The 72,089-nt window shown below is 35.5% G+C and overlaps 5 protein-coding genes across 5 annotated transcripts; 3 read left to right on the top strand and 2 right to left on the bottom strand.

Annotated features, from left to right (window-relative positions):
- Window positions 1-17,487: 17,487 nt before the first annotated feature.
- LOC131637018 (inactive poly [ADP-ribose] polymerase RCD1-like) lies at window positions 17,488-20,397 on the bottom strand. The gene is made up of 6 exons (XM_058907584.1): window positions 19,343-20,397; window positions 18,463-18,704; window positions 18,156-18,220; window positions 17,893-18,033; window positions 17,719-17,814; window positions 17,488-17,523 (listed from the first exon to the last, which is right to left on the bottom strand). Exons 1-6 carry the CDS (start codon window positions 20,395-20,397, stop codon window positions 17,488-17,490), a joined length of 1,635 nt encoding a protein of 544 aa, XP_058763567.1.
- A 4,878-nt stretch (window positions 20,398-25,275) lies between these two features.
- LOC131637017 (uncharacterized) lies at window positions 25,276-27,588 on the top strand. Its single transcript, XM_058907583.1, has 4 exons — window positions 25,276-25,950; window positions 26,028-26,167; window positions 26,660-26,972; window positions 27,091-27,588. The coding sequence occupies exons 1-4, from the start codon at window positions 25,276-25,278 to the stop codon at window positions 27,586-27,588; spliced, it is 1,626 nt and encodes a 541-aa protein (XP_058763566.1).
- A 6-nt stretch (window positions 27,589-27,594) lies between these two features.
- Window positions 27,595-28,411, top strand: LOC131637016 (uncharacterized). Its single transcript, XM_058907582.1, has 2 exons — window positions 27,595-27,869; window positions 27,928-28,411. Exons 1-2 carry the CDS (start codon window positions 27,595-27,597, stop codon window positions 28,409-28,411), a joined length of 759 nt encoding a protein of 252 aa, XP_058763565.1.
- Window positions 28,412-55,856: 27,445 nt separating this feature from the next.
- LOC131637015 (uncharacterized) lies at window positions 55,857-57,685 on the bottom strand. Its single transcript, XM_058907581.1, has 5 exons — window positions 57,030-57,685; window positions 56,810-56,930; window positions 56,434-56,724; window positions 56,256-56,357; window positions 55,857-56,042 (listed from the first exon to the last, which is right to left on the bottom strand). Exons 1-5 carry the CDS (start codon window positions 57,683-57,685, stop codon window positions 55,857-55,859), a joined length of 1,356 nt encoding a protein of 451 aa, XP_058763564.1.
- Window positions 57,686-64,990: 7,305 nt separating this feature from the next.
- Window positions 64,991-65,929, top strand: LOC131637014 (uncharacterized). Its single transcript, XM_058907580.1, has one exon. It carries the CDS (start codon window positions 64,991-64,993, stop codon window positions 65,927-65,929), a length of 939 nt encoding a protein of 312 aa, XP_058763563.1.
- The last annotated feature ends 6,160 nt before the right edge of the window (window positions 65,930-72,089 follow it).

The raw sequence follows: 72,089 nt of genomic DNA, 5'->3' as shown, positions 1-72,089 counted from the left end.
TCAAATGCACTTGTCTAATCCTCTTAAGAAAACTTTGATGGAAGCTCTTGAAGTGCTTACAAAAGATCAAGAGAAAGAAATTGAAGATTGCTTGAGAAATCTTGAGGCATGTGATGAGATAAATCCTTTTGAATCTCAAATTGAAGAATTGAAATATGAGCTTGAAGTTGAAGAACCAAAGGTGGAATTGAAAGTGTTACCGTCTCACTTGAAGTATGTGTTTCTTGAGAAGAATGAAAACAAGACGGTTATCATTAGCAACGCCCTTTCTAAGGGTGAAGAAGAAAAATTACTTGTGGTCTTAGAAAGAAATCAAGAAGCAATGGGATGGACACTTTCCGATCTCAAAGGAATTAGTCCCTCCTTTTGTATGCATAAGATTTTTATGGAGGATGACTTTAAACTGGTGGCTCAACCACAAAGAAGATTGAATCCGGTGATGAAAGAGGTAGTGAGAAAGGAAGTAGTGAAAATGTTAGAAGCCGGGATGATTTATTCGATCTCGGATAGTGCTTGGGTGAGTCTCGTCCATGTGGTGCCCAAGAAGGGTGGAATGACGGTGATTCGAAATGAAAAGAATGAGCTAATTCCTACTCGAACCGTGACGGGATGGAGGATGTGTATCGATTATCGTAGGCTAAATAAAGCTACGAGAAAATATCATTTTCCCTTACCGTTTATGGATCAAATGCTTGAGATATTATCTGGTCAACAATTTTATTGTTTCTTAGACGGGTATTCGGGATACAATCAAATTGTAGTCAATCCCGAGGATCATGAGAAGACCGCTTTCACATGCCCTTTCGGTATTTTTGCTTATCGGAGAATGCCTTTCGGGTTGTGTAATGCACGGCAACATTTCAACGGTGTATGCAAGCTATCTTTTCCGACTTGATTGAGAAGTGCATCGAAGTGTTTATGGATGACTTCTCGGTTTTCGGGGCTTCATTTGATCTATGTTTGAAAAATCTTGATACCGTGCTAAGTCGTTGTGTGGAGTCAAATTTGGTCCTAAACTGGGAGAAGTGCAACTTTATGGTTACCGAAGGAATTGTGCTCGTCCACAAAGTTTCTTCAAGAGGCCTTGAGGTGGATAAAGCAAAAATTGAAGTGATAGAGAAGTTGCCTCCTCCATTGAATGTGAAGGGTATCCGAAGTTTTCTAGGTCATGCCGGGTTTTATCGAAGATTTATCAAAGATTTCTCCAAAGTTGCAAAGCCGTTGAGTAATCTACTCAACAAAGGTACGGAATTTCTTTTTGATGAATCTTGTTTAAATGCATTCCTAGAGCTTAAAGAAAAGTTGGTCACCGCACCCATAATCGTCGCTCCTAATTGGTCCCTTGAATTTGAACTCATGTGTGATGCGAGTGATTATGAGGTGGGTGCCATTTTAGGATAAAGAAAGAACAAAATTTTTCATGCTATTCACCATGCGAGCAAAGTTTTAAATGAAGCGCAAATCAATTACGCAACTACCGAAAAATAATTGCTCGCTATTGTGTTTTCTTTGGGGAAATTTTGTTCTTATTTAATTGGTTCAGAAATTGTGTGTTATGCTGACCATGCAGCTATCAAGTACTTGCTCACAAAGCCGGACTCAAAACAAAGGCTAATTAGGTGGATTCTCTTGCTTCAAGAGTTTGATCTAGAAATAAGAGACAAAAAAGGGTCCGAAAACGTGGTAGCTGATCATTTATCTTGGTTGGTGAATACCGAGGTAACGCAATTTGAAAGTGAGGTGAGAGAGGAATTTCTGGATGAGAAACTATTTATGGTCCAAGTTAGACCTTGGTTCGCGGATATGGCTAACCATAAAACGACCGGGTGGATTCCCGAAGATCTAACTTGGAACCAAAACGAAATTTCTTATCCGATGCAAACTTTTATGTGTGGGATGAGCCTTATCTTTTCAAGTTGAGTAGTGACAATCTTTTGAGGAGATGTGTTACAAGTAAGGAATCCCAAAGTATTTTGTGGCATTGTCACAATTCTCCATATGGTGGCCACTATAATGGATTGCGTACGGCAACCAAAGTCCTTCAGGCGGGCTTTTGGTGGCCTACGTTGTTTAAAGACGCTTACCATCATGTGCCGGGTTGTGATAGTTGTCAACGGAGTGGTGGGATTGCTAAACGAGAGGAAATGCCCCTACAAAGCTTCCTAGAGGTGGAAGTGTTTGATTGTTAGGGTATTGACTTTGTCGGGCCATTTCCATCCTCTTTATCTAATGAGTACATTTTGGTCGCGGTTGACTATGTTTCAAAGTGGGTGGAAGCGATTGCTTCACCTAAAGCAGACGGTAAAACCGTGATAAAATTTTTGAAAAAGAATATTTTTGCGCGTTTTGGTACGCCTCGTGTGTTGATAAGTTATGGCGGATCGCATTTTTGCAATGCTCCACTTGAAAAAGTGTTGGAGCAATATGGAGTTAAGCACAAGGTTGCCACTCCATACCATCCGCAAACTAATGGTCAAGTCGAGGTATCGAATCGTGAGATTAAGCGAATTCTTGAGAAAATAGTTTCGAGCTCTAGAAAAGATTGGTCGCTTAAGCTTGATGAAGCATTGGGGGCTTATCGGACCGCTTTTAAAGCCCCGATTGGTCTCACACTATTTCAAATGGTTTACGGCAAAAGTTGTCACCTTCCGGTGGAATTAGAGCATAAAGCCTTTTGGGCTTTGAAATTGTTGAATTTCGATCCTAAGTCGTGTGGCGAAAAGAGAAAAGTTCAACTCCATGAGTTGGACGAGTTTAGGTTACATGCCTATCATTCTAACACAATTTACAAGGAGAAGGTTAAATTCTATCACGATAGTAAAATCCGTTTGAAAGACTTTAAGGTCGGTCAACTCGTGCTTCTCTTCAATTCCCGCTTGAAGCTTTTTCCAGGAAAGTTAAAATCTAAGTGGTCCGTACCGTTTTTAGTCAAAGAGGTAAGGAATTACGGTGCTATAGTGGTAGAGGATACAAAAACAAAGAAAGAATGGACGGTAAATGGTAAAAGGTTGAAGGTGTATCGTGGAAGTGAGTTTACTCGGGAAACAAGTGTTCTTGTTCTAGGTGATCCTTGATATCACCTTTGACCGTCGAGCTGACCGACGTTAAACAAAGCGCTTATTGGGAGGCACCCCAATTTGTAAGTATTCTACTTGTTTTATGTGTTTTTTATCGTTTTTGTGTTTTATGCTGATATCGAACCAAAAAATGGCCTACCAGTAAAGTTACGCATGCTGATAAAAAGAAATTTTTTGTTGTTCTGGTGTAACTCGCGGCGTGGCCTCTAAGATCGCGACGCGGGCTGTACCTCGCGGCAGTGGTGAACGCGCGGCGCGGCATCCTAGCTCGCGACGCGCGCTGAACAAAAAAATTAAAAAATATATATATATTTTCTGGGTTGGGCCCAGAATGGGACCAGACCCAGCCCCCTTCCTTTTACGAGTTCATTAGGGTTTAGAGGTGTTTTTGCCTCTTTTCTCCTAATTTGCTCAAGTTTCTTCCATCCCCATCTTCCAATTTCATTGTTCCTCAATCTTTCTCTTTTCTCTTCCACTTTTCATCATCATTGAAAGGTATGTACATTCTTCTTCTTCTTTTTCTTAATTGTGTTTTATCTATTAGTAGGTTTTATGGAATTAGATTTAGGATTAGGTGGTTTTGTTGATAAATGTGTGTTTAGAGACATAAATAGGTTAGGATTAGTATGTGGTTCTGTTCGATTAGGGATTTGTTGTTGGTGGTAGCTGCAACCATTGTTGCAGCTCTGTTTTTTCCGAGTTTCGCAGATCTCGCGTCGCGAGGTAGGGCGCGCGACACACGCTTAGCATAATTTTGTTTTATTTTGAATTATGTTTCTGTTCAGTTCCATGTGGTTCTGTTTTGCGATTTTGTTCGGTTTTTTATCGTGTTATGAATGTTAGTGATTATGAGCTAATCTTGTAGATTGAATTGTGTTTGTGTTTTGTTTATGTGTGTAGATGGCTCCTCCAATGAAAAAGAAAAGAGGTGTTGCCGGTGAATCTTCCGGCTCCCGTGCGCGCTATGACCACACTCGGTTCCGTGGTCCTGAGCAAGAGGCTCGGTATGAAGAATTGAAAGGACGCACGGTTTGGCCAGAGAGAACCATTGTACCTAGTGAGAAAGGAAATTTTTCTGTTGCTTGGAGCTACTTGAACGACACTTGCTGGGACAAGTTGTATAAGTCGGGCAAGTTCTATCAGGTAGAAATCCTTCGGGAGTTTTATTCTAATGCTTTGCCTTTAAGTAACTGGGTTCCGACCGAGGCATTCCCATTTAAGACGTGGGTGCGAGGAAAAGAGATTGATTTTTTGGATGATCCTCGAGCTTTGACTAAGGAGTGTAGGTATCATCCTCGGTTAAATCAAGGTAGTTGGGATGCTGAGGCTATGAGGGAAAAGTTATGCCAAAGTGGGTGTACTTATGATTTGAGCACCACTGGCCACCCGAAGACCTTCACCCGTCGTAATCTAACCTTTAATGCTCAGTTGGGGACTTCCGTGGTCCTGTATAATTTAAGGCCACGAAGTCACACCACTACTATTACACTGGACACTGCTGGTTTAGTGTACTCTATTCTTACAGGTGAAGAGGTTGATATTGCTAGGATAGTAGCAAATGAATTGAATAGGGTTGCTCTGAATGACACTAGTTATGGTGATAGAGCCAAATGCCGGTTGATTTTTCCCGGTTTGATTATGGGGATGTGCAGGAAGGCAAGTGTTAGATTTCCATCTAGGGTACTTATTCCCATGGATGGAGTGATTGATGATGCTTTTGCTAACAGGTTTTGTTCTGCTAACCCTGTTCCTGCAGCTGGTGCTCCTGCTGCTGAGGCTGTTCCTGTTGCTGCTGCTCCGCCTGTTGTGCCACAGTTGGGCCAGCATGGTGACTGGAATTGGCAGATGCATATGGCTCACCAGAGAGCTTTCATGTTTATCCAGGATTCTCTTCAGATTCTTTCTGTGCAGCGGCCTGTGGGTTCTAGAGATGATTTGGCGGCATATGCGCGTTGGTCTGAGGACATGCCAGTTTCTCAAGGGGGAGCTGGTGATGATGTTGATGATGATTCTGAGGAGGAGCGAGATGTATTTTTTCTATATATTGTAGTTTTTTTATTTTTTGCATTTTATTTTCAGTTGAAACTTTTGTGCCATCCTTTTAAGGATAAGGTATTTTGGATTATAGGCTAAGTTTAAAGCCTTTTTGGATTATTTTTATGAAGTTTAAGTTTTTTTTAATTTTTGCATTTTATTTAAATTTTTGTTTGTCCTTGTGAAATTGCTTCCTTGATGAAAGCAAGTTTTTACAACCAATTAGGGCGGTGATGATATAATGTGAAATTAGTACGTGCAAGGTACATTTTTACCGTTTCTTTAGTATACCATGAATTTGATGCTTTTAATTGTACAAATTAGATGTCACGTTTTCTTTAACAAAAATAGTTCAATAATGAATCACTTTAGTACTAAATTTAGTGTGAGGAGCCTTTCCATTGTATATATATTATTTTGTGGTTACCAACAATGTGCGTTTAACTCGTGTTTATTATGTTTAATCTTGCATTTTTTATTTAATTGTGTAAAGCACGAAAGTGATCAAAGCATTTTATTTCGCATTACGAGTATAACTTCTCTACCAAATATAACCTACATGGTGAGTGTGTGAGTATTTGCTAACCACTTTGAGCCGCTTTGCCAAGATTCAATCGGTATCATTCCCTTGTTTTTAATTGGCGATTTTTGATCTGAATCTTGATGACTTTCTTTTAACCTTGAAGAGTACCATAAAACGTGGTTAGGATTGATTCCTTTTTCGCCTTAGAATAAGGAACATTCGTGATTATGTGGTGGTAATATTCAAGGTGGGGAGAATAAAAAAAATGGTTGTATTGGTGTGGAGAAGAAAATAAGTGATTGCTCAAGAGAGAAAAGAAAAAGAAAAGAAAAAGAAAAAGAAAAAGAAAAGAAAAGAGCTTTGTGTATAGCTAGTTTCCTTGAAATTAAAAGGATGAACTCTTGAGCAATAAAAGTGTGTAATCGGTTGATAGGGATGTGTGGATGTAAATGTCCTATTGAATGCTCTCTTAGGTATTGACCCTTTCGTTTCAATGGCCTTGAGAGATGACACTTCCTTGTTAACCAAGCCAAGCTACAACCCTGAAGTCTTTGTGATTCTTGCTTTTACGCTTTTTATATAAATGTTGTGTAGATGAATGCATAATTGATTCTGGATGTTGGCGTCATTGTTGTGTGAGCGTTAGGATCCTCAATTTTGTCTCTTACTAGAGAAGTGTGTAGGTTGTGATTCAATCTTGAACTTATTTTGCTTTAGGAATTGTTGACATCAAATGTGTATTTAGTATTAGTATCTTAATCATGGTGTATTCTAGTAAGGGTAAGATGTTACTTGTGTGCTTGTGGAATTTGAACCACCAATTTGTTCTTGTCTTAGCTTGTGATCTTATGGTTGTTTTTCTTTTTGTTTGAGGACAAACAAGGTTTTAAGTTGGGGAGAGTTGTTAGGTGCCAAAGTGTGTTAATATTTTCTTTTATAGTTGGTACCTTTCGACTAATTTTTATCGCAAATTAATGAAACCCCGTTTATTTTGAAGTATATAATAGTAGTTTAGTTTTTAAGCTTTCGTCTTTTTATAATTGTTGTTTTTAGTGATTTTTATGCAGGTTTTCTTTTATTAGGTGTAATTTTGAGGCTTGGATTGTTGAGCCATTTGCAAAGACAATATTTCAATTTCTGCTCATGGGGGCGTCGCGAGCAGGAGCGCGCGCCGCGCACTGTGAAAGAAATTTTGTAGTACAAAGTTAGTGGCATCCGCGCGTCGCGAGGTGAAGAGCTTGCGATGCGCGCTAGGGCGGTTTGATCATTTAATGAAGAGCTCGCGCCGCGAGCTGGAGCGCGCGACGCGCGTTGCTCAGATTCTGGTTTTTCTATATATAGATCAGTTCTGTAATTTTGAGTAGTTAGACCATTTTGAGAGCCAAGAAACCCTAAATTCAGTATTTTGACTTGGAGAAGAAGAATCGAAGCATTGATCGTCGAGAAATTACCGTTGATGCTTGCTATCCTTCCTTCCTTCCTTCTTGTACAAGCTACCATGTCAATGGATAGCTAAACACTTTTGTGTCAAGGCTTTGATGTAATCTTCCTTACTTTTTGTATGTTTTTCTTATAACTATTGTGTATGAACAAGTTGTTAATCTATATAGATGATCTAGTTTGCTTTATCTTATCTTTCTATGGTTTAAATGTTTGTGAAATACAATATTTGAATCTTGACCTAACTCTATCATCTATCAAACATTAAGTCTAGACATGGAATTAATGGTTGATAATCACTTGGTATCGGTTTATAAATGTTATTTGTGTTGTTCAATCAATTGAGAAATCATTGGTTGAACAATCAAGTAAGTCTTGCTATAACGTTGCGGAAACGAACGGTATAGACGAACGATACGTGAGATATTGATTGATAACGAATTCATACGCATGTTGTTAAGAGTACATACAAATTATAGGTTGATGAAATCAAGTCTTGATACTTCTTTTTAAAACTTAGAACTTTCTTTAATTTAATCCTTGCTACTAAAATTATGGAATAATCTTTTGCAAACCCAAAACCAAAGTAACATTAACTCAAGACAACATAAACTATAGAACGGCGGTGATATCACACCAATCCCTGTGGAAAACGATAATCTAAAAGTACTCCAATATACTTTCAACAATGACATCATAACATTGCATGTTAACTAACCATTTCAAAGATCTTAGGGATTTAGGGCGCACAATTTCAGGTACTCTTATCAAGGACTGAAATCCTAATCAAGGGGCAAGAGGATTTATTTTCCTCTAGCCACGTACCTTCCAATTCAAAGGCTCAACACCTATCAAGGGGCGAGAGGATTTATTTTCCTCTAGCCATGTACCTTCAAATTCACAAGTGTCCCGAATCAGAGGCGACGACCCACTCGATATGGTGAGCTCGATTCCCATATAAGAACGTCCAAGAATCAGAATTCTTCAGACAAAGACGCGACCAAATCATTTTCTAATGTTGCTAACTAAATTCCTAAAGATCCTTGAAAAGATTGCGTTTGCATTCATAATATCACATAGAACTAACTTTGCCTTTCAAGTCGACCAACTGGTTAGACAAATATCGTCAACAAATCAATCTCTATCAGATGAACATTCTGGAAGTTTGACCCCCAGACTTCTGAAACATTCTAATCAGATATACATTCTGGAAGCTCGAACCCCGGACATTCTGAAAGTTCCAATCAGATGAACATTCTGGAAGCTTGACCCCCATACTTTTGAAACATTCCAATCAGATATACATTCCGGAAGCTCGAACCCCGGACCTTCTGAAAGTTCCAATCAGATGAACATTCTGGAAGCTTGACCCCAGACTTCTGAAACATTCCAATCAGATATACATTCCGGAAGCTCGAACCCCAGACTTCTGAAACATTCTTATTAGATACACATTTCGGAAGCTCGAACCCCGGATACTCTGAATCTCTACACCAGTTCCACAACAACGACGCAAGCCAGACACGGCTAAGCGTCAATTCACCCAGATTAATATGTCACTGGGTCAGGCATTACAATACTTGTTGAAATCAGAGTTGATTACTTTAAAGGATCCCCCCAAGAATCCTAGTGCTTCCGCTCGCGGCTATAATCCCAATGTGAGATGTGCATACCACTCCGGTAGCTCTGGTCCCAAGATATGATTGATGCTCGGGAAATTGAATTCAACTCTCCCAAGACTCCTATAGTGATCACCAATCTCATGCCTAATCACGACAAAACTGATTAATGTCTAGAAGGATGAACTTTTAAATCATTAGACTTATTTTCATGCGCAATTTCTATTCAGTTTATTTAAACATCTGACTTATGATAGACATTATTTGTTTTAATAATCATCATCAGTGCATTGCATATGTTTGTCTTGAATAAATTATTTCGCTATCACTCATTTTAAACTGTGTCTTTACTTTGTTTACGTTTTGTGATATTCGACTCTTGCTAAAGCTGTATGCCTTTGAGGGAGGATGACGAAAATGATACCGCAACCTCATACAGTGATCCTTTTGAACAGACTATGCTGACGATGTACAGACATTGTTTCAATTCCTAAACAGTGGAGATATAAGGATGTTAATCCCTCGTCAGCCCCTTTGAGCCTAAGGTGTAGGAGTTTTCTTTCACGTGCAAATTGAAACCCTTTAATCATAACCAGGGGCAGGGTAGTTACTCAGTTAACTCAATTATACTAGCTGTCGTTTACACAAGTGATGATGGATTTCCTTAACTCTCAAGTCAGGCAGTCAATATCCATAAAAAAAAAGAAAAAAACGGTTAAGTCAAAACCTATGAAGGAGACTTATCGAAAATCGAAATATCCCGCTGACTGTAATCTCAAAAATAAACAGTTCAGGCAAAAGTTAGGGATAAAAAAGTAATAAAGAGGTCACTACAAGTACTCGACAAAAGAAAATATTTCAAAAGAGGTCACTATAAATCCTCGACAAAAAGAAAGTATTACAACAAAGGAAGACTGTCTGTCCAAATTAAACCTCTGATACTTTAACCATCATCAAACATCAATGTTACAACTTCAAGCTTTGCTAAAGGCTTAAACACAGAATTAACTGAGCATAGGATCGAAGAACATCACGAAGATTGGGATGAGTACAAATAAATTTTGAGTCGTTATCCTTTGTTTCTTAAACCGTGAACCAAGCCACGTTACAACCCTTGAAAGTCCTAACTGAAGCATGGTTAATTCAAAAGCATACTGTCACCAAAAGGGTATCCTGACTCCTTAAGATTTTCCATAAATGCTGAGTTGATATCCTGTTTTTTACAAACATCACGTTTTTATAAACATCATTCTTTTACATCTCCTATTTTAATGTTTTTCAAAAACTCAAGACAGACATATGCATTGCATCTCATGAATTCATTATTAATCATATTCTGCTACATAATTTCAAATTTTAGCAACAGGAAGAATCTGCACAGGGTACGACTAATGACTAACAGTTATCCCGACAGACAAGATTACTCCAAAAAAGCAATGTCTCCTACGTATACAAGGGGCATGGCACATTTTGCCCAATCAATCTGGGGCAATCAAGTCAAGATTCCAAGAATCTCTCAAATGCCAAACAGTCAACAGTGTACATCCTAAGTGGGTTCCAAACTATTTCCCGATCAATCTGGGGCAATAAAGTCAAGATTCCGAGAATCTTTCAAAGATGCCAAAACAATCAGGGGCATGCATCAAAGTAGATCTGAAGCTACTTCCCAATTAACATGGGACATTGCTATGGGCCTATGATTACTAGGGGCATGTCGCCCATAGTGCACATCTCATAAAGTCCTCGCGAGGCGAATCTTTCTAAAGTCCTTACTAGCAGGGGCAAATCTATGCAAGTCAAGTGTGACATCTTGACCAATACTCAGTGGTATGTCCTAATCAATATAAGTCCAGGAATAGCAAGAGCTATAAATCACTAGGGGCAACGTTCAAGACATCCATGTCTTCCCACGAAGCCAGTTTCACAGGATCATATCCCCATAGAGTAATCATTAAGAAGATACCTTCAAATATTCTCGTCCCAACAAAGACTTAGTTCCTCAATGGAGTTTATATATTCGACACTTCCGGTTCCCCGATACTATTCTCTTTTCCAGACAGGGTTATTTATCTCTCTTATCCCTAGTCAGGATACATCAAGATCAATCATCCAAATGACTTTTATCCCCAAGCAGAAATCATAAATCCCCAGCTGAGCATCCGCAGGACAAAATCCAACATCAAAATCACAATCAAGACAACATAAATCATATTCATATATCATATATCATAAACATACTCATACATTGCATACATCGCCACATAAATTCATACATAACATATAAAGCTCCCCATTTATTTTGAGAACGTTATCTCATTCAAAGGAAAAGCCTAACGCACAGCTCTTTCTGACAACAAATTAGCTTCGGTCTAACGCACGACCCATCCTTCAGCCTAACGCACGGCTTTCTAGACATCTACCGATGCAATTGGATCCGGTCTAACGCACGACCCATCCTTCAGCCTAACGCACGGCTTTCCAAACATCTACCGATGCAATTGGATCCGGTCTAACGCATGACCCATCTTTCAGCCTAACGCACGGCTTTCCAGACATTTATCAAATGCAAATTGGATCCGGTCTAACGCACGACCCATCTTTCAGCCTAACGCACGACTTTCCAGATATTTATCAAATGCAAATTGGATCCGGTTAAACGTACGATCCATCCTTCAGCCTAACGCACGGCTTTCCAGACATGTAACGATGCAATTGGATCCGGTCTAATGCACGACCCATCCTCCAGTCTAACGCACGACTTTCCAGACATTTATCAAATGCAAATTGGATCCGGTCTAACGCACGACCCATCCTTCAGCCTAACGCACGGCTTTCCAGACATATACCGATGCAAATTGGATTCGGTCTAACGCACGACCCATCCTTCAACCTAACGCACAACTTTCCAGACATCTACCGATGCAAATTGGATTCGGTCTAACGCACGATCCATTCTTCAATGTACGACTCATCCTAAGTACATCCTCCATCTAACGAACGACTCATCCTAAGTACATCCTCCAGTCTAACGTACGACTCATCCTAAGTACATCCTCCAGTCTAACGTACGACTCATCCTAAGTATATCCTTCAGATACGATCTAACGTACGACGTAGTCTGACTCTCAAGTCTATCAAACTGGATGGCATCTTTAAGCCCATCTCAATCAAGTCTCTCAACATTCGAATGGCATCTTCAAGCCTATCTCCGAAAATACTCTGCTTGGATGGCATCTTTAAGCCCATCCCCTACAAAAAGTCCCTATCTTGGCAAGGGCAAATTTCCTGGGTATTCTAGTGTTTAATCCTCCTCCACTTTCAGATACCGACTGGCATACAAACCACTCTACATCTTCAGGTTTAAGAAGGTTGAACAAGGGCAGCTGTTATACCCCAAAATTTGCCCATCATATTTCAGTCCATCTGACTTTCAAATGCTCAAAGATCGCCAATTGCTCAAAGCTACCTATCTCTTAAACAAGTGCCTCTGACCTAGGGTTTTGCTTTTCTCAAAGGAGTCTCAGGTTCTGATACCTCAAATGGACCCCATGGTCTCACATATGTCCCAAAGAATCCCTATTCCAAGTTTCAAACCCCAATTCCAAAGATTGACCAATCAATTGCTCAGAAAGTCAACAATCGACTATATTGACATAAAATTCAATTGTGGTCAAAGTACAGTCAAAATTTCTGATGTTAGGTCAACATCATTATTTTGAAGTATCATTAATCACTTGATTAAGGATTGATCATGATTCATCAAGGAAAGTTCAGAAATCAACAAAACCTAAAGTTTCTAAATTAGGGTGTTTTGACCTAAAGTCAGCTGAACTTTGACCAGCCATAACTTTCACATGGAACATTAGAAATTTTCCATCCAAAGCTCAATTTGAAGGAAATTGAATTCTGTACAACTTTGTATCTCACAGGCCAAGTCTAAATATGCTTCATTTGAGGGATATGGATCAAAAGGTTACAAGTCATTTTTGAAAGTCAACAAAGACACCTTTTGGGTCAAAGCTCATAACTTGAACATGGTAAACTCAACTGAGATGATACTAAAAGGAGATTTTAGAAGACATCTTGAGCTTTCTAAAATGGTCAAGAACACCTTTATAGGGTTAAAATTGAGAGAGATACACATGGTTAAAGTTGGACAAAATTGAGAAAATGCATGAAGTGCAAAGTGAATAATTTTGATCTTTTGAGGCCATGGGCTTAAGTTTTGGTTTTTAAACTTAATCCTAAACCTATCCACGACCCATAGGCCCCTTCTATTTATTTTTATTATTCTTATTTATTTTTATTTTGAATTTAATCCCTTAAATTCAATTTAAATTGAATAAAATATTAGAAATAATCAAAGATTGGGATGAGATTATTTTTGTGTCAAATATTGAACTTCCAAATCATAGTAAATGATTGGAAATTCGTGGAGATTTGATTGGCAAGAGATTGACACAAAAATAGCAAATTTTCAATCAAATTTCTCACCATAAAAACACATGATTCTCTCCAAATATTTTGACCTAATTTGGTCCCTTATATATTCACAACATACACTCAGCAAGGGGGACGAAAAAAGAGGTGAAGAGCAAGCGTTCCAAAGGTTCCCAAAAATTCAAAGAAAGGTGCAATTCGAGACTTCGTGTTCAAGCCACTATCAAAGCCAAATATTGGTTCCATTCTACTCCTGAAGCATTATAGGGTAAGCCGAAGTAATATATAACATGTAATGGTACGTAAAACTCATGAACCATGATCACCATACTTGTTCATTACTTTCAAAATTTGTATTTCATGTTCTCTTGTGTTTTAACGTGATTTATTGATGTTAGAAAGTTCCTGGAGTGTTTTAGAAGGGACCTGAATCATTGGATGGGAGTTATAGTGCCCAGGTCGTGAATCACCATTACTAGGGCATAAGAGAAGCTCCCTTTCGTTTTCATGGCTACCACGCGTTTCTAATCAAACCGATGCCACCATTGAGTTTGTAACACCTTAATTACTAGATATGGGCACGATCCATAACTTTATGACGTGTGTTTGTGTGAGTTTTGATTTTGCAGAAAATTCGAAGGATTTTCCGCGAGTAAATCCGCAGGAAAATCCCTAACGAATTCCGCAGGAAAGCTGAACGAAGAAAATGAAATACATGGATCATGTGTGGCGTAATGGTGTTGGACGGTCAACACATCCTTTTTCTCTCTCCACGCGTGTTGCATCCCTAATGGCCAGTCAACCATTCAGATCTTCCTCTCTTCGTCTCATTGGGCTACGTGCGAACCAGGGGGGCCCGCTGCGAGGATTCGTTTGACTTGGTCCATTATAATGTTTTTATTATTTAATTCCTTGTTTCCGTTTTTTATTAAACTAACAGCATAGCATAGGTGGAGAAGTGAGCTTGTTGGTGACCAACACCCCCTGGGTTCGATCCACACGCCTGGCAATTTTATTTTCCCATCTGTTTGATCATAAATCCAGTGTAGTCGGTTAATGGGCACCTACGGTGGACCTCCGCGTCTTCTCTGTTGGATACTTCATACGACCAGATCCTAAGGCCTCCATGACACAGCCTACGGTACACCCTCAATGAAGCATTTGTTGGATTCTTTTTCTCTTTTATTATAATTCTTTTATTATTTATTTATTTTGTTTATCAAATAAATTTTTTATAAAAATAATAGTTTTATAATTATTTATTTTTGATCGAAAACTAGATTTTTTCATAATTTTATCAATAATTGTTTTTGAACAATAAAAATTATTTTATTTGCCTTATACGGTTTGCCTGGCCTTTATTTTTTCTATTAATCCGGTTAACTTTTGTCCCATTCGGGGTTTTCCATTTGCCTCTCCCTTTTTATGTGTTTGCCTAAATTATTACTATTTTAATTTTTGATCAGCCACGTTATAATTGTTGAGGTCTTTAATGCACTAATTTTTCTCTTCTTCGTGCCTAATTTTCAGGGTTAACCAAGATCCTTCAGCCACACACCATACCAGATCAAAAAAATCTAAGTTTCTATTTTTTGTTTAACATCATTTTATGTTTATTTTGCTTTTGAATTAAAATAGGGTTTGCCTCAATAGCCAACGAATCTGTAATACACTAACCCTTATTTATTTTCCTTTTAATTTTCAGAATTGATCAAGGGTTCAAGGAAGATCAAGGCATTCAAGGATTTTGGTTAATTATTGTTCCCTCTTATTTTCTGCCTTTATTTCCCCCTCCCCGCAGGTGTTTATTGTAATAGCGTAGGACTTTTAATTTCTGCCTTTAATTTTTGCTTATTTTAAACTGCGTGGTTAGTAATCTTAGGGAGTGCAAGCCTTGAACTGAATTAGCATCACTAATTACAAGATAAATATCTGAATTAACCACCTGATTATGCCACACACACACCTTTAGGGTAATCCCTCTAGTTGCCTTGTTGCCTTATTACTGTTGCCTTATTACTGTTGCCTCGTTGCCTTAATTTTGTTGCCTAAAAATAGTCAAGTCCCCCAATTCTGAGGATACCTAAAGAAAATGTTGCCTTTAAAGTTATTGAAACTCTCTTGAGATTTCCTTATAAAGGATGATTGTCCCCATTGCTAAGGTATCCTCGCATGATGCCTAAAAAGATTAATGACTATTTTATCCTTCCCTAAGACTACCTGCCCTCTTTATGGCAGGGACAGTTTTATGGCGAACGATAACCTTCAATGACCCTTCAACATCCAATAAAAGGACTTCCTACCCTCCTATGGTATGGATAGCCCTGAAAAGCTAAAAGAACGAATTTTAAAACTTAGGGTAATTGCTTTTTAATTGCTTGCTCTTTTTCAAATTCAAATTCAAATTCAAAACCTTTTCCCACTTCTTTTCCAAAGAATCTTTTCAAAAAGACTACGCTTATTTACAAGCTAAAGTTCTTATTAAAATTTCTATTCACACCCCACTTTTCAAACAAATTCAAACATTTTGAAAACAAAGTGAGCTAAGCAATTAAGAGCCCATGGAAAACCATGGATGCAAAGGGTGCCTTACACCTTCCCTTTGTATAACCTACCCCCCGAACTCAAAATCTTTTCAAAAGGTCTTTTTCTGTTCTTTTAGCCTTTCTTTAAATTGGATAAAATAAAAGTCGGTGGCGACTCTTGCTTACCGCGACATTTTTTTAAAATCAGTTCACCGTATTACAGTTCCCAACGGTCATTTCCTCTCAGCGCCTATATATAGAAGTTTTGATTCAGAAGCAGACACAACACACTTGCACAAATACACCGAAACGCTATCAAACTCAAAATCAAAGAAGAACTTCATCTTCAACCTCACAACTTTGTAATATCTTAGTGAGTGTTAAGAACTAGAACTTAAGAGAAATATCACTTTGTGATTACAGCTTTATTAGAAGCAATCTAAACTCTTGTAACATTTATTTTTACATTGATTGTAAAAGGATTTCCTAGAGTGATCAAGTTGTGATCTATAGACTCTAGAAGACTTAGAGGGTATCTAAGTGGAGAACCATTGTAATCAGTTTGATTAGTGGATTAAATCCTCAGTTGAGGTAAATCACCTTGTCAGGGGTGGACTGGAGTAGTTTAGTTAATAACGAACCAAGATAAAAATAATTGTGTTATTTATTTTTATCTATCATTTTTGAGAAGTTACACTTATTCAATCCCCCTCTTTCTAAGTGTTTTTCACTCCTTCAAGATCAAGTTTTGTGTAATTCTCCTCACGGGTATTCAACTAACAAGATTCATAAACTACAACTTGGCTATTCTGTGTTAGAACACTTCTTAATCCTTTCATTAGGGAATCACATAAAACTTCATATCACATGTCCTCTGATAAGCTTTTAGCACTCACCATAGCAGCAACTATATACTTTCTCTCCTTGTGATTTCATAATCAGCTCAATTGTCCTTGCAATTTGTGTTTGTCTGAGTCTGAGCTCCATCTTACAATCCACCTTCAATCACGTTCCTTAGCCACATTCAAATGGAAGTTCCATACACAACTGAATCGCGAGTCGAACAATCAATTATTTATTTTTGAGCACTTCATACTACACAACACCAAAAGAATTTCCACAGTATCCATGTCTAATGATCTTGATCTCGAAGCAGGAACATTGATTGATTTCACACATCACTGCAACATGTTGTCACTGATTGCACCCTCCTGTAATCATCAATAGCCGCATCATACTCACTTGCATAAATTATTACATACTAAATAGAATTTTCACAATGAAATTAACAAAATCTCCTCTGAACAATATCCTTCATAGTGAGTTTTTCTTCCACTTTTACTCACAAAAGGCACCAGCTTCATTTGAATTTTACCGAAGTCAAATTATGCTTACAAATATGATATGAAAAGAGAGTCAACAAGCCATAAAAGCTAGATAATTTATGAAAAAACATTGTTGAAACCAAAAACAATGACAGTTATAACAAGATATGTTGAAACCAAAAACATCTTCTCTAATTACATATTGGATCAAACAAGAGCGTATTGAAACCAATATAAAGTGAAAATAATATAATGCATCTTTGATTAATGGAATTCATTATAAAACCATAAAATATGAACGTCGACAGTACACCTGATTCAAAATAAACTCATATTAAATTCCAATAGAAATTATGGACTACAGTTCCAAATTAAAACTCGAAATTAGGATGATAAAAAAGTTAAAATGACATGGCATTTCTCCTAGTAGCAAAAAATGTCACAACTTCATCTTGACAATAGTTAACTCCAACTAAAAGATCTCCACCTCCTTGTTAGAAATTCCTAGTTATGCCGTCCAGGATCATTGTTTGATGGTCCCTACAAGAAACAAATTAAGCATTAGGCGCCATAATCAACTTTTAAAATATAGCTCTTATTATTTCATGATAAAAACATTGAGTATAATATTTGCAACTGCAACTTCAAGTTAATTCACTTTGAGATATAAACACAATACAAGAAAATGCTTACTTCAAAGCCAAATTAAACTTTTAGAATATAGAAATTTGGTACCTTGTTTTGAAGATTAATTACTACAGATCTTAGTATATTATCTCCAACAATTGAACGCAACTTTTTCACAAATTCATCGTAGGAAATCTCCTTTGCCTGCACAAGTACGAAATGACACATTACAAACATCTCATCATATAAGACATAAGAATCAATTGCAACTACTTTACATACCACCAATTCTGTATAGTGTGCTTTTATCAGAAGCATGTGTTTCGAAGGAACCTTGGGTCTAATAGCGGTGAATAACATCGGAAAGGGAATCCATGGCAACCTTAGAGCTTTTGATGTATTAGGCACACTAGCGGCATTTACCTGAGGCATCTCACAAATCAATTTTTTTCATTAAAACTATAAGGAAGAACATTATAGGTATAGTAAAAAAATCTCAAAAGTTAAAAAACATAAAGATGTAAATCTCATATGAGATAACTTACGGTATCCAACGTAGAATAGTTATTTCCAGGAATTTTTTTCTCCTTCTCATTTAAACATGTATTTCCTGTGAGAAAAAAAGAAGGTGTTGTGATCAATTTGTTTAGAAAGAAATAGAAATCGTACTGCAGCCTAGCAGAATAAACAACTTGTTGTTTCGTAAAACTTGAGTGAAGCTATTAGTAGGTTGAAAATTATCACAAATTAATTAGTTTGTCAATGATTAATCTCTACAGGCTTCAGTACTAATTATGTAATGCTAAAATGTACAACATGGGGTAAATTTTTTCTTAACAAAGAGTACATTACCTGCTGCTTTCCAAGGAGCCTTGAAGCTAACAACATATTCTGGAAAGATATGAGTTTTCATATTCATATTCCAAACTACATAGTAATTTGGTTGTTGAATGTCATCAACTCCGTTATCATATTCGCAACCACTGGGACGAATCTGTTTAGTGCCACGACAAAGAGGCTCCATGTTCCCCATTATTACGCGACAAAGGAGCAAGTGCCTAACCCCATTTTCGTCAACATCACAATAAAGGGCACTGTAAATATAGCATAATTGAATTATTTAAGCATTCCAATAAAATAATCTATAGAAATAAGTTAGATAATAATGTGTAAAGTTTGAAATAAAGAACAATATCCTTATAACCCTCCGCTCACAGATAAAGGATTGAAGCATAACACAACTTATAACTAGTGTTGGACTAGAAACTATACAAGTACCAAATACAGAACATTTTCAATAATCATCGGGAACATGATCGACTTTATATAAATGAGATGTAATTTATGCATTTACAATGCCTCTATATATAATTTTTCAATACAAAATTAAATATTAGTACTACTCAAAGTCATGAAGACTTCAAACAGAGAGTAGTGTAGAACATGACATAGATAAAGTATGAAGTATGGAGTAAATGAGAGAATGATGGTAAGAGAAATTTATAACATAAGATTGAATAAGAGAAAACTAAAGCTATGTTATAATTTAGTATGAAGGGAATTTAATGAGTTGTTTTATTTCACCGTAAAGGATCAACTTACTCACTATCCTAACCACTATAAAAATCTCATATGCATATAGTAATTTGTTTTTATCCAGACAAACTTATATCATTACTATTAGGAGTGTTTAAAAGACTATAAATTCAAAGTTTATCGTATGAAAACTTACCAGGCATAAGGGTGGATTACAGCAGCAAGATGAATACCTAAGCCGTATATGAACTTGGATGACAAAAGTGCATTGTGGCCAAGCCCGTATTCCATCATTGTAGACAATTCATTTTTAGAACATGCAAGCCAACCATATCGAACATTAGCATCACTGTGAAGTAATTTCGTGATATCAGCTTGCTTTTGGAATAACTCCAGCCGCGCTTGCATTAAGCTTCCTAAGTTGCGGTAAACATCAACGATGTCGCCCTCACTAATGCCGAAAGTAGCCATTCTTGTGAGAAACAAATGTTGTACAGAATCTACATCCAGTCTTCCATATATAGGTTCAGTATAAGCATCTATATCTATTTCTCTATATTGGTTAGAAGTTGCCTCAACATTTACATTTCTCATTTTGTTTGTGGTATGTTGACCATTAATTTTTATATCCTTAACTAAAGCATTAGAGTCCCCACTATACTTCACCAATTTGGATTCATCAGCCCCATTAAGTTCATTTGATAAATTATATTTAAGCTCTTGTTTCTCTTTCCCACCATGACTTTCCCTACCCTCCTTCTCGCCCAGGATATTGGATTCTTCATCGGATCCAACAAAAAGTTCAGGGAAAAAGCAGTTCCCGGCCTCATCAATCCAAGCAATAGGCTGTTGCAAACCCGTTTGTAAATTTACATTACACATATGCAAAAAATCTAGCACAACTTTCTTGCCATCTACCTCTACCTCCACAAATGCCTTCTTGATTTCGAAATCTTTCTTAATCAAGTCAACAAAATCCTCTGGATAGTCTGACCAGTCACCATTATTAAAGAACATCAAACGTTTGGGCAGCCCACTTTTCTTATAGTTCAAAAAATACTTAACCAAATACTTTGAAATAGCAGGACTAGAGTTAGTTGGTTGTCTCTCATCTCCAACCAATCTCATTTGTTTGACGGTTAAGTTTGTTGGTTCCAAAACTTCAGTCAAATGTGCAACACGTCGGATATACCGCTTTCTTTTCCCATTGAGTGTAGCTCCATCCAATACCTTTGGAGATTTGTCTGCCATTTTTGTCTACTAGATGAACACCTAGAGACACACTCAAATCCAAAAGCTCAAGCTCTCGTAATAATAATAAATAATAAAAATATAATATTGACATAATAAAGAATAAAGAGTAAGTCATAAGAACAAGTAATCTGAAACAATTGCACATGTGAAATATTGCAACAGTAAAATCTCTATAAAAAATTCAAAAAATAATAAATATTAAACTAAAAAAACATGCCACAAGAATAATCTATAGAACTTAAGCTAAATATTAAATCCAACTTAAAAAACTTTACAGAAACAATCTAATCTAATGAACGTGATAAAGTCTAATCATTCAAGAAAAATTTATTCAATTCTACGTCAAATACTTTCAACAATTAAATATCATTTCAATATCATGGCACTAAGAACATTCCCACCCAAGACAAAACAAGTTCAAAGGATAATTCAACAATAATATTAAAATAATTTAAAGGATAATTCTGACCAAAGAAATTGTAATTAAAATTTTGAAATATTACTTCCACAGCAAAATCACCCCAAAATTTGATGAAAAACAAACAAATAAGCTAAAATTAAAACGAAATAAAATTACAATTAATTTAAACTGAAAACAAAAGAACAACCCAAACTAAAAACAAAAACTAAAACTAAGTAATTAAAAAAGACAGTGCTTTGTGGTTACCTGAATATATTTTGTAAATTTTAATTGTGCTTTTAATGGGTACTGCTAAGGGTACTATTTATATTGTTCTGGATTTAAAACATTTCAGAGAATTGAATGTATGCCACCATGTCTGAAAAGGAAAAATATTAAAATTAGAGATTTCCATCCTTAGAATTTTAGGTTCCATAATTTTACCTAATATAGCATCCATTTTCTTTTTTCACTATTAACTCTTATTAGTTTTTTTCTTTCTTCTTATGTTTTATTCTTCTAGAATATGCTATTTCTATTTTTTTATTTGATTTTTCAAAGTTTGTTATATCATAAATATTTTTCTTTAAATGTGAAATTCACGCATGGTTGTTTGTAACAAATTTCCAAATTATTATTACATTAAAATAATAAACTTTAATAGAATTAATAAATTTTATAGAAATATATGACTATTTTATTTTAATTCGATCTTAGCTTTTATAAATTTTTATTTAAAAAATAGTTTTAATAATGTTATATTGATTTAACAAAAACTAAATTATTTTCTAATTTATTTATTGGGATGGTGTGATGGAATATTTTTTCTACTGAATTATTATAAAAATGGTACGGTATAAATGTTATTTAGCAAGAGTTCTATTTTTTTAGTAGGCTTTGGTTTTCCCTAACTACATTTTGATTCATAATTTTTAAATAAACTAAATCTACTCTTTTGTAACTTATTTCCTATAAATTTACAATTGTTATAAAAGTAACACGATATTAAATTATTTATAAGAAATATTTTATTAGGTATATAGTTATTGGTTTTTTGGAATGTTTTAGAAACATTTTGAAAAATTATATATATTTATAGGAATAGTCTTTAATAACTATAGAATAGTTTAATAAAATTTATTTTTTTCTATGGTCATTCATTTGTTTCGTATTTTGTTTTTTCAATCTTTTGATCTTGCAAAATTATTCTACCAATTATTTTAATAGTATAATATCCTAATAGAATTATCTATATTTTCCTTTTTAAAGTTTTTTCTATCATACTTTAATTTCATTACCAAATTATATTCCATAATCATTTTTTTTTTACCCAATGCTATATTTTTACCATTTTTTTTATTTAATTTTCTTTAGCTTTTAAATGTGAGATCACCAGTTTTACAATAAAGTGTTATAAATAGGCTTAATCATCATCATCTTTAGATATCTCAAATTCATTGTTTTTCATTCAACCCATGTGTAAGGTTGACACTTTAAGCCTCTTATCATCGTCAATGGATACAAGAAAGGTTAGAAGTTATATTTTTTGTTGAGTGTAGATTTTAATTTCAATCATCTAGCTAACGTATTCAATAACTTCAAGTTAAATTTATATTAAAAATTTTCTTATCTCTTCGTTCTGACATTCAGCATGTCAATTTATAATCGCTTGGAATTTTAATAATAATTTGACATACATAAATGGTGTTGTGTTTAAATTATTTAGACCAATTAAATTGTTGAATAGGGTTTTATGTTAACATTTGTTGGGACTCTTCTTCTGACAATGATAACAAAGGTTGTAAATTTATTTAAACAAAACTTAAAGTTCTAAATAGTTTAAGATACTGAATTTTAATTTTAGCATTTATACGCGAGTGTCTCTTTTTCAGATAGATTTCAATTCCATATCCTACGAAATTGTGAATAACGTCCATTAATACATATTTGACAAGTGTGTCAAACTCTGTTCTCATCAAGAATTGTACATGTATCAAATTGAAAATCTATTTTAATATTTTTATGTTATATCATATATTTGTTAGCTAGATATATATTTTAACTGACATGAGTTTTTACCCAAAAAGTAGATTTATGCATTAAAATTTACGGGTTAATGAAAATAAACCGTATTGCATAGTATCTATTTTTTTTAAAATAAATTTCATACTTTTAATAAGGCAAATTCTTTGGTACCCATGAGTTTAAGTTGGGTATCAGTACCCTTAGTGCAAATTGTATTTAAAATTTAATTTATTTTAAAATAAAATAAAATATAAGAGTGATGTGGCATTGAATTCATCTATTTGATTGGTTCAAGGTACCGGTACCCAACTAAATTCAAGAGTACGGGAGTGTTCACCTTTTAATAATCGTCTAAAGGTTCTCTAGGTTTGTGCGTCCATTCAACTTTTGTTTACAATATTGTAAATAAATTTTTATTTGCTTTATGAAAAACAAACTTCTCTTATTATAACCTCCGACAAATAATTATATAATACCCACCAGTTCAATTGTGCTTCACTTCATCCTACAAATTTAGGGTTTCTTCAAAACATTTAACTTTGGCATAGCCAACCATCATGATGCTTTTAGTCACCACATGAGACCAATACTTTCATATAAGTCTTCTCCTCCATGACCCAAAGGCTAAATCAATGTTATACATTGATAAAAAAAATGATTTTGGACTTGAGAGTTATGGAAGAGATTACTTCTATGCAAGCTCGGCCTACTATGGTAACGTAGCTAGTTGATGGATCACTGTGTCAAGATTAATTGTTTTGAGCAATCCCTAAATTTATACGATTAAGTGATGCACAAGTCTATTTGTATGTGTCTTATAATAATTTGTTATAACTTATAGAAATAAAGTTTTATTTGATGAAATTTCTGTTATATCCCAAAAAATAATTTATAGTCAATTAAAATAAAATCTATATAATTGTAACTGTTCTGGACTGGGCCAAGATTAGACTCAATCTATTTTCGGCACACTTAGCCTTAGAGGCCCAAACCCTTTTGTGCCCCATAAGTGGGCCTGGAATGCTCGTCTCCACTATGCTCGACATAATACTCCTCGTGAACTGTCTGACTCCCGGCAAGGATGCTCCCCGCGAGCATCCCCTCTGCCGAGGACCCTGCTCTCCGCGAGCACTCTCTCCGCCGAGGACCCTGCTCTTCGTAGGGCTCTTTCACATCCAACCCCCCGAATAATGCGGAGTCCACGTGGTCCCTAAAAGACCGCGTCTCCCTTAAACTTCGGAGCGGTTAACCAGGACAGAGGGCACTCACGCACCTCCGATATTTCCGTCCAGGAAACCTGGTAGTCTCCTAATTGGGCATGGGTATCCAACCCAAATAGCGTGATCATGGCCCAGCGCTGGGGGCTATAAATACCCTCTTTCACTAAAGGGTCAGGTATTCACTTCTTTCTAAATCTTAGCTTGTACTTGCATTCCTTCGCTCGTTTCCTTACTTTGGCAGCGGAGTACCTTGCAGGTACACCCCCTTTTTTTCACTCCTCGAAGACCCAGTTCCGAGCAGCCCGTGATGATTCTTCTGATCCGGTACGATCAGTAACATCCCTATTTATTTAAGCATGTCTATTTATACGTTAAGAATTATTAAAAGGAAATGCTTAGATTGGAACTATATGGCAAACTTGTTATTTTCACATAGTTGATGGACAATATGGTCATTGATCATGGAAGGAACCACTTAAGGGCTTATTTGGATGCAAACCTCATTCTTATGTGATGCCAAAAAAGATTTGGAAGAGAGAAAGAGAGGATACGTGAAAGAAGGAGAAGAAGAGATAGAAGGAAGTTGTCATCACAAGATCACTCTCCATAGATGCATGCTTGAGACCTTGATGGTTTTGGATGGAGAAGCAATGATCAAGGGCAGGAGCAAATATCATCATCTCTGTCTCACCACAATCAAATCAGAATCTCCATGAAATTGAGGTGAGTTCCGTAGTTAGAACTTGGGTAGGTTTGGGGGTTTTTGTGAAATTGCATGATATCGGGGTTAGAGTGAGAATGACCAATTGCATGTTAATTTAATCGGTCATATATGTGTTCTTTTGATGCAATTGTATGCTATGGAATATTGAAATATGATGGGGTTCGAATTTGGATTGTTGAGAACCTAAGGATGAGTTAGAACACTTTTGGGACTGGTTTAATGCAAGAAATATGTGATTTTTTCTTCTGGTTCAGTGAGCAATCGGTTGCAGGGGTTAAACAATCGATTGCAATGTGTAAATTTGCAATTCCGCGCTTCTGGTTAAGTGAGCAATTGATTGCACACCAGTGTAAATCGATTACACCTGACAGAAAATCATCCCTTTATTGTTTCAACCATAACTGGAGTTCCGTAACTCAGAATTGGGCGCCGTTGGAGGCATTGGAAAGCTAACTAAAACTAAGTCTGACCACTTCCCTATTTTGCTCACTATTAATTTTGGAAAAATGGACATTAGAAGCCAATTCAAATTTCTTAAAATGTGGACTCTTAATGATGATTGTGCCAGGTTGATAAAGGATACTTGGAATGCTCTTATTGTTGGCTGCCCTATGTACATTCTAGACAAAAAACTTAGGATTCTTAAATCTAGACTTAAGAAGTGGAACAAATTTACCTTTGGCAATGTTCATGACAATGTTAAAGTGGCTGAATGTAATCTTAATGACATTCAACAGCAAATACAAAGCCTAGGGTACTCTGACAATTTGCAGGTGCTGGAAGCTAAAGCTCAACATGAGTTTGAAAAAGCTTTAAATATGGAGGAAGAACTTTGGAGGGAGAAAGCTAGAATCAAATGGCACTTACAAGGTGATAGAAACACAAACTACTTTCATACCTATGCTAAAATTAAAAGAAAAACTAAAATGATATATTCCTTATTGATTGATGGTAAGATAGAAACCAATCATATTCTTCTTGAAAAGCATATTGAATCTCATTTCAAAGAACTCTTTAATTATGATTTTAGGGGTCAAGCTTTTGATCTTATTGATAGAGTCATCCCTAAGCTTGTCAATGATCAGACCAATGACATGCTATTGAGACTGCCTAGCCCAGAGGAGATCCAAGCTGCTATTCTTAACCTTAATATTGACTTTGCACCTAGGCCAGATGGTTTGGTGCCATTTTCTATCTTAAGAATTGGGATATCATTAGTCTAGATGTCATAAATGATGTTAAACAATTTTTTTTGCAGGGATGGATTTTGCCCAATTTTAATGCCAATACTCTTATTATGCTTCCTAAAATCAAAGAGAATAATAGCATTGGCAACTATAGACCAATAGCTATGGCAAATTTTAAGTATAAACTCATTTTAAAAATCTTAGCTGATAGGTGATCTTCAATTCTTCCCTCTATCATTTCTCCTGAGCAAAAGGGCTTCATTGCAGGTAGGAGTATTAAAGATGGTATATGCCTTACTTCAGAGGTTATAAGTCTTTTAGGCAATAAAAGTTTCAGTGGAAATGTTGCCCTCAAAATTGATATTTTAAAAGCCTTTGACTCTCTTAATTGGGACTTTATTATCAAAACTCTAAAAGCTTTTCGGTTTAGTCAAAATTATTGTTCTTGGATTCACATTATTATTTATTCTGCTAACATTTCTACTGGATTCAATGGCAAGCAAGTAGGATATTTCAAGTACTCCAATGGGGTGAGGCAGGGAGACCCCCTATCACCTCTCCTTTTCTGTCTGGCTGGGGATGTTTTGAGTGGATCCATTACTGACCTGGTGAATTCAAACCAAATGAACCTCATACAAGCCAATAAATCTTGCAAGGTTCCTTCTCATACTTTATTTGTTGATCACATCATGATCTTTTGCAGGGGAGATACAAAATCTCTTACTCCAATCTCCAACCTTTTGAAGGGCTATGCTCAGTGCTCTGGGCAGATTTGCAACTCAACAAAGTCAATCATTTATGTTGGGGGCATGTCTATGGAAAGACACTGCAGGCTGGCAGAAATCATAGGCTTTTCCAAAGCTTCTCCTCCTTTCCTCTACCTTGGTGTCCCCTTTTTCATTGGTAAACCTAAAGCTAATAACTTCAATTTCCTTGCAGATAACATCAAGATCAAATTGGCTACTTGGAAAGCTAACTTGTTGTCCATGGCTGGAAGGGTCATTCTAGTCAAGACTGTAATCCATAGTATGATGGTCCACTTCATCAGCATCTACAACTGGCCTTCAAGCATCATCAAAAGCATTGACAAATGGATGAGGAATTTCATTTGGAGTGGAAATGTGGGAAAAAAAGAAGCTAGTTACTATTGCTTGGAAGAAGTGCTGTTTGAAGAAATCCGAAGGAAGTCTTGGCATCATATCTTTGAAACACTACAACTTAGCTACTAACATCCATTTGTGCTGGCTTTTCCTTAATCAAAATCAATCTTGGGCTAAACTTCTAGCAGCTAGGGTTAAAAGAGGCTCCAAGTTGATAAAGTACTCCATCAAATCTTCATTGTGGAAAGGATTCAAAGAGGTTTATGATAAGGTTGTTGAGAACAGCATCTGGGTGATTGGGAATGGTTTGAAAACTAACTTCTGGCTGGACAATTGGACTGGTGAAATTCTGGCCTTCAAATACAAAATCCCTGAACAATTTCACTCAAATCTCAAAAACTATGCTGCTAACTATTGGACTAACAACTCCTGGGCTCTCCATGACAACATCCAGCTTGCCTTCCCTGGCCTTCTATCCCTCATATCATATTTCTCTGTTGCTGATTTGGCTTTTGAGGATTCCTTGATCTAGAGAAATATGGAAGGAGGAAGGCTGTCAATCAAACATGCTTATGACATGGTCACTAAAACCTCAGGCTCGACAAAATATTCAGATTTCCCATGGGATCAAGACTCAGCCCCTGCTCACTCCATGATGGTTTGGAAACTGATGCACAATAGAGTTTCCACTGATGAGAATCTTTTCATCCGTTGTTTCTCTTTCCCTTCTATACGCTCTCTATGCCAAAATGCTGCTGAAACAACTCCTAATCTCTTCTTCACATATGATTTTACGAGGAAAATCTGGCTTTGGTTTAGTGAAAAGTTGAACATATCCTACACTATTAATTGCATTGCTGATTGCCTCAAGGTTTTACAAGTCTTGGAGCCTGCAGGCACTTATAGTCATCAGAGCTAGCACTGTTTTTACTTTTTACCAAATCTGGCAAGAAAGAAACAATAGAAGATTTCATGAGAGTGTTACTCATTGGAAGCACCGCATCTCAAATATAGCAGCCAGGGATAAAATGGTGGGTACCTTAACTTCCAAGAAATCCCATAGCTATGTGAGTAGTTTTTCTATTCTTAAAGCTTTTGACATTGACATCCATCAGCGTAATCCTCTAACCACCGTGGAATTCATTTGGTGCCCACCTAATCGTGGTTGGATCAAGTGCAACATTGATGGTGTTGCTTCGGGCAATCCGTATTTAGCCACTTGTGGAGGTCTGTTCAGGGACGACAAAGTAACTCATTTGACCAGTTTTGGTGTGTTTCTTGGCAATGGCAGCTCTGTCTTCGCAGAGTTTATGGCGGCAATCCTAGCTATAGAGAAAGCTAAGGAAATGAACTAGAACAAGTTATGGCTGGAAATAGACTGCATGTTAGTAGTAAAGGCTTTTGCAAATTTTCATTTGGTGCCATGGATTCTCAAGTCTCGTTGGCTTACGTGTTGGGCGTGCACTCTCAGAGTTAATTTTATTATATTGCATATCTTTTGAGAGGTCAATTTTTGTGCGAATATCCTGGATAATATAGGGTTGAAAAGCAAATGCTTTACTTGGTTTAATTTTATTCATGGAGACATTAGACCGGATACTTGTTAGACAAGGCGGGTACCTCTAGGTTTAGGCTTTGTAAGTAAGAGATTTTGGCTTGGTCCCCCTCTTGTGTCTCTTGTATCCTCTTTCTTTTGTTTTTAATATAATCTTTTTTTTGTTTAAAAAAAAAACTTTGTCAAATCTATTACAATTTATTTATATAACATTTATTATGATTTTAATTTAATAATAATTTGGAAATCTGTTGCAAACAAACATTCATGAATTTAAGATTAAAACGCGATGTGGTGTGGAGTTGTAAAGCTCCTATTTGGAGGTGGTATTTTATTGGAAACATTCCTCATACCAATTGTAACTTTTATGAATTTGACAAAAACCCTTTGTTTTACTTAAGTTAGGTTTCAATTGGTGGGTAATTTCTCCCTCGAAGTTTTCGCCTCATCTTTTGTAATCTTGTTTAGTGAACTTTTGTTCCCATCAATATAACTTGTTTAACAAAAATTAACATTAAAAGAAAATAATTATGATATAACAAATTTTGATAAATCAAATTAAAAAATAAAAAATAGCACATTCTAGAAGAATAAAACATAAGAAGAAAGTAGAAAACAAATACAGTGAACACATGATAAGTGTTAAATCAGCAAAAGAACCGTTGAGCAATATAAGAGTTGACACTGGAGAAAGAAAATGGATGAGATGCTGAGTAACATTATGGAACCTTAAAAATGAATCCTGCATATTTTTGTGGCAAAAGGGAACTGAAGAGTTCCTCCGACCAAGTTAAATTAGACACTAATACTATTGTATGAAATTTTGAAAAGTCTAAAATATTGTAGTGGATTGACATATTTGACTTATAACCACCACACAATTCAGTTTGAACACCACATCTCTATCTAAAAAATTTAAGATATTAAATATATATATATATATGAGTCTTGTTAACTATTTATAGTTGAACATCTACTTTTTATTTATCATGGAACCCCTAACTCATATTTGATAAAGTGAGATTCTTACTATAAAGTAAGTAACACTATTTTAAAACAAATGAGTGTTCCAAACAAATTTATGAGTGGAAGTTCTTTTCCATATCATGATAATTTGGATGCATAACAATATACATGCAAGAAAAAAATGAAAGAAATTATTCTTTTAAAATTTAGGCAACATATTTGATGTTGTGTTCTTTGAGATTAATCATTAATTAATATATAAATCTAAAGAACTACAATTCTTAAGAGAGGGAAAATAAACGCCACTACAACGGCCAAGGGCTACTACAGCGCTTTTTTTGGGCTACTAAAGCGCTTAAAAGCGCTGCCAAAGCCAGCGCTGCCGTAGGTAACGACAGCGCTTTTGAAAGCGCTCTCGTAGCCCCTCCTATAGCAGCGCTTTTATCCAGAAAAGCGCTCTCGTATCCCCCCCTATAGCAGCGCTTTTTTCAGAAAGCGCTCTTGTACCCCCCACCTATAGCAGCGCTTTTTCAAGAAGCGCTTTCGTAGGTTGCGCATTTTTTTTTTATGCTTTTTTTTTTATCTTAGGCAGCGCATTTTTTTTTATTTTTTATGCTTTTTTTTTATTTTTTATGCTTTTTTTTATTTTTTATGTTTTTTTTTTATCTTAGGCATTTTTTTTATTTTTTATGCTTTTTTTTACCATTATATACCAAAATAAAATATATTATATATATATATATATATATATATATATATATATATATATATATATATATATATATATATATATACCATGGATAAAATACCATTATATACCAAAATAAAAGATATACACCATTAATATAAGCCCGAAATTCGTGTCCTCTGCATAATCACATGTTTACTAACAGATACATATATAATTAAATCATCAACAGAATATAAGCCCGAAATTCTCAAAATCCACCGAGCGCACGGTCCTGGACCTGCAAAGTATGAACAGAACAATACGGTCAATTAAAACAATCCCCACAAAGTTTCAAAACAGTCTTAAAATATATACCCCTAATAATGCACCAAACACAAACTATGTAATCACGACCATGCTCAGCAAAAACAATCTAAACTTGAGTACATGGTTGAAGACCATTTAGAATGAAATTATAAAACAAACAATTTTGACTAGTGAAGTTTAGTACTCAAGAAGCTGAACACCATTCATACCACATAAAAAACTTTTAGTCTCTTTGTCCACTTTAAGTACTAACATGCAGTGAATAGAATTTAACTCCCTTATCCAAGTAAAAAGTATCCCACACCATCGTTATATCAAATCAAATCAAATATTAGAAACACATATATGTCTTCACTCTTCATCATCTAAAGAAAAGACTATTGAACTGTGTAGAACATGTCTTCACTTTTCATCATCTAAAAAAAAAGACTATTTCAGTTTAATATATTATATTAGACTCTCCGTTTCTTATTTAATAGAAACACAAAAGTCAAATTTTAATTCTTAGTCTTCATAGAAAACAATACACCACTAAAATTAAATGAATTATCCACAAAATACTGGAACTAAGAAAATATAATTTAACATTTTATAATTCCTTTAAAATATACAAAAACTAACAGGATCATTTGAACATCACTTTATAAAATTGAAGGATTGAACATGTCGCAACTTTTCGAAGCCATAGTAACCAGACTTTTTCTATAAGCACTTAAGGTAAAAATAAAAGTCTAGAAACATAAACTATCGTTTTGATTGAATGAGTCAATTGAGAGAGTGATTGTTACCTACAGGAAGTTAACTCGGAATTTTGTGATTCTCCCTTAAGGCTTCCATACTACATAGCCATCACAGGTGCAACATATCTCATATTTTCATTCTCCCAACATTATCTTCAATGAGAAATTGATTAGGAGCTTCTGCAATTGTAAAAACAAAATAGATGAAGTATCATCCATGCATAAAAACAGAGTGTTCTGATACACTTAATAAACATAAGCATAATCTTTTTCACTAAATGTGTATAATTTTTCAAATAGGAAAATAATAGATGAAGAACTTACATGTTTATAACTATGTAGAGAGTGATAAAACAATTGAGAAATTGCTAATCAACTTAACACATTAAATTAAAAAAGAAATAGATTTAATTTGCTTCCAATCTAAATGAATGCTAAGAATAGGTATGTTTGGGAGGAAAATTGTACAGGAATTTCTATGATTTATACAGCAAAAACATGACTTATGCTCAACGGTTCTCCTACTTCAGCTTAACTGAGCTTCTAGAAATCAATCTATTAGACAACTCCAAAGCAATATATGCAGACCTACCTACCACCGACCAGCAAGAACAAATAAAACTCAGCAAATCCTTGATCTGTTCAATCATCATCTGAATCTGCAAAACAAGAAAAGAAAAAGACTCCCTTAAGCTAAAATAAGGTACAAATTTACCCAAGACACAGTAGATGCTGGAAACTGAATGCAATAACTAGACAAAGTTTTGATTGCAATAATTAAAACAAAGTAGGTATACAGGACTAAGAACCAAGATTTAACTAATACAAAATGATTGAGAGTAGAATAACCGTAAGCATATCACAAACTTGGGGTAATAGAAGGCTCAAAGTAGGCATCTTTAACAAAGTCCAATGAAATCAACAAAAACAAATAGACAAACCTTGTTGTTCTAATAATCCAAAGAGGAAAGAAAATTAGCCCCAATTCTATCAGGTTCACTCAGATCTCTTTCAATGACATGCACTCTTCGTCCATCCTATATGGCACAGTAATTTACACAGTAACAAAAACAATATCAACAATTAAAATCACAATACCTTCCCGAGAGTATGAGCCAAAGCCGCGCCGGTGATACCGGCTCCAACAATAATAACATTGGCGCCACGGTTAAGCTTCTTCGATTTAATTTCTCTGGCATCAGTCGTCACGTTTTCCCCAGTCGGCTTCACCGGCTTAGCGAAATTTCTCTCCCCGGAGAAAACCAAACTGTACAACGCAAATAAACTCAAAACGGAACTTAAAATCCAACCGAGCAAATACAGATTCATTATAGAAGATGAAGCAAAACAAGTTACGACGGTAACGACGGCGGAGATGAAAACATGTTTCTTCGTCGGTGAGAGTGTGATGGGGTTTCAGCGGCGGAGAAGAAGAAGAACTGAGGAAATATAGAAGATGAAGAACAATGACTTTTAGGGTTTCAGCGGCGGAGAAGAAGAAGAACTGAGGAAATATGGAAGATGAAGAACATTGACTTTTAGGGTTTCAGCATCGGAGAAGAAGAGGAACTAAGGAAATATGGGAGAAGAAGAGGAACTGAGGAAATATTGAGGAAATATGGCAAAATGCGTGTTTGTTTTAATTTGTTTTAAAAATTTTAATTTTAAATGAGCTACGAGAGCGCTTTTCAAAAGCGCCTTTGTAACTAGACCTATACCAGCGCTTTTTAGAATAAAAGCGCTTTCGTATCCTACCCCTATACCAGCGCTTTTAAAAGCGCTTTCATAACCCCACCTATAAGAGCGCTTTATAAAAGCGCTTTCATAACACCCCCTATAAGAGCGCTTTTAAAAAGCGCTTTCATAACCCCCCCTATAAGAGCGTTTTTTTCCCGTGTTTTTTAATTTTGTTTTTAGCGAAACCTACGAAAGCGCTTTTGCCTAAAAACGCTTTCGTAGATGTGCTGCTAAAAGACTAATTTGGCGTAGTGCGCCTTAACTTACATTTTTTCAATAATTGTGTGATGTAACAAACGAATGATTTTTCTCCTCTTAAGAATCTCTATTACTATCGAGCACTCGGCAAAAAGCTTAAATTCAGAAATCAAGAGAAAAAAATTCAATTAGGCTTTTAAAAAAATTATTTGAAATAAAGTTGAATGACTAACTCCTACATCTAATTTTTTTCTAACGACGCGCTTTTAGAGTTTTGGGATAAAAAATAGAAAATTGTGTATTTTTTTTAAACAAATGGTATAATTTAATTGAGAAAAATTGATGGAATTCAATAGTTGATTTTTTATTTTAAAGAAGACATTGACCTGAATCATACGCATATATAAATTTTAATAATATACTATATTTTTACTACAATTTTGAAGAAAATAAATGAAGATCTTCACTTATATTTTTTTTAATAATTGTGTGATGTAAGGAGATTTCGAAACCCAAAGGTTGATTATTTTTCCTTTTAGAATCTCAATTTACTTTCAAGCTCTAGTTCTCGGAAAAAGGCTCAGTTCATAAACCAGTAGAAAAACATGGAATTAGTCGTTTAAAAGAATAATTTATAATATAGAAAAAAAATACTTGCATACCAAATTTCTTACCGATGTTATGCAGTTTGGGAAATTGAAAGCCTATAATTCTCAAGAGAGATAAAATGAAGGCCTTACATTTTTTTTCACTTATTGTGTGATGCAACAAGATCTCAAACCTCGGCGATTGATTTTCCTCTTCTTCAAAAAGTTCAATTTTAGAAACCAATTGGAGAAAATGTAATCAGACTTTTAAAATAATGATGTAAAATAAAAAGATATAATAAAGATAAATGAATGAATCTCATACCTAAATTTTTATTGACGACACACGGTTATAGTGGTGTTTGAAAAATGCAAATCATATACTCTTTTTAACAAATGGTGTAATTTAGATAACAATAGATTGAGAAAAATTAATAGACTTCAATAGTTTTTGTTAGTTTCAAAACCAATAAAGACTAATATCATAAGGATATAAGAATTTTAATAATATACTGTATTATCTTTTCACTACAATTTTGAGGAAAATAAATAAAGATCTCTACTTACATATTTTTTTAATAACTATGTGACACAACATATCTCGAACCACGAAGTTTGATTTTTCTCTTTTCGAAATTTCTATGTACTTTCACGGAATAACACTCAACAAAAGGCTCTAATCATAAAAAAAATATATATATGGAATCAATCTTTTGAAAAATTAATTTGAAATATAGATGAAGAAAGAATCGTAAACCTAATTTCTTATTGATGTTGTGCGGCTAGGATTTGGATGTTAGAAAATTATAAATGGTGTAATTTAAATTGTTATAAGGAAGAGTCAGTGGACTATAATTCCTTTTCAGATTTCAAGGATAAGGAGAATTATGATCACAAAGATATTGCTAAGAAATAAAGAATAAAATGAATTAAAGAATTTAAGAAGTATTCAACCCTTTCTCGAAGGTCCACTATTGGCTTAGATTATTATTTATTATTTAGTTTTCTAAAAAAAAGTTGGCCTCCAAAAATGTCCATAATCTATATGTATTCATTTTTAGAATTGATTTTTATTAATTTTTATAATTTTTAATATATTTTTATATTTACTAGAATGAATCTCCTGCATTTATAATATTGTCAAAACTTGTTGTGAATTCAATGCCAAGAACAAAGTATAAAACAAGGAAGAATAAAGGACAAGGAAGAAGAGGAACACAAGAATTGGTTATAACTGTTATTCTTTCACTTTCTCTTAAAACAAGATTACAAGTTTACAAGAATAACAAATAACCTCTCTCACCCTAAATTAGGATTTGCAGCTTTACAATGATGAGAGACTAGTATGCTATTTATAATAAAACCTAACATACTAACTAATGGGATTTTTCAGCAAGGCCCATTACACAAGTCAACTTAATAAACAAGCTAACTTAACAAATTAGGGTTTAAACACTAAAACCTAATTTAACATGCTAACAACCCTAGCATCTTAGACATCTGCATGCTAGACCCATCTTCGACTACAGCATGCACACTTCGACACCAGCATGTGAACAATCCTTCGACTTCATGCTTAACTCTGTCGAACCAAGAAGCTACCCTTCGACAATACTAGAGTTCGATCCAATATCTCACAAATCTCCACCTTGGACCTAACTCTACAACTTCAAGGAACAAACTAGCTTTCTTCATGCAGCTTTATCAACTGCATACAGTGGAAAAACTTGCAACTCGGCAATGTCTTGGTGATCATATCAGCAGCATTGTCTTCAGTCGAAACCTTCAGCACTTGGACTTCTCCACGCTCGATTACTCCTCTGACGAAATGCAGCCTCACATCAATGTGCTTAGTTCGCTCATGATAGGCTGAATTCTTTGACAGGTGTATTGCACTTTGACTATCACATTTAACAGTGATACCTCGACCTTGAAGTTTCAGCTCCTTCGCAAAACCTTCAAGCCACAATGCTTCTTTCACAGCTTCAGTTAGGGCAATATACTCCGCTTCAGTGGTTGATAGAGCAACAACCTTCTGAAGTGTTGCTTTCCAACTAATTGCAGTGCCAAACATAGTGAAAACATATCCAGAAATAGATTTTCTGGAATCCATACAATCTGCATAATCAGAGTCGACATATCCTTCTATTACTGCTTTACTATCTTCACCCAAGGCTCCACCATAAATTAGGACTCTATTCAGAGACCCATTTATGTACCTTAAAATCCACTTCAATGCTTGCCAGTGAGCCTTTCCAGGATTCGCCATGTACCTGCTTACAAGACTGACTGCGTAAGCTATGTCGGGTCTAGTACAAACCATAGCATACATCAAAGAACCAACTATATTAGCATACGGAATGCTATTCATATAGGCTCTTTCGACATCAGTACTGGGACACAGATCAATACTCAGCTTGAATTGAGGGTTTGTTGGAGTCACAACTGGCTTCGAATTCGACATACCAAACTTTTCAAGAATCTTCCGTAGATATGCCTTTTGAGATAAGCATAACTTCGACTTCTTTCTATCTCTTCGAATGTCAATTCCAAGAATCCTGGAAGCAGCTCCCAGATCCTTCATATCGAACTCCTTATTGAGTTCAGCCTTCACCCTCGTCACATCTTCAACATTGTTGCTTGCTATGAGAATATCATCCACATAAAGCAACAAAATAACAAATGAATTACCAGATCGAAATATGAAGTAAACGCAGTGGTCGAACTGACTTCTAATGAAACTTATGCGTGCCATGAACTTGTCGAATCTCCTATTCCACTGTCGAGGAGATTGTTTTAGCCCATACAAAGATCTCTTTAACTTGCACACATAATCTTCCTTCCCCTTTTCGACATACCCTTCAGGCTGCCTCATCAGGATCGTTTCATCTAAATCACCATACAAGAACGCAGTCTTCACATCCATCTGTTCCAGTTCAAGATCGAACTGTGCCACCATGGCAAGCAACATTCGAATGGACCTATGCTTCACAACAGGAGAAAACACATCATTGAAGTCGACACCTTCTTTCTGAGTGAAACCCCTTGCAGCTAACCTTGCCTTGTATCTTTTCGACGTCACTCCTTCAATTCCTTCCTTAACTTTGAAAATCCATTTACAGCTGACTAACCTTGCCCCAGCAGGTTTCTTGATCAGTTCCCAGGTATGATTATCATGAAGAGATTTCATCTCATCATCCATGGCCTTCAGCCATTCAGTCTTATATCGACTCCTCATAACTTCCTTATAGTATCTAGGTTCTTCGTCTAGAACCTCACTTGCAGAGATTAAGGCATAAGCTATAAGATCTGCATATCCAAGTCTCTGAGGTGGCTTGATGACTCTTCTCGACCTATCTCTCAACAATAGGTAGTTGTCATACCCCAATTTTTGCCCCATACATTTTATTCCACTAGATCATTTGCATATCATTCATTCACTCACTAAGACATGAGTTCAAACAATTGACATTCGTACAAAATCGGTTTTTTTTTGCATGGTTTAAGCTGGGTATATCAATTAAGCGTGATTCGAGTGTTGGTTCTAGTGGAAAGAAATCAGGGTTTTTCTATTTCATCAATATGTTGATTCAGTTTATGAATTCAAGAATCATTTTGGTCATGATCATTGGTTTAGGGTGAGGTTGTGCTTCTTTGCGTTTGAGAATTCAAGATTAAGTGTCAATTTCGCAAAAGAAAGGCAAATGTTTGATTCAAGAATTCGAGAGACAAAGTTTGTATGTTTTTGACAATATTATAGGTTAACTTATAAGATAATTTCTTTAAGTTATAAGAGATACTTGTCATCTAAATACAAGGTCCATGGATCTAAACATGAAGCCATTTCAAGTCACAAGGTTCCACTCTCCATTCAATTCCCAATAGCTTTACATCTTACAAGAAAAAGAAAGATCACATTTTGATTCCATCTTGGACATTTCAAGAACAAATTGTATTCAATCGCAATTATATCTTACAAAGAGATGGAAGCTTCATTCCAAATTCATTTGAAAATTATAAGGATTACAAGTCATATTCTACAAATCCTTAATCATTTGATTTAAGAAATTACAATCAAGTTGCACAAAATATAAAAATCGGTCCTAAAGCCTAAACCAAAAGCTATAAGTATTGAGTCCAATCGTTCTTTTTTCCATATTTTTTGCGAAAGTCTTCAAGCATTCTCCGATCTTTGAACTTTCAACCAATGCTTTCAACGTTCTTGCATAAGTATTCCACGAAATGTACCTTGAATCAAAAAAAGCAAAGTCCTTATTTGAATCACAAAGTGACATAACATCAAGATAGGGGGCAGCCATACAAGTATGACCATACAAGCCCATTTACATGATTCAAACACAACAAAAATCAGCAAAGGATATGTTTATGCAGGCCCACTAATAGTTGGTTCAAAGCAACAAAATAAACCCAATTTCAAAAAGAAAAAGAAGAGGGAAAATGCAAAACATTGGTACAGCAGAAAAAGTGAAGAATAGCAAGAAAATGGCAAGACCAAAACTGTTATGCAAAAGCTCACTGCAGAATTTCCCAAACTGATTCCAAACCAGATTTTGAATCCATCCTAACCTAGAATGATGTCCAAACCTAAGCACTATATATGTTCACTGTTTCATTGAAGAGAGAGGGAGGAAACCAAAAGGAGAAATCGGCAGCCCCCCACTTTCACTTCAAGAAAACCCTAACCTATCACTTAAAGCTCAAGAATATACCAAGAAATACTCAGTTTTCACATTGAAACTCTGAGATATTTGAGCATAGCCTCCCTGCATACAACTAAGCCACTTAATCACAGTTCAGACTTATAGAAGAAGAGTTCTTGACAGACATAAAGAAAGCTTATATATAAACTCTATCACCCCTATTCTCAGATTAAGGTACTTGTTCAAACCTATATAGAAACTCTGCGAAATGTTGAAAATACTTTGTACCTGATTGCCTCTTTTATGTGCTTCTGCCTATACATTTTGTGTCCATCTGATGCCATATTTGAACTTAACCGATTCACCAATGAAAAGCACAAAAAGGGAAAAGCTTCTTTCAGCTGAAATCCCATGATGCTGAGGTGATGTTGTGCTGCTGATTTGTTAAAGTTATTGACCTTTATTCGTTTTCTATTCTCCCTGTAATAACCAGATGCATCACTTAAAGAGGAGAGCTTGAAATCAAAACTGAATAACATGTTTTTTTGAGAGAAATTAATCAACCCTAACATAGTTATTGATTTAATAGCAAAGGGTAATAAGGGTCCAATTGTTGTTCTTACCTACGAGATTAATAGTGAGAGTCGATTGATATCCCTGTGAAGGACTGATTTGGTTCTGCACCATTTGAGTGTTGCTCTATTGTTCTCGAATCATGACAAGATCCTGAGAGATTTCAGAGAGCGGTCGAGAGAGAACCGAGACCGTTGTTGTTTCCGCAGCGAGAGTGAGAAATCGAGAGAGGCATAGAGGGATATTTTGTTTCCACTTCTCTGCGACATTGTTGTTACACCGAGAGAGCGGTGCGAGAGTGAGAGAGCAAGAGAAGCCGAGAGAGATGTGAGAGCTTCGAAAGCTCCATCGATCGAGAGAGAAACGCGAGCAGAGTATTGAGATCGAGAGATATTTGAGGATGTCGTGTTGTTTGTTGTTGTTCATCGAAACACAGAACGAGAGAGGAGGGAGAAAGACGAAAAAGCTGAGTCTGAAGGGTGAGGACCGTTTTTTTTAGAGAGAGGGGCAGATCTTTGTTTCTTAGATTTTAGGGTTTTCTTTTAATATTGTGGGCTTAAGTGCTTGAGGCCCATTGATTTTCCTTTGACTACTCCCTTATTTCGGTCAACACACCCCATGGCTGATTACATATTTGCTTTGGACTTTGGACAATTAGGCCCAGCGCCCCACTTTTTAATCACACCCCATTTGTGCTTTTTTAACCCATGTTGTATTTATTCTTTAATAATTTTATTTTTTTCTTTAACTCTTGTTTAAATTGCTTTTGTTTTCATAATATATTCAGAAATACAAAAATATTTTATTATGTAGTTTTATTAGATTTTCTCTTTATTTATAAAAAATACCAAAAATATTAGAATAATCTCTCAATCCAAAAATAAATAAACCTTGGTCCAACGCCAAGTCGATACAAATAATTTCTCGATTCAACGTCGAGTTTCTTTTCAAAAAATCTCTTCTTCTAATTAAATCAAAGCGGTCAAGTGACAAGAAGTGAACACCTCTTGAATACCTTGATCTTTTGAACTAAAACACTTTAATCAAACAAAGTGATCAAGTGACAAGAAGTGCACACCTCTTGAATACCTTGATCCTTTGAATCGAAACACATTAATCAAACTGAAAGATCCAGTGACAAGAAGTGCACACCTCTTGAATACCTTGATCTTTTGAACCAAAATAAAAATATTCTTTTTAATTAAATCGAAGTGATCAAGTGACAAGAAGTGCACACCTCTTGAATACCTTTGATCCTTTGAATAAAAATCTTTCTTAATTAAATCAAAGTGATTAAGTGACAAGGGGTGCACACCTCTTGAATATCTTTGATCCTTTGAATAATCTCCTTTCTTAATTAAATCGAAGTGATCGAGTGACAAGGGGTGCACACCTCTTGAATACCTTTGATCCTTTGAATCAAATATCAAAAATCTTTCTTAATTAAATCAAAGTGATTAAGTGACAAGGGGTGCACACCTCTTGAATACCTTTGATCCTTTGAATCAAACAAATCTTTCTTAATTAAATCAAAGTGATCGAGTGACAAGGGGTGCACACCTCTTGAATACCTTCGATCCTTTGAATCAAACGATTAAAAATCTTTCTTAATTAAATCAAAGCGATTGAGTGACAAGGGGTGCACACCTCTTGAATACCTTTGATCCTTTGAATCAAACCTTAAAAGTTATCTTTCTTAATTAAATCAAAGTGATCGAGTGACAAGGGGTGCACACCTCTTGAATACCTTTGATCCTTCGAACCAAACACTAAACATCCTTTATAAAATTAACCAACAAACTCGTAGTTTTTTATCCGAACTACGATCGCTCTGACTTTCCCATTGCACGAGGGAATACGTAGGCACAAGATACAAATGTCTTGGCGAGCACAATAATAAAAAATAAAAATCCTTTTTCTTTTATCGATTAATAAATTAAAGAACGCAAACATTACGCAAACACTCATTCATAAAACTAGCTAAATGGGTCCCATCGAGTACGATGGAGGTGAGGGATGCTAATACCTTCCCCTTGCTTAACCGACTCCCGAACCCTAATTTGGTTACAATGACCGTCTTATCCATTTGTTTTATTCATGGGTTTTATTCGATATTTTCCCTTTCCTTTTTGGAACAAATAAAGATCGGTGGCGACTCTGTTCTTTTTCGAGTGTGTAGACACCTCGAGTAATTTTTAGCGCTACAGAATTGGCGACTCTGCTGGGGACTATCCTAAGAGAGTCAACCCTAGTTTAGTTTATTTTATGTTTTAAGTGTTTGCTTTTGTTTGTTTATACTTGTGTTTTTATGCTTATGTTCTTTATATTTATTCTCGTATTATTTATGTTTCTTTACTCCTGTTTTACCGCTTTTATTTATTTCTGTATATACTCATTTGTGGATATGGGAATGATACCTGAGTGAAGCTCTCTACCCGAGCTTTTGAAAAACAAGAGAAAAACATAAGTTAGGAGGTGGTTGTGTAGTGCTAGTCCCCAAGGTGAACACCTTGAATGGCTAATACGAAAACCCCACTTGGAGGAGACTTGGTCATGAGATTTGTCATAAGATGGTTCGCCCATCGCATGGCCGAAATCTGATTTTGTCGCTAACTCCAAGGACCTTTTAGAACCCGTTCCATCTAAAGAAGTTATGTATCGATCCCCAAGGTGCACTCCTTGTCTGATTGATACAATAACCTCGCCTAGAGGTTGCATATTCATGAAGTTCGTTATAAGACGGTTCACCTGTCGCATGATGAAATTCTGATCATGCTTGGGTGCCTCTAGGAACCGTTATATCCAAAAACTTTAGAGCTAACCTTGTGAGGGGATTTTTTGGGTAAAGAACTTAGAACTATCCTAACTCAAGGAGCCTTCCTATAGGTTGTTTTGTTATCACGCTTTACATCCAATATTGCATGCCGTTGCATATCATTTGCATCATGCATACATCCATGTTGTCCTTATACCTCATTCCAACTGTCTCTTTCATTCAGTCACCCTCAATCGTCAAGTTGATTCCTCGAAACATTGACTAGAAACTGATTCCTCAAGACTATGGAAGAACTTCAACAAGACCAAAAGTTGTTGAGAGTGGAAGTTAGCCAGTTGAGGGAGCAGATGAAGCATATCATGGGAATTCTGGAAATCTTACTGAAAGGTGGAGAAATCTCTCCACCGATCATTGCACCAGAAGTGCATGCTCCTATAGCCCAAAGGTTGTATCATTCAGTGGTTGCTCAAGTGGAAGCCTATGGCCCGTCTCCTATGGATCTTCCTCAACCCTCCTTTTCAAAAATTCCTGATCAACAATCTTTGCCTATCCCTCGACAAAGGCAAGGTTATCAGTGGCAAGGAAAGAAGCTGAATAAAACATTGAGGAAACAACAAAAGAGGCCTCGCCGCTTTGATACTATTCCTATGACTTATACAGAGTTGTATCCTGTGTTGATTCAGAACTCATTGGTGGCTCCCAGACCAACCCGACCTGCAAAGTTTCCATTTCCCAAGGAATACGATCCAAACGTCAAGTGTGATTTTCATAGTGGGATATCAGGTCACTCCATTGAAGATTGCAATGTCCTGAAGGAAATAGTTCAAGATCTGATTGACAATGAGATACTCTCTTTCAAGGATATCAGTCCTAATATGGTCACCAATCCTATGCCATGATCAGTGTGATGACTTCCTGAATCGTCTCCTCAAAGCCAATCAAAGAAGATCATTGAGCCACTTTTATCATTTGCATTTGTAGTTTTTTCCTTGATTGCTAAGTGTTTATTTGCTTTTAAAAACATTGTTAAACTTAATGGTAGTATTAATGAAATGAATGCAAGTTTTGAATCAATCCATTCGTTTCACTCTGTTTTTTTACTTTCTTTACAAAAACAAAACCAAAATATGTCTTTGTTTCTCCCATTTCCTTTTCTTTATCGTACTTTTGTTTAAGCAAGTATTGGAGGGAGAATGATGAAAACAAAATACCCGAATTGAAGTAGTATGCTTTTAAATAAAACTTTGCTGACGATGTACAGGCATTGTTTCAAATCCCCAAACACTGGAGTTATAAGGAAGATAATCCCTCGTTAACCCCTTTGAGCCTAGGAGTTGGAGTTTATTTCTACAAGAAATTAAAAACCTTAATCTTGAACCTGGGGCAGGGTAGTTATTCAGTTACAATGATTAATTCATTTCCAAGAGAATCATGCATTTTTGAAGTAACCATCCCAAAAAGAGGTTCAACTGCGTCCTCTCTTCGTACACAATGTCGAAGAAGTAGTGAAAATCCAAAGCTTACGATGGTTGTTCTCCTTTGAACCATCAATGTGGCAGTCACAATCTATAAATTCTCAAATCAAATGAACAAACGTCACACAAGTTGTTCCAAAAAATAGAACTAAAAAAGAAGAAAAAATAGAAAGGCCTGCTAAGTCAAAACCTAAAAAGGAGACTTAGGCAAAAATTAGGGCATCCCGCTGGATTGAAAGATCATAAAAGATCATTGTCAAAAGAAAAGAAATAAAACGATTGTGTGACTTCTAAATAAGAATAGGTGACTGTCGCCTCAAAGGAAATTGGTTCTCAAACCAGCATTTGCAAATCCTCTTGGAAGTTGAATATATGTGTCAAATAACTGAACATAGGATTGGAGAACATCACGAAGAATGTGGTGGGTTAAAATTAAAATTTGAGCCTATATCCTTTGTTTCATAAATCGTGAACCTGGCCACGTTACAACCCTAAAAAGACCTAATTGAGGCAAGGTTTCTTTTGAAAGCATACTACTGCAAGGTTGTGTTAACCTGACTCCTAATTTATTTGATAATCATTTGTGTTGACATCATGCTGTCACGTTATCTTTCAAAAATTGAATTTCAAAAAAATTTCCTCATAAGGATTCACCTTTTGTTATACCTTTATCATCCAATAAATGATTTGTTTTCGAAATTTCCATATACGTTGCATTAAAATTACCATTTTGAATAAACTGTTTTATTTGCAAGTCAGCACTTAGCATTAAAGGAATTGCAGATGTGTGAAATTAGGAATCTGCAAGTGATTCAATCAGGGCACATTCTTCCCAAGCATAGTCAACTTGGGGCAAGTTATTTCAAGATCCGGTTGATCTGGGGCAGTTACCTCGAGACAAAGTCTCTCAAAGGCTCACACTGGGGCATGTTACATTACTGAAATGTTAAAGTCAGTCACTTGAAGGGCTCATCATTCAGGGGCAATCTTCTTCCAAGTGCCAAGCATAGGGGCATAAGATCTCAAATCCTCATTTACAACAGTGCATAAGATTCCTCAATGATTTGTGAATCATGATTTGTTTGGTTGATGGTGTTTCTCCTTCGGCTGGTTTATTTGCTGCATTATTGATAGTGTTTGAAACTTTAAGAATTTTGGGGGTTTTTTCCAGTCGATTTTTTAATTTCCCCAATGGAGTAAGCTGATTCCATTTTTTCCTAAGTGGTGGTCCTGATTCCCCAAGCAGTTTTGAAGCTTTTCCAACAATTGATGTTTCCAGTTTCGCTTTGGGTTATCCCAGTAAGCGTGGTTCCGCTGCTAGTAAGTTTCTCCGATAAGTGTGGTTTCCCTCTAGGGTTTATTTCCCTAATGGATGTTATTCCCATCAAATTTTTCTCATCTCCAGCATAAATTTATTTCTTCTAAAAGATGTTATAAAAGACAAAATCTATGTAGAAGTCTCCATCCAATTGAGATTAGTCGAGTATCTCGTTGTACTATGATGTTTTGAAGATCTCCAGTTTATCTGTTTTGTTCATTTTGTCAGCATATGCATGACATTCATACATCCATACTTACATCATTCATGCATATTTGCATTTCCTAATGATCCTAAATCCATTTTGGTTATTTTTATCACCAAGTAGTGTATTCCTTCCCTCCAATGGAGTGTCAGCCCTAAGCAGAAAAGTGTATATCCTTTATAAATTCCCCATTGAGTTTATCCTTCGTGGGAGTGTTTTGCTTTAGCTTTCCTTTCCATTTCGGATAGGATAAATCCTTAGATGAGCTTATTCCTCATGAGGAAGAGTCTTGGTTTACCGTTTCTCTCCAACTCATTCTTGGATTTCTTTTTCTCTAATCATTTAGACCTCTAAAATCAATGAAATTTGGATCAAGAGTGTATTTAATTTACACCTTTGATGAAGATCCATTCACCTTCAGTAAACGTTGGTGTATCTTTCATTTCTCTACCTTCAGTAAAAGTTGGTAGTTCACCTTCAGTAAACGTCGGTGATTCTTTGGTTTCTCTACCTTCAGTAAAAGTTGGTAGTTCACCTTCAGTATACGTCGGTGATTCTTTTGTTTCTCTACCTTCAGTAAAAGTCGGTAGTTCACCTTCAGTAAACGTCGGTGTATCTTTTGTTTCTCTACCTTCAGTAAACGTTGGTAGTTCACCTTCAGTAAACGTCGGTGTATCTTTCATTTCTCTACCTTCAGTAAACGTTGGTAGTTCACCTTCAGTAAACGTCGGTGATTCTTTTATTTCTCTACCTTCAGTAAAAGTCGGTAGTTCACCTTCAGTAAACGTCGGTGATTCTTTTATTTCTCTACCTTCAGTAAACGTTGGTAGTTCACCTTCAGTAAACGTCGGTGATTCTTTTGTTTCTCTACCTTCAGTAAAAGTTGGTAGTTCACCTTCAGTATACGTCGGTGATTCTTTTGTTTCTCTACCTTCAGTAAAAGTTGGTAGTTCACCTTCAGTAAACGTCGGTGATTCTTTTGTTTCTCTACCTTCAGTAAAAGTCGGTAGTTCACCTTCAGTAAACGTTGGTAGTTCACCTTCAGTAAACGTCGGTGATTCTTTTGTTTCTCTACCTTCAGTAAAAGTTGGTAGTTCACCTTCAGTATACGTCGGTGATTCTTTTGTTTCTCTACCTTCAGTAAAAGTTGGTAGTTCACCTTCAGTAAACGTCGGTGATTCTTTTGTTTCTCTACCTTCAGTAAAAGTCGGTAGTTCACCTTCAGTAAACGTCGGTGTATCTTTTGTTTCTCTACCTTCAGTAAACGTTGGTAGTTCACCTTCAGTAAACGTCGGTGTATCTTTCATTTCTCTACCTTCAGTAAACGTTGGTAGTTCACCTTCAGTAAACGTCGGTGATTCTTTTATTTCTCTACCTTCAGTAAAAGTCGGTAGTTCACCTTCAGTAAACGTCGGTGATTCTTTTATTTCTCTACCTTCAGTAAACGTTGGTAGTTCACCTTCAGTAAACGTCGGTGATTCTTTTGTTTCTCTACCTTCAGTAAAAGTTGGTAGTTCACCTTCAGTATACGTCGGTGATTCTTTTGTTTCTCTACCTTCAGTAAAAGTTGGTAGTTCACCTTCAGTAAACGTCGGTGATTCTTTTGTTTCTCTACCTTCAGTAAAAGTCGGTAGTTCACCTTCAGTAAACGTCGGTGTATCTTTTGTTTCTCTACCTTCAGTAAACGTTGGTAGTTCACCTTCAGTAAACGTCGGTGTATCTTTCATTTCTCTACCTTCAGTAAACGTTGGTAGTTCACCTTCAGTAAACGTAGGTAATTCTTTTATTTCTCTACCTTCAGTAAAAGTCGGTAGTTCACCTTCAGTAAACGTCGGTGATTCTTTTATTTCTCTACCTTCAGTAAAAGTCGGTAGTTCACCTTCATAAAACATCGGTGTGTCTTTTGTTTCTCCACCTTCAGTAAAAGTCGGTGCATCCTTTGTTTCTTTACCTATGAGGTATTTTCCCCTATAGGTTTGTAATCTCTTCTCCAGTTGGAGTTCGATTCCATTTCCAAGTGGACTTGGATATCCCTTTGTTGCAATCCCTTCCCCAGTTGGGTCGCTTTGTCGATTTTCCCTTGTGGAGTTCATTTGTCTTTTACTTTGTTTCTCTAGTGGTAGTTTGTCTCTTGTGACACCTTGTACCATTAATTTCCCTCATATGCATTCATACATATCATATGCATATTTGCGGTTCTTAGGGCCAAAAATTGTGTATTTTTGTATTTAAGTCCCTTCAATCACATCGAGACGAAGATTTCAATCTTCGTACCTCTAGATTGAAGACACTTAAATAGGGGCATTTGTGATACCCCAATTTTTGCCCCATACATTTTATTCCACTAGATCATTTGCATATCATTCATTCACTCACTAAGACATGAGTTCAAACAATTGACATTCGTACAAAATCGGTTTTTTTTTGCATGGTTTAAGCTGGGTATATCAATTAAGCGTGATTCGAGTGTTGGTTCTAGTGGAAAGAAATCAGGGTTTTTCTATTTCATCAATATGTTGATTCAGTTTATGAATTCAAGAATCATTTTGGTCATGATCATTGGTTTAGGGTGAGGTTGTGCTTCTTTGCGTTTGAGAATTCAAGATTAAGTGTCAATTTCGCAAAAGAAAGGCAAATGTTTGATTCAAGAATTCGAGAGACAAAGTTTGTATGTTTTTGACAATATTATAGGTTAACTTATAAGATAATTTCTTTAAGTTATAAGAGATACTTGTCATCTAAATACAAGGTCCATGGATCTAAACATGAAGCCATTTCAAGTCACAAGGTTCCACTCTCCATTCAATTCCCAATAGCTTTACATCTTACAAGAAAAAGAAAGATCACATTTTGATTCCATCTTGGACATTTCAAGAACAAATTGTATTCAATCGCAATTATATCTTACAAAGAGATGGAAGCTTCATTCCAAATTCATTTGAAAATTATAAGGATTACAAGTCATATTCTACAAATCCTTAATCATTTGATTTAAGAAATTACAATCAAGTTGCACAAAATATAAAAATCGGTCCTAAAGCCTAAACCAAAAGCTATAAGTATTGAGTCCAATCGTTCTTTTTTCCATATTTTTTGCGAAAGTCTTTAAGCATTCTCCGATCTTTGAACTTTCAACCAATGCTTTCAACGTTCTTGCATAAGTATTCCACGAAATGTACCTTGAATCAAAAAAAGCAAAGTCCTTATTTGAATCACAAAGTGACATAACATCAAGATAGGGGGGCAGCCATACAAGTATGACCATACAAGCCCATTTACATGATTCAAACACAACAAAAATCAGCAAAGGATATGTTTATGCAGGCCCACTAATAGTTGGTTCAAAGCAACAAAATAAACCCAATTTCAAAAAGAAAAAGAAGAGGGAAAATGCAAAACATTGGTACAGCAGAAAAAGTGAAGAATAGCAAGAAAATGGCAAGACCAAAACTGTTATGCAAAAGCTCACTGCAGAATTTCCCAAACTGATTCCAAACCAGATTTTGAATCCATCCTAACCTAGAATGATGTCCAAACCTAAGCACTATATATGTTCACTGTTTCATTGAAGAGAGAGGGAGGAAACCAAAAGGAGAAATCGGCAGCCCCCCACTTTCACTTCAAGAAAACCCTAACCTATCACTTAAAGCTCAAGAATATACCAAGAAATACTCAGTTTTCACATTGAAACTCTGAGATATTTGAGCATAGCCTCCCTGCATACAACTAAGCCACTTAATCACAGTTCAGACTTATAGAAGAAGAGTTCTTGACAGACATAAAGAAAGCTTATATATAAACTCTATCACCCCTATTCTCAGATTAAGGTACTTGTTCAAACCTATATAGAAACTCTGCGAAATGTTGAAAATACTTTGTACCTGATTGCCTCTTTTATGTGCTTCTGCCTATACATTTTGTGTCCATCTGATGCCATATTTGAACTTAACCGATTCACCAATGAAAAGCACAAAAAGGGAAAAGCTTCTTTCAGCTGAAATCCCATGATGCCGAGGTGATGTTGTGCTGCTGATTTGTTAAAGTTATTGACCTTTATTCGTTTTCTATTCTCCCTGTAATAACCAGATGCATCACTTAAAGAGGAGAGCTTGAAATCAAAACTGAATAACATGTTTTTTTGAGAGAAATTAATCAACCCTAACATAGTTATTGATTTAATAGCAAAGGGTAATAAGGGTCCAATTGTTGTTCTTACCTACGAGATTAATAGTGAGAGTCGATTGATATCCCTGTGAAGGACTGATTTGGTTCTGCACCATTTGAGTGTTGCTCTATTGTTCTTGAATCATGACAAGATCCTGAGAGATTTCAGAGAGTGGTCGAGAGAGAACCGAGACCGTTGTTGTTTCCGCAGCGAGAGTGAGAAATCGAGAGAGGCATAGAGGGATATTTTGTTTCCACTTCTCTGCGACATTGTTGTTACACCGAGAGAGCGGTGCGAGAGTGAGAGAGCAAGAGAAGCCGAGAGAGATGTGAGAGCTTCGAAAGCTCCATCGATCGAGAGAGAAACGCGAGCAGAGTATTGAGATCGAGAGAGATTTGAGGATGTCGTGTTGTTTGTTGTTGTTCATCGAAACACAGAACGAGAGAGGAGGGAGAAAGACGAAAAAGCTGAGTCTGAAGGGTGAGGACCGTTTTTTTTAGAGAGAGGGGCAGATCTTTGTTTCTTAGATTTTAGGGTTTTCTTTTAATATTGTGGGCTTAAGTGCTTGAGGCCCATTGATTTTCCTTTGACTACTCCCTTATTTCGGTCAACACACCCCATGGCTGATTACATATTTGCTTTGGACTTTGGACAATTAGGCCCAGCGCCCCACTTTTTAATCACACCCCATTTGTGCTTTTTTAACCCATGTTGTATTTATTCTTTAATAATTTTATTTTTTTCTTTAACTCTTGTTTAAATTGCTTTTGTTTTCATAATATATTCAGAAATACAAAAATATTTTATTATGTAGTTTTATTAGATTTTCTCTTTATTTATAAAAAATACCAAAAATATTAGAATAATCTCTCAATCCAAAAATAAATAAACCTTGGTCCAACGCCAAGTCGATACAAATAATTTCTCGATTCAACGTCGAGTTTCTTTTCAAAAAATCTCTTCTTCTAATTAAATCAAAGCGGTCAAGTGACAAGAAGTGAACACCTCTTGAATACCTTGATCTTTTGAACTAAAACACTTTAATCAAACAAAGTGATCAAGTGACAAGAAGTGCACACCTCTTGAATACCTTGATCCTTTGAATCAAAACACATTAATCAAACTGAAAGATCCAGTGACAAGAAGTGCACACCTCTTGAATACCTTGATCTTTTGAACCAAAATAAAAATATTCTTTTTAATTAAATCGAAGTGATCAAGTGACAAGAAGTGCACACCTCTTGAATACCTTTGATCCTTTGAATAAAAATCTTTCTTAATTAAATCAAAGTGATTAAGTGACAAGGGGTGCACACCTCTTGAATATCTTTGATCCTTTGAATAATCTCCTTTCTTAATTAAATCGAAGTGATCGAGTGACAAGGGGTGCACACCTCTTGAATACCTTTGATCCTTTGAATCAAATATCAAAAATCTTTCTTAATTAAATCAAAGTGATTAAGTGACAAGGGGTGCACACCTCTTGAATACCTTTGATCCTTTGAATCAAACAAATCTTTCTTAATTAAATCAAAGTGATCGAGTGACAAGGGGTGCACACCTCTTGAATACCTTCGATCCTTTGAATCAAACGATTAAAAATCTTTCTTAATTAAATCAAAGCGATTGAGTGACAAGGGGTGCACACCTCTTGAATACCTTTGATCCTTTGAATCAAACCTTAAAAGTTATCTTTCTTAATTAAATCAAAGTGATCGAGTGACAAGGGGTGCACACCTCTTGAATACCTTTGATCCTTCGAACCAAACACTAAACATCCTTTATAAAATTAACCAACAAACTCGTAGTTTTTTATCCGAACTACGATCGCTCTGACTTTCCCATTGCACGAGGGAATACGTAGGCACAAGATACAAATGTCTTGGCGAGCACAATAATAAAAAATAAAAATCCTTTTTCTTTTATCGATTAATAAATTAAAGAACGCAAACATTACGCAAACACTCATTCATAAAACTAGCTAAATGGGTCCCATCGAGTACGATGGAGGTGAGGGATGCTAATACCTTCCCCTTGCTTAACCGACTCCCGAACCCTAATTTGGTTACAATGACCGTCTTATCCATTTGTTTTATTCATGGGTTTTATTCGATATTTTCCCTTTCCTTTTTGGAACAAATAAAGATCGGTGGCGACTCTGTTCTTTTTCGAGTGTGTAGACACCTCGAGTAATTTTTAGCGCTACAGTAGTCATCGTCAGTTTCCTCAACTTCAGCATCTTCTGCTTCTTCTTCGACTTCATCTAGGATATGAAATTCAACATCAACATGCTCCACCTCAACAGGAATCTCTACCTGTTCCAGCTCTTCGTCAGATATTTCTGTACTTCGACCAACATCATCAGTTTTCTTAAAAGCCATTTCAGCTTCATTGAAAACTACATCTCGACTGGTGATACACCTCCTGTGACCTGGCTCTAGGCACCATAGCCTATAAGCTTTGACTCCTTCAGGGTATCCCATGAACATGCATTTCAGAGCTCTAGGTTCGACCTTGTCTTGCCTAATGTGAGCATAGGCTACGCATCCAAATACTCTCAGTTTGTCGAGATCTGGTGGATGTCCCGACCAAACTTCTTCAGGCGTCTTCATATCTAACGCTGTCGAAGGACATCTGTTTATCAGATATGTTGCTGTCGAAACAGCCTCAGCCCAGAACACCTTCGTTAACCCCGCACTAGTCAACATGCATCTGACTCTCTCCAAAATAGTTCGATTAAACCTTTCAGCCAAACCATTTTGCTGTGGAGTACCTGCAGTAGTTCTATGCCTTGCAATACCAGAGGCAGCACAAAAACTGTCGAATGCCTCATTGCAAAATTCAAGGCCATTGTCGGTTCTCAACCTCTTGACCTTTCTGCCAGTCTGATTTTCAACCAGAGTCTTCCAACTTTTGAAATTCTCAAAAGTTTCATCCTTAGTCTTCTGGATGAATACCCATAATTTTCTGGAATAATCATCTACTATGGATAGAAAATACCTTGCTCCTGAATGTGATGGACACCTTGCAGGCCCCCAAAGATCAGCATGGATGTAATCAAGGGATCCATGTGTTCTTTGTTTGCCTTTGTTGAACTTCACTCTGCAAGATTTTCCAAGTACACAGGGTTCACAAAACTTCAGCTTTTCGACTTTGTCTCCACCAAGCAGATTTTGTTTCCCTAATTCGACCAGGCCCCTTTCACTGACATGGCCCAATCTCATGTGCCAGATTTCTGTTTTCGACAAAGGTTTCGTGGATGCAACATTTGTCGAACCACTTACAACTTCAGCCTCAAGGGTATACAAGCCTTGTTTCTTCACGCCTCTCAAGACTTCCTTCGAACCCTTCATGACTCTTAGGATACTTTTCTCTCCTTGGAAAACATATCCTTTCTTGTCGAATTCACCAAGAGAAAGCAGATTTCTCTTCAAATCAGGAACATACCTGACTTTAGTCAACAACCTTATTGACTCATCATGGAGCTTGAATCTCACAGATCCAACACCTGCAATCTTGCAAGCCTTGTTGTTTCCCAGCAATACTGATCCACCATCTTGATCACATAATTCCCCGAACAAGTCTTTGTTTGGAGTCATGTGCCAAGTGCAACCTGAATCCATAATCCACTCCTTCTTAGAGTCACTGCTTGAAACCACAAGAACATCAGATGATTCGAAATCATCTTGAACAATGGCAGCGTTGCCATTATCCTTACCTCCATGATATTTCAAGCGTTCAGGGCACACCTTTCTTGTGTGACCCTCCTTCTTACAATGGTAGCATCTAATGCCAGATGCTTCGCCATTGTAAGTCTTCGACTGGCTTTTGCCTTTCTTCTTGTCTAACTTACCATCCTTTCGTAAGAGTTTTCCTTTAACGGCCAAACCTTCGCCAACAGTCGAAGGTTTATGCTCCTTTCGTTCATTCAAGTCCTTAGAGTACAAGGCTGATTGAACTTCTTCAAACGTCAGGGACTCCCTTCCATACAAGAGAGTTTCTTTGAAGTGAGCATGTGATCGAGGCAAAGAACACAGTAGTAACAGCGCTTGATCTTCATCATCGATCTTCACATCAATATTTTCAAGATCAAGAATCAGCTTGTTGAACATATCCAACTGCTCAGCCAATACTTTGTCTTCAATCATCTTGAATGAATACAAAGCTTGCTTCAGGTAGAGTCGATTTACCAGCAATTTGGTCATATACAAACTTTCAAGTTTCACCCATAACCCTGATGCCGTCGTCTCCTTTGATACCTGCCGGAGAACCTTATCACCAAGGCTCAACAAAATTGCGCTGTGTGCTTTCTCGATCATATTCGTCTTCTCCGCTGCCGTCAATTCTGCATTCATGGCTGCCTCTCCCTTCAACGCTTCCAAACAACCCTGCTGAACCAGTAGGGCTTTCATCTTCAAGCGCCACAGACCGAAATCATTCACTCCGGTGAACTTTTCAATCTCATACTTTGTTGAAGGCATCTTCTCCACGCTCACCGCACCAATTTGTTGTGAATTCAATGCCAAGAACAAAGTATAAAACAAGGAAGAATAAAGGACAAGGAAGAAGAGGAACACAAGAATTGGTTATAACTGCTATTCTTTCACTTTCTCTTAAAACAAGATTACAAGTTTACAAGAATAACAAATAACCTCTCTCACCCTAAATTAGGATTTGCAGCTTTGCAATGATGAGAGACTAGTATGCTATTTATAATAAAACCTAACATACTAACTAATGGGATTTTTCAGCAAGGCCCATTACACAAGTCAACTTAATAAACAAGCTAACTTAACAAATTATGGTTTAAACACTAAAACCTAATTTAACATGCTAACAACCCTAGCATCTTCGACATCTGCATGCTAGACCCATCTTCGACTACAGCATGCACACTTCGACACCAGCATGTGAACAATCTTTCGACTTCATGCTTAACTCTGTCGAACCAAGAAGCTACCCTTCGACAATAGTAGAGTTCGATCCAATATCTCACAAAACTCTAACTATAATACTAAATTTGTTGATAGGTACCTAACATAACATCCATTTTATTTTTCCATTTATTCACTCTTATTAGCCAACCGTTATTTTGCTGATTAAGCACTTATCTTGCATTCAATGTATTATTATCTTCGTCCCAAAATAAAGTTGCATTTGTGAAAATTATTTGTTCTAAAATAAGTGCCGCTTTTTATTTTCAATGTAATTTTAATTGTCTTTCAATGATATACCCTCTAATTAATACTCATAATTTACTATTTCTCTTGCCTTGCATTAATACTAATTAAAATAAACCAATAAAGGATATTTGTGTGGAAGTGTCAAGTATGACACTTATTTTGGGATGGATGGAATAATTTTCTTCTTCCTTCTTATGTTTTATTCTGGAATGTGCTATTTTCTATTTTCTAATTTGATTTTTCAAAGTTTGTTATATCATAAAATTTTTTTTTAATGTGAAATCATTAATTTTTTTATCAATTGTGAAAATCATGAAAGGATGTTTGTTAGAATTTCCATATTCTTATTCATTTAACATAATAAGAAATTTTTATAGAAGCAAACTTAATGATTTGACTATTATAATGTCATACTTTTGAAAAAAAAACTATTGGGAAGGAGAAAATATCAAATCATATATTTTAAAAAATAATAATTTTTTCGTGTTGAGTCAAAAAGATTTAATACTTGTTAACTTTAAAACTTTTTTTTTTAATAGGCAATTGATTAAAGAAATCGCACTAGGGGTGCAACCCTTACAACCAAAAAATTCTAATAAGAGTTGTAACTATTAACACTACAAAAAATCACGTCTGTAGCGACGTGGAATCCATGACACAACATGGAAAATAACGTCAGAACCTAAAATTAGCGACATGATCACACACGTCGCCTGGAAGTGCGTGGGAACTTTATTGTGTTGTGTTAATCACGTCACAACTTTGTGACATGGTAGGGACGTCGCTAATTCTGCACAATTACCAAACCTTTATCTGCAACTGGGACAGACAAAGTCTGCAAAAAGCAGGATGGCACAATATACGAAGAAAAGTTGTGGCGTGTTTTCCATGTCACTGACTTGTGACATGTAAAACACGTCGCTAATTTTGAAATTAATTTTGAAAGTTGCGACGTGTTTTACATGTCACAAGTCAGTGACATGGAAAACACGCCACAAATATTAAAATCTTTTTAAAAAAAATCTGATTTTTATTATTAATATTATTTGTTGGAAATTAATAAATATTAATAAAAATATTTATTTAGTTAAATTAATAATAATAATAATAGACTAAATACAAAAATATATTAAATTACTAAAATAAATTATATTTATAATATAATATCCAAAATACTACCATATAATAAATAAAATTTTGTTATCTCACACAATTTTAATTTAAAATAAAAATAAAATTCATCCTAAAAAATCATCACCGGGATCGGGATAATTATCAAGGTTGAAATCATCATCATTCTCTTGCACAGTGTCAGCTGCTCCCACGTTTCCTCTAGACTGTTGACCACCACTTTGTTGAGACTGCATAAATAACCGCATTTGTTGTTGCATCTCTGCTTGCATCTTCGCCATTGCCTCCATTTGTTGTTGTTGCATCTCTGCTTGCATCTTAGCCATTGCCTCTATTTGCCGTTGTTGCCCCTCCACTTGTGCTTTTAGCGCCGCCTCACGTTCATCCATTTGGGCCTTTAGCTCCGCCTCACGTTGCGCTAACTCGCGTCTCGCCTCAGTTAGAGCCAACTGTCTTATTGTTTCCATTACTTGCGGTGCCAATTGTGTTGGACGTGACGATCCTTCCCCATCTCTAACTTTTTGAAATAAATTTCAATCTCCACTTCTCAAGCTTCCCGCCAAATTTCCCGCACCAAAAAAACATCCATTAGGCCCTTTTCCGTCAATGACTTCACTCCAAATATAAAAATCAACATCTTGATGAAGCGGCTCTCCTTCTCTAGAAGTATATTTGGGATTAGCGACCAAAAAATCCACAAGCTTTGTTTGATAATCCTCCTACACATAAAATAGAATAAAAATTATGTATATATAACTTCAATTAAATTATATTAAATAATAAATTGAAAATTAGTTGCCACGTGATTTACATGCCACAACATCATAGTTGCCACATGAAAATCACGCCGGAACTTTTTAGTTGCCACGTGAAAATAACATCACAAAATTGCCATTAAATATAAAAAAAAAAAAAAAAATTGAATAACTTACCAAAGCTTTTCGAGTACGCTCGTCAACTAAATCACCCGATTTTTTTGTCCTAGTTTCTTTAACCAACTCGATCATGAGTGGTTGTCTCCCCAACCTTTTAGCCTAAAAAATAAAATTAACTTTAATTAAAAAACAAATAATTAATCAAAACATAACTTTAAAAAGTGACAATAATTACCATGCGTCGAGAATGTTCGTAAGTGCTTATACTTCCAACTGCATTAAGGTGACCTCCTTTTTCAGATGCCCTCATTTTTTTAGCATTTTCAGACTTAGCTTTAAATTCCTTTGAATTCCAATATGCAATAAGTTTTTCAAGAACTTCTTGGCCCAACCACCCAGGACGACTACCATCACGTTCCCAACGCTTTCTAACATTTCGCAACGTGTCAGAAAGTCTTTTTGATGTTCTGCTGAAATAATTTTTTTTAACAAGTTTCTCGCTCATTGGATCCCACGTACACTTTTCCTGAATACATTAAAATAAACTGTTAGAAAACTATAGTAAAAAAAATTTAAAAAAACAATGACTCAAAAAAATATATTAATTGTACCTTAAAGCAATTAAACCAAGCATCTTTATTTGTAACATCTCCAAAAGTCGTCCAAGCTTCTTTATACATTTGCTGAATCACATAGTACACACACCTGGCAGCAGTTCGACTCGGCCCAAACCTAAACAACAATTATGTTAATTAGCATGCATTAAATATAAATTTATATTAAAAAAAGGAAATGTAAACTTAATAAAAATTTAATATATAAGATACTTACGAATTTCCAGCGGGCCAAATATAATATCTACCGTCAATGATATGAATCTCACTCGGATCATCCTCCCCCTGAACATCGTCACCATCAGACTGAACATCATCTGCATCCTGCACAGTATCATCCCCACCCGGCTCCACATGATCATCCTCACGTGCAGGTATATGAGTGGGATGCGGGGTGTGGGATCCCCCAGTCTGCTGGAAGCGTGGGGGCATCGGTGTCTGCTGGAAGGATAAGGGCACCTGTGTGGGATATGGAGTGTGGGATCCTCTAGTCTGCTGGAATCCTGGGGGCACCTGTGTGTTAGGTGGAAAGCTAGCAGATCCTCCAGTCTGCTGGAATCCTGGGGGCACCTGTGTGTTAGGTGGAAAACTATATCCTCCAGTCTGCTGGTATGATGAAAAACTAGGTCCTGCAGTCTGCTGAAACGGATAACTAAAGTCCATAGGTGGGCGAATAAAAGATGGTGACCCAGACATAGGCCTCCCCTGAGAGGAGAGTAATGACGTAAGAGGTTGGGTACTGGCCATGGACATGTAACCTGCTAACTGACTCTGTGGGGGGGGGGGGCACACTGCTGTCTGAGGAGACTGGCATACTACTGCTCTTGGGCGTCGGGTCTTCTTACCCTTACCCTTCTCAGATCGGGATGACATTTTACCTATTTATTGAGAATAAACAATTAATAAAATATATACATTCACACAAATATATTCAAACATGTTTTCATTAACACATTCAATAGATGGTTCATTAAGTAAAATTACAAAAAACACATTCTCTTATAAATACATTTATTATTCTAAATCTACAGGCTCTTCATACATATCATTATCATCATTTGATGTGATACTATCCTCAGACCCAACGCCTTCGTGCTCTTCATTCACATTATCTTCAACCAACAATACAGAAGCATCAACTTCATACCCATCATTTGTTATATCAGACAAATTGGTAATTTGCTCAACTGCAATGACATCATTAATTGGTCCAACTTCATCAACTTGGTAAGCAAGATCTTCCACTAGATCGTCAGTTTCAATATGGCCTATTGGTTTTGTTTTTATAACAACACACAACCCTCGCTTACGTGGCACAAATGAAGGATAAGGAACATAATAAACTTGCCTAACAAGATGTGACATTATGAAAGGGTCGTACTCTTTGTACCTTCGCTCCATTTGAATCTCAACAGTACCATATGTCTTGTCTATTTTTGTGCCTCTATTATGGCGTAACAAATTATGGCGTAACAAATTATCTTTCCAATACGGGAGGTCCCAAAATATACTTCTTTTTGTCCAATTGTGCTCGACCCCGTATCCTGGAATTCTACATGCTTTACCCGTATCTGTGAATTTTGGGTGGTGACAAACTTGTTCCCATACTGCACCCGGTGACAGACGAGGCGGAGGAAGATCGTTTACCACTTCGTCTTTTTTGAAATCTGTCTTATTTCTTCTATAGGTATGATTTATTGGTAAGAATCGGCGATGACAATCAAACCACGAGCTCTTCCCCCCTTTCTCTAACGTAAACGCCGTAGAGCTTCCCATGCAATGCGGACAACCCATTTTTCCATGTGTACCCCAACCAGACAACATGCCATAGGCTGGAAAGTCGTTAATCGTCCATATCAAGGTTGCTCGCAAAGTAAATTTTTGTTTACGAGATATATCATAGGTGCATACTCCAGTCCACAACCTTTTCAAATCATCAATTAGAGGTTGTAAGTACACATCAATTCCAACTTTTGGACTCGACGGTCCTGGAATGATACATGTCAGAAACATGTACGGTTTTGTCATGCACATCTCAGGAGGGAGGTTGTAAGGGGTTACAATAACTGGCCAACAAGAATATGCGGTTCCCGACCCTTGGACATATGGAGTAAATCCATCAGAGCATAAACCAAGCCTGACATTTCTAGGTTCAGCGGCAAAATCAGGATGTATTCGATCAAAGTGCTTCCAAGCCTCGCCATCAGATGGATGTCGCATAGTTCCCAGACTTGTTTTGTTTGTATGATGCCATGTCATCTGACTTGCACTATGCATTGAAGCAAACATTCTTTGTAACCTTGGTATGATCGGAAGATAAAACATGGACTTCACTGCGACACGTGTTTGCTTACGGTCAACAGCTTTACTTTGAATTTGATATCTTGGACTATCACAAAACTTACATTCCTCCAACAATCCATCATTAGTACCAAACTCATTGTCATAAAACAACATGCAACCATTACTGCAACAATCAATTTTTCTTACGTTTAAACCCAACTTCGACACCAACTTCTTTGCATCTTTAAATGTTGTAGGTAAGTTGTCTTTCATAGGAGTTGAGTCCAACATCATTTTTGCGAAGAATTCCAAACACTGATCTGGAACATTCCAATTTGCCTTAGCAGCCAATAATCTCACACACATTGATAATTTTGAATCTGAAGACCCCTCAAACAACGGTATATTCATCTCATTCAACAACTGATAAAATCTCTGCGCTTCCTCATTTGGCAACTCTTCCCCATCAAAATCTTCAGGTTGATCATAGGCCACGTTCACGCCAAAAGCATCCTCAACCATCTCACCGATCATATTAAAGTTTTCCTCATATTCCATAGCCGGTCTACTGCTTGAAGCATGAGTATTACTAGTCTCTTGCACGTTCATCGGCAAATTTTCACCGTTCGACGTCCACACCGAATAATTTTAAAAAAAAACCCCTTCTATGCAAATGACGTGTTACTTCCTCTGGATCACTAATTATACGTCTACATTCACATTTAAGACAAGGACACCTAACCCCCCCTTCACTTCGACAACATTCCTGAACAAATGCCCACTTGATAAACCCATCAGCTCCTTCTACAAAATTTGGTTTAAGTACACGTCTTCCTGGTTCCAATCTATCGTACATCCAACTACGATAGTACAGATAATATTTCATACTGCATATTTGTACAATCATTACACTAATTAATCTATAACATTTATGTTAACTATATAACTTTTTTATATAACATATTCTCACATATAAATATAAATATAAATAAAAATATAAAATTTTACTTTTTTATATAAACATTGTGTTTTTAGAAGAAAAAAATAATAATATAAATTGTCTTTATATAATATAACTTTTGACTATATACATAATAAAATACTATATAAATATACACATATACACTTATATAATATAACTTTTACCATTTTAAAAAATATTCTATTTTTCAATACATATTAACCATCTATTTTTCATTAAACATCTACTTTTGACTATATACATATTAACATACTATATACATATACACTTATATAATAATTTTTTTTTACCATTTTAAAAAATATTATATTTTCCAATACATATAATAACTTACATATATATAACATATTCTCACATAATATATAATATATTCTCACATATATTAGCTATACAAAATCTATAACATATAATAATCATATTGTCACATAATATATAAACTTTATTCTTTTAAAAAAATAGAATGAATAAATCATGTTTTTAATAACTTACATATAAATATAAAAAAATATATAAAATTTTCTTCTTACCATTTTGAAACAAAATAACATACTATTTATACATATTAAATTTTTTTTTTACCTTTTTAACATATACACATGTACACTTATATAATAATTTTTTTTTACCATTTTAAAAAATATTCAATTTTCAATACATATTAAACATCTATTTTTCATTAAATAATAAATATTAAACTTTAAAAAATATATATATATAATATAAATGTTGTCTATATAACTACATATATAAATTATGTTTAATTATATATAATAACTTTCATATATAAATTATGTTTAATACTACTAATATTATAGATTTAAAAATAAAAGACATAATATGTTTTATTTAAAAAATATATATTTTTCTATTATAAACAAATATATTTATCTATTATTTACTATATTAACCTAATAATATTCAATAATCTAATTAATATATCACAAAATTTTCAGAAAAAACATAATATTTATATATTATCACAATATTACATAATACATTATACTAATAATATTCAATAATCTAATTAATATATCACAAAAATTTCAGAAAAAACATAATATTTATCTATATATTAACACAAATATTACAGAAAAAAATCTAATTTAAATCTACCAACAATCTAATTAATATAGCAAATTTAAAATTATAAAAATACCTCTTCTTTAACTCCTTCAATCTTCTAGTTCAGTTCTTCAATCTCCACAATCTTCAAATTATACTTCAAACTCTTGAAGAAAAAAATTAAACTCAATTAGAATCAAAGATCAGTTTCAAATAATAATAAAATAAATATAAAATATAATTATAAACAACATACCTTAAGAAATAAAAGACAAAATAAAACTTAGAGGAGAAAAATGGGTAGAAGTGAATCTGAAATGGGTAGAAGTAAAGAGAGAAATGAGAGAAGAGAGGAGAGAAATGATGTGAGAGAGGGTTACTGAAAGTGTGAGAGAGGGAAAAATGTTGAATGAAATGGGGAGGGGAAGAGGGTTTGTGAAAGAGGATATATGGGGAAACTAGCGACGTGATTGTCACGTCAGTAATTACTGACATTGATTCCACGTCACAAATGTTTAAACGGTCAAAAAATTAAAGTCTTAAAAAAGTTCCGACGTGCTAGTCGAGACGCTAACTTCTGGCATTTAGTACACGTCGCAAAACTTTAAACGGTCAAAAGCTTTTAAAAAGTTCCGACGTGTAGTACACGTCGCTAGTTTCTGTCTGAAATGTCACGTCGCTAGCTACCTAACGGTCATGCAAATTACTATTCTCACCTGCCATAGTCTGCATATGTCACTTCAAAGTCAGAGACTATAGTTTCCGACGTGGACAACACTACACTATTTTAAATTTGAATTTTTTCATTTTCCCACCACTTTACTTTACGGATCTCAAGGTGTGAAATTTTATTTTAATTGTTGCGACGTGGATAAAACGTCACAAGTATTTTTTTTAAATTATTATTCTCTGACTCCCCATGTGATTACGTGATTCTGATTATTAATTATTAAAATAACATAGTGACATGGTTTTCACGTCGGAACTGATGTTTTTTCCCACATGCAATGCACGTCACAAAATCACGTCGTTAGGGACCATTTTTCTTGTAATGTAAGTGGTAGCTTGTACCAATCATAGAAAATAAACCTAGACTTAGTGTCACTATTACATAACCACCTCCAAGAATAGATCATAATGTTATAAATAATCACTTCATAGCTAAAGGAAGCATTTTCAAAAATAATGTTGTTTCTAGTGTTCCAAATACTCCAAATAAGAGCCAACCAAATGAGATTGATTTTTTCTACCTTCTACATTAAAAATCAATTGTTTCATCCATCACTCAATTTTTGTAATTGCATAAAAATGGAGGTTTATAGTTGAATATCAATGTAAGACTAATATTTTTTATTTTAAATTTTGTATTAATGTTATCAAATAACAAAGAAATAATAAAGTTTTAAATGAGCACTTATGTAATAAAAAATTAGAAATGTAAGACTAAAATTTTTATTTTAAATTTTACAGTAATGTTATCAAATAACAAAGAAATAACAAAGACTAATATTTTTATTTTAAATTTTGTAGTAAAGTTATCAAATATCAAAGAAATGGATTTTTAGTTTCTTTTTGGCTTTCTCCTTGGTTGCCTTGTGGTTGTTTGCGGTATCATTTTTCTTCTTTATTTTCTTTGTCCCGTTTGAAAGAGGCATCGGTGGGGAACATAGATGGTTGGGTGCGAGAGGTTTGGGAGTGGGGAGATTTTGGAATTTCTTTTCCGAACAACCCCGTTATTGTTGAAGACTTGATTTTGTTGCGGGAAATTTTAATCTTTTTTTTCCCGATAATGGAAGGGAAGGATAAGGTTGTTTGAAAGGATGGGGTGAATCTTGCTTTTTCGGTAAAGGGATGCTATGAGTTACTTTCTTCTTCTTTCATCCCTTTTGGTCTGGTTAATATTTTTGATAACACGTATGGTTGTATTTGGAAGATGCATGTTCCCCAGAAGATAAAAGCTTTTGGATGGCGGTGTTTTATTGAGAGGCTTCCTACTAGAGACGCGTTTGTTTATCGAGGTATTCTTCCTAATACTAGCGATATCTCTTGTGTCTTTTGTAGAGATGTTTCCGAATCTATGTATCATTCTTTGTTTGGAAGTAAGTGGTCGGTTGGACTAATTTTGTTGATTTTGAAGCGGTTAAGCTTTTGGATAGTTTCTTAAGGTGGAGTCATTTTTGTAAATCCAAGAGGGTAAAAAAAGGTAAAGAAGGTTGTGTTTGGCTAGCAACTATTTGGAGTTTATGGATTCTAAGGAATGAGATCTTTTTTAGAGAGGAGGATTGGAATATTTTGGATTTGGTTTGGAACATCAAAGTTTTGTTATGGAGGTGGTCCTTTATCAGAAATATTACACAAACCAATTGTAACTACTATGAATTTTGTAAAAACTCGGTGCTTTTGTAATCGAGATTGAGAATTTTTTCTCTTTAATGAATCTTGCTTACAAAAAAAAATTAGGTAAATTATGGACGGTTCGAAATGGTATCATTTTAAGGGGGATACTTGGAACATCTCCGACATAGTTTGGGAGGCGAAAACCTTGGTTTGACGTTGGTCTTTTGGTGGGAAAATTATACAACCCAATTGTAATTTTTATAAATTTAGTAAGAATCCTCTTCTCTATTTGTCGTAAGGCCCAATTGACGTATAATTTTCTTCTGGCGGTACTCAATCCGTATTTTTTGTAACAAGCTTTGAGAACTTGGATTTTCTTTTTAATATATCTCTTGCTTTAAAAAAAACAGTTATGTAAATTTAAGAAAAATAATGATATCAAACTATTTTTTAAAAATAAATTATTTTATATTTTCTCCATCGGAGAGTAGTCAATCTTTTTTCCGATAAGATGTCGGAGGACAGAATTTCTAAAGGAGCTGATGTGAAGCTGTGTGGGTTGGAATCTGTAAAGAATTCTAGGAAGGTTTTATCACCAGCCAAAAACGACACCAGGGGCGGTAATTACAAGCAGCGAGCAGATGATTTTATGGGGGGTTTTGATGATGCTATTAAAAATGTTAGGAACAGTGTTGAGTGTCCTGCTAAACAGGTTCAGTCTGCTGGGAATTCTCTCCCTTTGTGCAGGCTGCCGATAAGCACCAGTTTGAGGGAAGTGGAATCTAAGTCTCGGTTGGTTGAGCAGAATGTGGGGCAGGTTAGTTCAGGCACCGGGAAGTTGTTGGGTGAAAGGCAGAATGTTACAGTCTGTGAGGCCGGTTCTGGTTCGGTGTTGCAGCCAGTTTTGGTGGCAAGAACGTCCGAGATTTCCGAGTCGACCCAATCTAGGGTCTCTTGTTCTTTGGACCGTGGGGGAGCTAATCCAGTGAGAAAGAAAGTTAAATATAAATTTTTAAATGAAGTGGGAAGTTTCTCAAGGTTAGATAAGGTAGGAGGCAGAAAGTTTTTGGACTCCAGTAGCGCCCAGTTCTGCGGTAATCCTATTGGCATTGCTACTGTTCCGCAGGCTTCAGTTCTTGAAGGCGAGAGTCGTGGTGCTTCTTCTTTGTGTTATGGAAATCAACAGGAGGAGTCAGATATTTGTAGGAACAACGATAGGCATTGGGATTTTCTCAAAAAGGATGTCGGGGATAAACTTTTGGAGGCTATTGTGGCTTTGGGGGTGTTTGATGCAAAAGGGAGGAGCAATCTTGCTAGACGGATTGAGGAATTGGGAAAGGGTAGCGAGGTATCAACGGTTCGAAGGAAGGAGCATAATAAAGCGGATCAATGATTATCGGCTCCTTGAACATTAGAGGGGGAGCAAACGCGCTCAAAAGGAGGAGAATTAGTTCTTTGATATCAATAAAGGTAACGCGGATATTTTTCTTTTGCAAGAAACTAAGATTACAAATATGAATGAGGCCTACGCTAATAGTTTTTGGAGACATCCGGAGATTGGTTTTTCTTTCTCTAACTCGGAGGGACGGTCGGGCGGTTTGATTACATTTTGGAAGAAAAGCAATATGGAAGTTCTCTTTAGTTTTAAGGGGGAAGGTTTCTTGGGGTTAAAAGTTTGTTGGAAGGAGGACCTTTATGACGTTGTGAATGTTTATTCTTCTTGTGATTTGTCTAAGAAGAAGGCGTCGTGGGATAAATTATTAGATTTGATGAAAATTTACTTCGATGGGGAATGGATTATTGGTGGTGATTTTAATGCTATCAAGAATAATAGAGAAAGAAAAGGGAGAGCGGTAGGGAGTTACAAGAAGGAGACGGAGCTTTTTGCGGACTTCATTCTCAAGAGTGATTTGGTTGACACTCCGTGCAAAGGGAAGAAATTCTCGTGGTATAGTGGAGATGGTAAATCTATGAGTAGGATTGATCGCTTCTTGTTATCCAACGTGGTGGTGAATCGGTGGGAAGTTATTGGTCAAATGATTGGCGATAGAGATATCTCGGATCATTGTCCTATTTGGGTTATGACGGATAAATATAATTGGGGACCGAAACCGTTCCAGTTCAATAATGAATGGTTTTCTTTTGATGCTTTTATCCCGTTTGTGGAAGGGGAGTGGAAGTCTTTGAAGGTGGAAGGAAGAGCCGATTTTATCTTGAAAGAAAAGCTTAGGCTTTTAAAAGACAAGCTCAAGAAGTGGAATAAAGAGGTATTCGGAAAGATTGATTTGGAAATAGACAAAGGTGTCTCCGATATCAATAAAGGGGATGAAAGGTTAGTGTCTTTACCTTATGTTAGTTCTTCTTTTACCTTGGAAGAGAATGTGGAGGCTAGAAAAGAGGCGAGTAGTTGTTTTTGGAGGAACTTGAGGATTAAAGAGAACATGCTTCTCTAAAAATCTAATTTGAAATGGCTTAAAGAAGGAGATGATAATAGTGGCTTTTTCCATAAGGTGATGAAGAGTAAAAGAAGACATAATCATATCGGTCCGATTTTTGCATCGGGTACTATGGTGGACTCGGTGGAGGAGGTTAGGGAGGAGGTTTTCAACCATTTTGGGAACAAGTTCATTGAAACGGAGGAGGCCCGACCGGTTTTAGATGGCATTTTCTTCAATTCCATTAGTAGTGAGGAGGCGGGTGAACTAGAGAAACCTTTTTGTGAAAGTGAAATTAAGAATGCGGTGTGGGAGTGTGGTGACGATAAGAGCCCGGGGCCGGATGGATACTCTTTTCTTTTTATTAAGAGATGTTGGAGCTTTATTAAAGAAGAATTTATCAATTTCTTTAATTATTTCTTTCAAGGGAAACCTATTTCTAAGGCGATTACTTCTTCTTTTTTATCCTTAATCCCAAAGTCTAATAATCCCATCGGTTTAGACGACTACCGTCCTATTTGCCTTGTTGGTTGCATCTACAAAGTGGCGGCAAAGTTATTGGCGGGGAGATTAAAAGGTGTGTTAAATTCTATTATATCTCCTTGTCAAAGTGCGTTTGTTCCCGGTAGGTTTTTGTTGGATGGGGTGGTGGTTGCTAACGAGGTGGTAGATTATGCGAGAAAGGAAGGAAAGGAGTGCATCCTATTCAAAGTGGACTTTGAAAAAGCTTATGACAAGGTTAGTTGGTATTTTTTGAGATTCATGCTAATTAAGATGGGCTTCGGTGAGAAATGGTTGAAATGGATGGAATTGCTTGTTTTTAATAGTAACATGTCGGTTTTGGTGAATGGTTGTCCGACAAAGGAGTTTGTGGTGAATAGAGGGTTAAGACAAGGAGATCCTCTATCTCCTTTTCCTTTTGTTATTGTGGCGGAGGGATTGGCGGGACTTGTTAGAAAATCTATTGAAGTGGGGAATTTTCAAAGCTTTAATATTAATGGTTCTTGTTCGGTGGATATGCTTCAATTTGCGGATGACACTTTAATTGTTGGTGAGAGCAATTGGAATCATGTGTGGGCTATAAGAGCGGTGCTTCGGACTTTCGAACTTGTGTCGGGTCTTGGAATTAATTACCGTAAAAGTAAGTTGATTGGTATTAATTCTAACCCGCATTTTTTGGAGGCGGTTTCTCTTTTTTTTCTCTTGCAAATTGGAAGTTAGCAACTTTTATTTCCTTGGGGTTCCCATCGGTTTCAATCCAAGAAAGGAAGCGACATGGAATCCTCTTTTGGCTAAGTTAAAGAATCGTTTGGAAGGTTGGTCGAACCGGTTTCTTAACTTGGGTGGTAGGATTACGCTTTTAAAGTCCGTGTTAAGTTCTCTAGCCATTTTCACAATGTCCTTTTACAAAATGCCGAGAAAGGTGGCTATGAAGATCACTAGCATTCAAAGTAAATTTTTATGGGGAGGGGTGGAGGAAAGAAAAAGAATTCATTGGGTTAAGTGGGATGACATCACTCTTCCAATGAATAAAGGGGGGCTTGGAGTTAAAAATATTAATTTGTTTAATATGGCTCTTCTCAACAAGTGGAGATGGCGGATAATTCAAGGTCATAATGCCTTGTGGTTTAATATTTTGCACTCGCGGTATGGAGATATTTCTACCAAAGTCTTTGGGGGAGGAGGAAGCATTGAAAAATCTTCAAAAGTTTCATGTTGGTGGAAAGATTTATTAAAATTTTTTTCTTCTTCTTTTCGTGATCCTATTGTTGATTCTTGTAGGTTTTCCGTTCATAATGGCTTTTCTACCCTCTTTTGGGAAGCCACTTGGTTGAATGATCTCCCTTTGAAAGAAGTGTTCCCGGAATTATACGATATTTCGCGATTAAAGTATGTTTCGGTGGCGGCTATGGGTGGTTGGAAGGAAGGAATGTGGGTGTGGGGAGATTTTGGCTTGTCGGCGACGGAGGTGGAAGTATTATGTTTGGAGGCGGTTTATGAGGAGTTTATTGGGCGGGTGGAGGGTTTTGTAGATTGGACGGAGGGAAGGGATTCCGTTGAGTGGAATGATTCCGAGGAGAAGGTTTTTACGGTTGCCTCTTGCTACAATTTCTATAACAATCTTCGTCTTCATTATGGCCCCGCTAATAGGAACGACGAGGCTTTTGAATTGTTGTGGAAATTGGAAGTTCCGTTCAAAATCAAGGCATTCGGGTGGAGACTCTTCTGCGATAGGTTTCCGGTGAAAGAATTGTTGAAGAACCGAGGTATTCCTATTCCTTTGGATGAATTAAAGTGCTCTTTTTGTGATAATTCGTTGGAATCTAGTTCCCATTTATTTTTTAGTTGTTTGGTGGTGAAAAATATTTGGAGTGAGATAGCTAATTGGGTTGGTAAAGGGGATAGAGTAGATGTCGAGTGTTTGTCGAATTTTATGGATTGGCACTTGTTCTTTAGAAGTAAAAAAGTTAAAGTTAGGAAGTTAGGTGTGGTTTGGCTTGCTACCACTTGGATTATTTGGTTGGTGAGGAATGGAGCTTGTTTTCGGAAGGAAGAATGGAATGTGAATAATACCGTGTGGAATATTAAGCATTTGGTTTGGAGGTGGTCTTTTTGCGGGAAAATTACTCATCCCAATTATTCTCTCTACGAGTTTTGCAAGGATCCTTTGCATTTTTTGTCGTAGTTGTAATTGGTTTGTAATTCTCTTTTTGTCGGATTATTCCCATTCTCTTGGTGTAATCGGGTTGGAGAACCCTTAGTTCTCCGTTAATCAATATATCTCGCTTACACAAAAAAAGTCTCACATTATAATACACATATGTCAAATCCTTTAAAATTTACTTCTATAAAATTTATTATTATTTTAAACTAATGAGAATTTGAAAATTGAAACAAACAACCATTCAAATTTAATTATATGCTTTGTTGGTGTAAACAAAAATTATGTTGTTAGATGATCATAATAATTCTTGAATGAGAACTTTGTTCAGTGAACCTCCAATTCGTAATCTTTCTCCATTTTTAAAGTGGTTTTAAGTATTAGTATTAAATAAATAATATAAATTAATTTAAAACCTAAACAATAACAATTAACTTTTTGTTATGAATATTTATATTAGTGGATGTTCATCCATCTCCTAGTTCTTCATCTTTCTATTCCATACTTAATATGTGTTTAATATGTGTGATTTTCTATCTCCCTTGAGTCCTATAAATAGAGACTCATATTATAATGTAAAGTACACTTGAAAGATGATAATGCAATATTACTTTTTCTCTTCTCTTTCTCTCATTCATCTCTCCTTCATCTCTATATTGTTTTGGTGAATTTCATAACACGTTATCAGCACGATACTCTACAATGCGAGTGATGATATAATCAAGTTGTACGTTATTTTTCTAATCTTAATATATTTGAACCAATATAATATAATTCATGATTTTGTTACTATTTTTTTTCTTCATATAAATATGTTTATTTTTATATATTTTATAGAGAAATTGATTTACCTTGTACAATAATATTATATTTCCTTGATCATTCTTGTTAAATTCTGGAAGAATTTAACATTAAAGCCTTTCTATATGTTTGCCCGGAATTGAATTTTTAACACATAAAAGTGTTAATTTACTATTCAAGCATCCCTGAAGGATTGCAAAAAGAATAATTTTTCTTGACTGTTGTTTAAGGAAATAGTTTGTGATGTGATATTTGTAGAACTAAAGATTATTATTATTAAACTATCTCCAAATTATTATTCAAAGATTGAGTTTAATCGAATATTGTGTTTATAAATAATTGATGAATTCCAAAAGAATTCAACGTTCAATCACCTTTAAAAGGTCGCATCTATAATATTATTGAATCCCAGAAGGATTTCATGATTTTTTTTTGTATCAATCTAAAAATTTATAATTTGTAATATGCTCATTAAAAGATTGTCATTCCAGAAAAATGACACAAATAATTTTAACGCATCCCAGAAGGATGGTTATATATTTTTTAGATTATTGTTTATAACAAAATTTCTATATAGTTCCTGAAGAACTTATCAAGCATCCCTGAAGGATAGAAAAATAAATTATTTTTATAGTTCTTGAAGAACTTATCCATCCCTGAAGGATAGTAAATCAAATTAATTATATGACGATATAATTGTAGTGATATAATATTGTATTATTAAATATGTTTAATTTTATAAGGGGTAATTGTTTGATAATTATATGATAATATGTTCATATGAATGTGTTTGATTAAAGTGTTTAATACTGAGATACTATTATATTGGTTTTGAATTATATTGGAGGTATCGAATATCTTTGTATTACACAACACAATTTGGACAAAAAATGTGTAATAGAAAAGCTACCGTCTCTTTTCTCGGGCTTGTACTACACTTATATCAGTACAATTTAAGCACATGTCATTGTAAACCAGTAATTTAAGCACATGCATATGTCTCTACTTACAACCAGAAGTTTGTGAAATTATTTTCTCAACTAATTAGACTAAGATCTTGTTTTCTGGATTTTTTAGAAATTCCTGTATAAGTATCACATATATTATTAAAATTGATATTGAATATCATATAATATATGTTCATAAAAAGAAAATGGACCCGAAGATTCATTCTTTAGACGTCTAAAGTTAATTATATGGTTGCTACTTATGAAATCATCAATTCTAAATTATATATTTGAAACACCCAAAGTATGATATTAAGATATTTATTCGCATTAAGCCAACAAGATACTATATCTTAGTCCTCCCTAATTTATTCTAATATCTCTCATCTATGTGAACATTTGGATGTGTTGTGTATATTCCAATTGCTCCAATATAATACATTAAGATGAGTCATGAAAGAATATTTGAAAAATATAATTAATATGACTCTCAATTTTGAGGATATAATTTGAGAAAATAATCAAATACTTGATTGCAGCCCAGTAGGCTGATTATCACTTGATAAATTAATTTTTCCAATATTAGGGGGAGGGAAATGAACAGCTGAAATCATGAACAAGAAGTTCAAATGAACAATTTAAAATAAATTGTTGTCTTGATCCTCGTACAAATCAATATGAACCAAAAGTTCAAAATAATATTCATTTGCAAAGTTTATGAAATAAATTATAAGCTGGTAATACTCCACTCAAAGTGGATTCTCCTATTGGATAATATATAATATTGCAAATGAGTTGTAGCTGCGCCTGAAGCGTGGTATGATAGTCGGTTCCAATGTTAAAAGTCCTCTACTAAGAAAAAAACTAAAGATGACCCAGGTGATGATATGAAAATTCTAAGAGCACCTTGATCTAATTTAATTTTCAGTTCCCGAAGAATAAATCTAGTACTTGAAATGTGAAATAAAGAGATCTCGATAAATTATGTCATGGATGAAATGGAATGGAACTGAAATTGAGATAACCAAATAAAGTCAATATTGACAATGTCCTTGTATACAATATAGCGCTAAAAGTGATCAATGATAACGAGGATCATGAGTCAAAGTCTATTAAAGATTGTAGACTAAGTGAGAATTGGCCAAAATAAATCTATTCAATTGAAGAAGAATTAAACTTACTTTACAAGTGACTCACTTTTGGACATGTAGTTTGAACACCTCAAGGTGTGAAACTAAATGGATATAAATGAGTTTTTGTGAAAAAGAAAAAGCAATGATTTTTACAAAGACCTAAGATTGATTTTGATAAAAACATATTTACCTGTAGTGGATTCAATCGATTTTTGATAATTAATTAGCCTTGTAACACATGAAGGGCTTAATTTGAACATGATGAATGTTATGACATATTATTTATATGGTTCACTTAATAGTGACATTTACATGAAACTTCTTGAAGGGTTCAACATACCACAAACACGTAATTGTGGATCTTGAGAAAACTACTACATCAAATTGAACAAGTCTCTCTATGGGCTGAAAGAATTTGGATGCATGTGGTATAATCGCCTCAGTGAATATTTACTAAATGATGAATATACAAATAACTCAATATGTACTTGTATTTTCATAAAATTATGTGGAAAAGGATCTGCAATAATAGTTGTCTATGTGGATGACATAAATATTATTGGAACTCCTGAAGAGCTTCCAAAATCTATAAATCTTAAATAAAAAGTTTGAGATAAAGGACCTAGAAAAGACAA

This window comes from Vicia villosa, unplaced genomic scaffold (assembly GCF_029867415.1).
Source record: "Vicia villosa cultivar HV-30 ecotype Madison, WI unplaced genomic scaffold, Vvil1.0 ctg.001890F_1_1, whole genome shotgun sequence".
NCBI classification, from domain to species: domain Eukaryota; kingdom Viridiplantae; phylum Streptophyta; class Magnoliopsida; order Fabales; family Fabaceae; genus Vicia; species Vicia villosa.
The sequence above is the reverse complement of the archived record's forward strand: the minus strand, read 5'-3'. Positions and strand labels throughout refer to the sequence as shown.

Bases quoted from the DNA above. Each gene is read 5' to 3' on its own strand.
- LOC131637018 (XM_058907584.1), bottom strand. From the start codon at position 20,397: ATGGCAGACAAATCTCCAAAGGTATTGGATGGAGCTACACTCAATGGG. The intron at 18,034-18,155 runs GTAAGTTATCTC...GAGATGCCTCAG, and splicing joins ACTATTCTACGTTGGATACC to GTAAATGCCGCTAGTGTGCC. The intron at 17,524-17,718 runs GTACCAAATTTC...TGTTTCTTGTAG, and splicing joins TAATTAATCTTCAAAACAAG to GGACCATCAAACAATGATCC.
- LOC131637017 (XM_058907583.1), top strand. From the start codon at position 25,276: ATGGACATTAGAAGCCAATTCAAATTTCTTAAAATGTGGACTCTTAAT. The intron at 26,168-26,659 runs GTGATCTTCAAT...GATCTTTTGCAG, and splicing joins TTAAAAATCTTAGCTGATAG to GGGAGATACAAAATCTCTTA. The intron at 26,973-27,090 runs GTAATCCATAGT...TGGGAAAAAAAG, and splicing joins GGGTCATTCTAGTCAAGACT to AAGCTAGTTACTATTGCTTG.
- LOC131637016 (XM_058907582.1), top strand. From the start codon at position 27,595: ATGGAAGGAGGAAGGCTGTCAATCAAACATGCTTATGACATGGTCACT. The intron at 27,870-27,927 runs GTTTAGTGAAAA...GATTGCCTCAAG, and splicing joins ACGAGGAAAATCTGGCTTTG to GTTTTACAAGTCTTGGAGCC.
- LOC131637015 (XM_058907581.1), bottom strand. From the start codon at position 57,685: ATGTCATCCCGATCTGAGAAGGGTAAGGGTAAGAAGACCCGACGCCCA. The intron at 56,358-56,433 runs GTAATTATTGTC...TTTATTTTTTAG, and splicing joins ACGAACATTCTCGACGCATG to GCTAAAAGGTTGGGGAGACA. The intron at 56,043-56,255 runs GTAAGTTATTCA...TTTTATGTGTAG, and splicing joins AGCGTACTCGAAAAGCTTTG to GAGGATTATCAAACAAAGCT.
- LOC131637014 (XM_058907580.1), top strand. From the start codon at position 64,991: ATGAATGAGGCCTACGCTAATAGTTTTTGGAGACATCCGGAGATTGGT.